We start from the raw sequence: 72,089 nt of genomic DNA on the forward strand, positions 1-72,089 counted from the left end.
TCTCTCATTATTATAAGCCTTTTTTCATTATATGTGATTTTATGCTAATTGATTGTGGCTCTATGCAAACGAGTCTTAAGGGCATGTTTTTTTTAGAAGGCACGGTTTTGAAAACCACGTTTTTCAGTACTGCAGCACTTTCATGTTTTATAACAGGGAAATGATACACTACAGTAGATATTGTGGTATTCACTTACTTTATATTTAAGTTTCAAAAAATAGTACGGCATGTTCTATGACCATGAAACTTATGTCATCTTCTTCATTGGAAGACGAGGTTTCCAGAACTGTTTTTAAACAAAAGCATCCTTGGTGAAAGTTTTATAAGAAAATCACATCCAGAGCGTACCCCATAATTAAATGTAGGTGCCCAAAAACCCTCAAATATGAGGAAGGTTTTTGAAGCGCTTATTTTATTGTTTGATGGTTTTGTGGGTTGGCATGGATTGGGAACTAAAATTAGAATAAATGGTGTATGATGTGAGCCACATTCAGCATCCTCCTCCCTTTGTTGACGATAGACGGTGGTGATGCATTTCCATGGAATTGATGTGGTATCCTCACCCTCAATTGTTTGCGATGGAGGGTAGATCTGGCAATTGGGTGCCACCCTTGCATTATCCTCCTAGTCATAGTGATAGCTATAACTAGTGGGATTAGCACCGTCGAGTCAATTAGTTGGACGGTGATGGAGAGTAAATGGGCCTTTGCGGTTTGTCAGTTGAAAATGTATGTTCGCACCCACTTCCTCTAACACTATTTGAAAGATGGATGGTGATGGTGTGAAAATACTCCTCACATTGTAAATAAATAATGATAGGAGGAATATTAAACAAGCTGTTGAATGGTTGAAACCCATTACAAAACCAATGAGGTAAAATGATCATAATTTTTAGGAAAATTGCGTAAATATCTGCTTTTTTTGTTATTACGAAAATATATAAAACTTTATGTTATTATACAAATGTCCATTTTTTCAACTTCATGACACTTTTTAAAAAAGACGAAGCTGCCTATTTTCGGTTTTTGAAAAACCGAGTTTTTTTAATTTTTAGTTTTGCAAAAACCAATTTTTTTTAAATTTCGGCTTTTCTAAAACCAAAAATTTTTAAATTTCAGTTTTTTAAAAACCTAATTTTTAAATATCAATATTATGTACGCTCAAATATTTAAATGTGGGGTTGAATTAGCTTTTTGGTTATCATGCCTCTACCCTTTTACGTCAAGGGTTTGAGTCATATGCAATTTGATTTTTTTTAATAAAAAATAGATGTTTTTTGTTTTATTAAAAAGCCAAAAAAAAAGCCCCATCATGGAATGGGTGTGGCTTTTCGGCTTTCATGCATGCTTATACACTTTCACGTCAAGGGTTCAAGTCCCTCTACATGCAATCTAATTTTTTCAATAAAAAATAGATGTTTTTTATTTTATTAAAAAGCAAAAAACAAAAAAAAAAACCCATCATGGAATGGGCATGATTTGATACCAAAATCTCTTCGAGAAAATCACATGCTTTTACCAATACACTATTTAAGTAAGGAAAACGTTTACATAAAGTTGCAACCTTAAAATGTACGATTACGAATGCCCTAAAAAATCCATCAAAACAGGTTGTTTTAATCTTGAAAAACTTTCTAATTGATCATCTCGACATCGAGATGTATGAATATGAGGAAAAAAAAAAGATTTTGAGTCCCATAAATAGTACATCTTGCAACACATTATCTAGATCGTCCATTTTCAAGATTATCATTGGTTTATAGATCTACTTGATTTTAACCATTTTTGAAGTTTAAAATTTTATAATTGGATATGAAAATAGATTTCAGTTAATCCTAAGAATTTCTTACACCAAAATTCCATGTAATTATAAAATTTAGAGGTGCGCCTTAATTGGATTGTTTAAGGTTGCAACCTTATAGAAACCACACCCTTTAAGTAATAGGAAAAGATCATGTCAGCCCAATGGCGTACTGCTACAGTAAACGCCAACGGCCTAGATTGAATCTAGGCCTATCTGACGATCCTGGATATCCGGTAGTGTTTGAATTTTAATTTTTTTTTTCTACAAATCGAAATGATCTGAAATTTGGAGAGTGTGTACATAAAAAATAGGTGAATATTCAAAATATATATATAAAAAAATATTTTACATGAAATAATTACCAAAATACCCTTGTAAAGATTTAGGTGTATTTTGGTCAATTTTGTTTTTACAGATTATTATTTTTATATTTGTATTAGGTGCGACTTGATGAGAAGAACATACACCTAAAATTTCAAGTGATTTGGATTTATAGAAAAAAATTAAAATTCAAACACGAAAAGATGTCGTGACCGTTAAATCGGCCTAGATTCAATCTGGGCCATTGGCATTTAAGTCTACGATTCCAATAGATTTTTGGACGGCGGCCCAACTTCATCTTGTCCCTCTATAAAACCATCGAAGACAATTGCTGGTGGTTGTCTCTTTGGAAGCAAAGTAGGTCGTCTTTCAACGAAGGCGCTGCTTTCTGTCTTTGAAGATTTTAAGCATTGTACGACGGTTTCATTGCTGGCTATTATGATGTTATTGTACCCTCTATGGTTTCAAAGTGCAACTAGGAAGAACCAGGTGGCTCTGCGTCATAGGTTTGCCCCTCTTTCGGTGAGCGTGCTGGCTTTGGTGGTGGTCGAGGACGATTTTGCCCCTCTTGCGATTGTTGAGGAAGGTGAACCCATTGCAGATGCCGATTGCTTGGAGCAAGCCGTTGCATAATGACAACCTAGCGGCGGTGGCGAGGATGGAAGATGATCTCATGAAACCATAGTCAATGGTTTCGGAGGAGTGACCATTACTTTTACACTTTTCTAGGGTGCCGCCGTTAGAGCACAGGAGTAATGTCTCTGGAAGTCCTTTTCTCTCTCAAGGTATGGTTGAAGGGGAGACCGCTGCCTAGCAAGTTCAATCGTTGTGTCCGGATAACTGTGTGCGATAAGGCCACAATGATGGATGATGTGGGTTTGGAGGATGGTAGTCAAATTTCTGCTATGTTGGACATTATGGGGATGGATGAGGTACCCATCCATGTGGTTTATGAAGAAATTAAGGAGCGCCGCAGGAGAAGATTAGAGATGAAGGAGGAAGGTTCAGAGGCTCTTGAGATTAAGAATTGTCCTACCATTCCTGTTGCTGATTCAAATTCTCTGAAGACACCTGCAAAAGAGAAGGATAAGTGGAAAAAGAAGAAGGTCGTGACTACTGGGACCAGGTCTTCGATGCGTTTGGAGGCTCATGAAGTGATCAAGAAAGGCCCGCATGAAGGATTTATTCTTCGGGACCCTAAGTTGATAGATGTCGGATCTTCCTCTTTCTCGAGCGCTTCTATCAGTAGTGACGACGACGATGAGCGCAATGACGCGGTTCTGATGGAGGAAATTTATTTTGGTGGAGGTCCTCACAGACCAAGTGCCTCTTTTTCAAATCCCTGGATTATGAATTTTCTGTCATGGAATGTACGGGGTATGGGTGATCCCTATAGAAAAACGTTGTTCGTTTTTTTGTTTCTAAGTATAGACCTATGGTTTTACTTTTACAAGAAACTAAGCTTCCCCCGGCCTTCTGTTTCTAGGGCTAGGGTAGATTGGGGTCCAAGGGCAGTAGCTTTTTCTGGTATTGATGCGGTTGGACAATCTGAGTGTTTATGGGTCTTGTGGGACCGTCTGGTCCTACAGAATTTTGAAATTGTGGTTAGAAACTTTTGTTTATTGTTGGGTTTTCATGGTCCTAGAGTTGATTTTTCTTGGGGGCTTATGAACGTTTATGGACCTTCTTCTTCTTCTGTAAAAGAAGTTTTCATTTTTGAAATGAATGATGTTATACAGTTTTTTCATTTTCCAATTGTAGTGGGGGGCGATTTTAACTTCATTCGATGGCCTGACGAAAGTTTAGCAGCTACACCTATTAACTCTTCAATGAGATTATTCAATCGATTCATTGAAAGTAATGCTTTCATGGATCCATCTATTATTGGTTCCAAGTTCACTTGGTCCAATAATAGCTTGGTGGGACCTACGATGTCAAAGATTAATTGATTTCTTATTGCTATAGAATGGTTGGAAGAGTTTCCATTATCAACAGTCAAAACTGTGCCAAGATTGAGCTCTGATCACTAGCTCATTCTTTTGAACACTACTATGATCAGTGGTGGCCCAAAACCTTTCAGGCTTAACCTTGAGTGGTTAGAAATAGAAGGTGTGTCGGAGATGATCAGGGGGTGACGTGGTCTAATTGTGTTGTTGAAGGAACTTTGGACTTCCAACTCCACAATAGACTATTGATTATCAAACGAAAGTTGCTTCGCTAGAAGAAAGATAATAAGGTGGATATCAAAAGGAATTTGAATAGGGTTTTGTTGGATATAGAATGGTTGGATCATAATATTCAGGATAATGGTAGCTTCTCTGAGGAATTCGTTTTGGAGAGGAATGAAAAATTGAAAGAATTATCTAATATTAAGAGAGTTGAGGAGGTTTATTGGAGACAGAGATCGAGATTTAAATGGCTTAAGGAAGGGAATTCAAATACAAAATTCTTTCATGCGATTGCAAGTGCTAGGAGAAGGTAGAATGACTTGTCTGGCTTGACTTTCTCTGGTATTGATGCTGATGATGATCAAGCTATTAAGCTAGCTTTGATCAATCATTTTAAAAATGTCTTTTCTAAGGAAGTGTCATGCACCTCAAATCTTCAAAGGGTTCTTTTTAGAATGCTTCCTAATAATTTGCAAAGGAACCTGGAAAGAGATGTTACTTTAGAAGAACTAAAAGATGTTGTATTCGCCCTCCTTGGTGATAACCCCCAGGGCCCAGATGGCTTTCCGTTAGCTTTCTTTCATAAATAGTGGGATTTGGTTAAATGAAAATTGTTTCAAATGGTTAGGGGCTTTATGGTCATAGGACATGTTTTTTGTAGGGTTAATGCAACTTTTTTTTGCGCATATTCCAAAGAAATTAGTTATTGTAGGGATATCGAATGTGAGACCAATTAGCCTTCTTACTAGCCTTTATAAGATAATTGCAAACGTCCTGGCATAAAGATTGAAGGGTGTGCTCCCACTACTTATTTCCAACACACAAACGGCCTTTATTGAGAAACGACTAGTGTGTTGCTCGCACGAGTCTATCCACTCAAGGGTGCTAGAGAAAAAGCTAGGTGTGATGCTTCAACTTGATATGGAGAAGGCGTATGATAGAGTGGAATGGGGTGTCTTCTTGAAAATTTTGACAAGGATGGGGTTTGGTAATAGGTGGTTAAGTTGGATGTAGGGTTGTCTTTTTTTAGGCCACTTCTCGATGCTTTTTAAAGGAAGCCCTATTGGTTTTTTCAAGACCTGTAGAGGCTTACGCCAAGGGGATCCACTATCCCCATTCTTATTTACTATCTACGCAGAATATTTTAGTATGATGATCTCTAAGGTGGAGCAAGCTGGTTTGTTTAAAGGCTTTAAGACTGCGATTTCCTCAATTGTCATCTCGCATTTATAATATGCTGAAGATACCCTAATTTTTTGTAATGCCGAAAGTTTGCAAGCGAGGAATATAACAAGATGTTTGTAGTGTTGCGAGGTGACCTTGGGTATTAAAGTGAATTTCAGCAAATCCTCAATCATTGTATTAATTGTGATCATGTAGAAGTTGAGACTTTGGCTAACATGGTAGGTTTCAAGGCTGGATTCTTTCTTGTTCTTTACCTTGGCATTCTTATTGCTGATTCTAGACTCTCTATTTTGGTCTGGGATAAAATTTTGGAAAGGGTTTAGTTGAAGCTTGATTTATGGAAGTCAAAATATTTATCACTAGGGGGAAGAGTAACTTTGCTTTGTTCGTGCCTGCCTAATTTACTAGTTTATTAGATGTCATTTAACTCTATTCCAAGTTTGATAGAAAAGAAATTAGAAAAATGATGAGGGATTTTTGTGGGGCTCCTTTGATGGGGACAGGAAATATCACTTATTGAGATGGGATAGAGTGTGCACTCCAAAACAAGGAGGAGGATTGGGAATTTGAAAAATAAAGATTTTTAAACAAGTGCTTCAAAGAAAATGGTGGTGACGTAGTATCCATTTAAAAGATCACTTATGGTATCAAGTGTTATTCGCAAAGTATGGCTTGGATAAATCGCAACTGTGGTTGGGGAGTGGTAGGAGGAAAAATTTGTCACCACTATGGAAATCAATTTTGAGCAATAGACCTATGATTTTTGGGTATTTCCACTGGACGGTGGGGAAGAGAGACCAAATTCCTTTTTGAAACTATAAGTGGTTGGGAGATTACCCTTTGAAATCAGCTTTTCCATCCCTTTTCAATTTAGTACACGGCCTGATTTGAAAGTGTGTGAGGCAATAGAAAGGCGGGGCAGCAGTATGTTTTGGGACATTCAAGTTGCTTATAGACGATTGAATAATGAACACCTTTCTCAATGGTGTCAACTTATGGAGTTGCTAGACAAAGTCTATGTTTCTAGTGTTGGGGAAGACGAATTAATTTGGGAATTGAAAACTGATGGCACCTTCTTAGTAAAATCATGCTATAATTTTTTCATTCATGATAGATGGAGATGGTCTTGTAATTATATTGCACAGGTTTGGAAATGGCCAATCCCTCACAAGGTGCATATTTTCATTTGGTTGGCGGCGCAAGATAAAATTCTAACAATTGATAACTTGATCAAGAGGGGGGAAATTCTAACGCATGTTTGCTTACTGTGTAAGGGGGATGCAGAGAACGGAGCTCACTTATTGATTCACTGTTCTTTCACCATACAATTATGGCATTGGCTTCTTGGGTTAGTAGGTGTTTCCATGCCATTGCCACGGTTTGTTGGTGAATTTATTTATGCTCTTAATGCTCATTTTCTACCTAAAATAGGGCACATCATCTGGAAAAATTCAATTGGGGCAATTTTTTGGGAAGTGTGGAAAGAAAGGAATAGAAGAATGTTTGATGGGATTGTTTGCCCCTTTGAACGCTTGATCATTTTATGTAAATCTATGATTTTGGCCTGGTTATCTGTGCATAAAGAAGGTTGAGGTATTAGTAAGGTAGATGTGATGGCCAACTTAAAGAACTTGTGTTTCTCTTGATACTATCAAAACTAGACCAAGATCTGTGTGGAGTGCTCCTTGCCCTGGTAGTTATAAGCTAAATTTTGATGGTAGTTCTTTGGGCAATCTTGGGTCTGCTGGCATTAGTGGGATTATGCGAGATTGCTATGGTAATGTACTTTTCTCTTTTGCTGGTCCAATTGGTAGTAATACTGCCAATTTCGCATAACTAAGTGCTCTATTACATGGATTGAAGATTTTCTTCGATAAGGACTTGAACACTAGCTGCATATTTGAGGGGGATTCCTTAAATGTGATCAAATGGTGTTGTCTGGAACAAAAAGTCCCTTGGGTGTTATGGTCTCTGTGGCTGCAGATTATGGATTTGGTTGCTCTATGTCCTACATCCTTCTTGCATGTTTATAGAGAGGCAAACCATGTGGCTGATCTTTTGGCTAAAGGGGGAACTTTTTTGCCTTCTCTCCTTATTGCTGAAAATATAATTTCTTTTGATTAGCTTCTAATAAAATCAATGATGTTGGTAAAAAAAAAGAAGTAAGTGCTCATATAACTTCAAGTTCTGTACCTTTTTTTTAGTTTCAAATTTCGTTTCTGGAAATTGATTTTAAAGCCATCATGAATATTTCTATTGCCGAAAGTGCTTTCCGGATGATGATTTGAGATGAAGCTTTATTTTATTTTTATATAGCCTAGGCGTTATAGAAACCTCATCCTTTAAAAAATTTGGGGTTGAGAATCTTAACTATTATATATGGATATTTAAAACTACATTTAAAAATAAAAAATAATATTTCTTTGGATGTGTCTATAATACCATTCATTGTAGGTTTTAATGAGGGCACCATTTTCTCACATCCATCTTCAATATGGACGATTGATGCATTAGGGGTTGCCCACGTGGAACTATGTCAAGTAGCGGGGCCAAATTTCTTCACATCCATCTTCAATATGAATGTTTATTAATGTAGAAAATAGTTTATATAAGGTTGCAACTGAATTATGGTTGCACATCAAAAATCCATTATAAAAGGTTGTTTGAATGTTGGAAAACCCTTTAATTGATCATCTCGACATCGAGATGTATGAACATATAAACAAAAAAAGATTTCGAGTCCATAAAATAGTGTATCTTGCAACACATTATTTGGACCGTCAAATTTTAAGATTTTCATGTGTTTGTAGATCTACTTGATTTAAATCATTTTTAAAGTTTAAATTTTATAATTAGAGATGAAAATATATGCGCAAGTCTTCCTAAGAATTTAATATCAAAATTACATTTATGACAAAATTTAGAGGTGTGCCTTAATTGGATTGTTTAAGCTTGCAACCTTATGCAAATCACACCCATTAATGTACTACGGGATACATGGAAATATGAGAAATACTTTCCTTACTATGCCTCCAGTTATTATGTAAAAGTAGAGTTTTAAAAGAAATATTTGTTACTATATATTTCTATTTTTTATCCAATATTTGATCCAAATCTGTTTAAAATCCCCAAATTTGACTATCGAACACATACCGATATTTTTTTTATCCAAAACAGGTTTAGGCGCATCAAATTTCATTTTTATGATATTTTTATGAAAATCTCATCAATTTGTAGCAATAGAAACTCAATTTACCCTTCATTGAATTTGGTTTCAAATTGTTTGTAGATCTAGCTTTCTTTGAATTTAGTTTCGAGTTGTTCGTACTTGATTCATACTACCGAACTACATAGAGAGAGTGTGTGCGCGTGTACGTGCTTTTGTGATGAGCTTTCTGTAATTGTTTTTCTCCTTCTCCCTTGCATTCAAGTTTGTAACTTGCTTTTGTGGCAAGCCTTTCCTAGTTGGTTTGCAAAAATGTGGCAAGGAGGATTGTAGGGGTATCTCTCGAAACTTCGTCAAGACCCGAACCCTGACTCAAGTAGCGAGCCATGCTCAAAAGTATTTTATTCACCAAATGGCTGAGAAGAAAAAGAAGAAGTGCACAAACATCCATGACAAGAAAGTGTCGATGCACAAACTACTAGGGAGTGGAGCCCAACTAAGTTAGTCTCTGTATGGTACATGAGCTCTTCAGGCCACAAGTGAGCCCTGCACAACCCTATGGGTCCAACCAGTCCCCTATGGCATGCCTGCCCCCAGTGCAAGAGGCACCCATGCCTCCATTGAATGTTATGCCTTTGAACCAATTTCCTAGGGGGCCACAAGTGAGCCCTGCACAAACCTATGGGTCCAGCCAGTCCCCTATGGCATGCCTGCCCCCAGTGCAAGAGGCACCCATGCCTCCATTGAATGTTATGCCTTTGAGCCAACTTCCTAGGAATAGGGTTGGCCATGCTCACATGTCAAATAAAGGATCTTGGGGATGACATGGGAGGGGCAATTTAGATATAAGTTGCAACAATTGTTGAGTGGCAGTTTTCGTAGGGATTACCCTTTGGAAAAAATCTATATAGAGCCGAGGCTCTAAACAATCAAATTGCAGCCCACCTCAAAATTTTTACTGCAAGATGTCATTTTGATGCTTAAATATCCTCAAATTGATCATCTCGGCATCAAGATGCATGGACATGAGAAAAAAGTAGATTTCAAGTTTTGAAAATAGTGCATCTTGTAGCATATTTTTGGACTGTCTATTTTTAGGATTTTCAAGTTTTCATAGATCTGCTCGATCTACACCTATTTTTGAAGCTTTAAATTTTATAATCAAAGTTGAAAATATATTTTAAGGCTATCACAAAGATTTTCAGTATTGAAACCACATTTCTCAATTCTATTGGAAGGTGTGCTTTACTCTTGGGCATTCGACGTGAAATCCAACATATTGCAATGAGCCACAATTTTTGAGAAATTTTATTTTGGACTTTGTGCTTAATTAGTAGCATAATATCTATCATCCAATTTCACATCCAATAATCAATAATGATTGTAATTTTTTTGTATAAAAAATAAGGGATTGTATACAATGAGACTTTGATACAAGGTGATCACAGTTACTTAAAACCATTCAATGTGAAGTTTGATAGCTTGGATGTGTCACAAAGTTGGAGAAATTTAATTTTGAAGTTTGAGCTTGGTCAATAGAATAATTGCATCCACTCAATTTCACATCCAAAGGACAAGATGGATGTCTCACCCTATACCAAAGGCAAATAGTATCATTATATACTTTTCCAAAAAATAAATAGTCATATCATATACATTTCTCCAATAAATATTCCCTGGAAAATCCATTTCTTCTCGAAAAATCATATTTCTAAGAAGGGAAAAGTTTATGTGAGGTTGCAAACTTAAAATGTAGAATCACAGATGCACCTCAAAAATCTATCGGAAATGTTGTTTTAATGTTGAAAAAGTCCTCTAATCATTCATCTGGACATGGAGATTTATGAATATAAAAAAAAAAAGTTTTTGAATCTCGAAAATAGTGTATCTTGCAACACATTATCTAGACCGTCCATTTTCAAGATTTTCACATATTTATAGATCTACTTGATTTTAACCATTTTTGAAATTTAAAATTTTCTAATTAAGTATGAAAATAGATTTTAAGATAATATTTAAAATTTTTTACAATAAAATAATATATTATGATAAAATTTTAAGATGTGCCTTAATCGGATTGTTTAAGGTTGCAACTATACAGAAACCGCTTCTGAGAAAGTAAAGACCATGGTATGCATAAAATGGAAGTATTAAACTAAACACTCGCCACGCCGCTGTTCTTGTTGATTCCCGCGCTTCTTGTTTTTCACAGGAAGTGTTTGATAACAGGAAGTGTTTTCCTGAAACTTGGAACTTACTTAATACTGTTCATGTTTTCTGTTTGGATAAAAAAAGGAAGTCAAACTGAGAACTGCACTGCACTGTTCACGTTCCGATCTATGTATGTTAGAAAAGTTCCGGGGAAACGGTCGGAACTTGAAATTAGAAGTTTGGTTAAAACTTCACCCCTGAGAAAAATTTTGCCTTGGGATTTCTTCTTCTGTTCTTCGCTCTTGCTGAGCCACCCCTCTCTTGGCACCGTCTCGGTTCAGCGGCTTTCACAGTTCAACGCGACCTCTCTCTCTTTCTCTGCGCCGTGATATCTGTGCCCTTCTCTTTTTTCTTTCGGAATATTTGCCGGAATTCGTAACATTCGCTGGAATATTTGGAATTTTGGCCGGAACTTTTAAATCTTGCTGGAATTTGTATTGGACTTCTAGTTATAAAAGAAATTATCAGTGGAAAGATTTACTCTTTCTTCTAAATTATATCTGGCGTTCCACTGTTATCGGAGTTTTTCTTTAACTGGAGATTCTCGGTTGATTTTATTGATTTCATAGTGGTTACACCAGGTGAGTCTCTGATTCATCTGTTTTCCTGACATTTTCTAAACATTAAATTTTTGTGTTAGGGTTTTAAGGGTTCCTGTTTATGATAATGCATTTGCGATTATTGCATGGATTCATTTTTTTTCCATCCAATAATCGAAAATCGATTCTCATAAAATAGAGACGGTGCCCATGGCTCTGTTAATTCGATGGCTTGCCTTTTTTATGCTAGTTGGATATTGCTTTTCCCCCAACTCTTTTAGGGTTATCGTTATTGTAATTATAAATAATTTTTTGTTCACATATGAAACCCTGACATATATATATATATATATATATATATATATATATATATATATATATATATATATCAGGGCAAAACATCACTTTGAACTTAGTATATTGTTATTGTTTTGTTGGATAATTGGAAAGAGTTGTTTAGGGAATTAACTTGTCGGGTCAGTTAGGTTTTACTGTCAATTGAAGTTTTGACAATTTTGAACCTTGTGTAATTTCTGGGTTATTTGACCTTCTTCTGGTTTTCTGTTTGAGTATTTAGGGTGCCTTGTGCATTTACTTTTCCTCGAGGTATTTTGGAGGCCAAGGGGTCTCCTTTATTGTTCATGAGTGGCAAATTTTTCATTTTTGAATGTTGATTCAGCAGCTTCACCTAAGCTTTTCTAATCCATGATCATGTTTCTTTGGTAGTCACCATTGGTGGTTTTGGACTAATCTTCTATGGAAATTGCATGCTATGGATGAATGATTTTTCATTGCAATGAGTTACTTGTAGCCACGAGTTTTTTTCCTTGCCTTTAGCTGAAGTTTTTTGATTCATGCACATGCCATATATTAAACCTGAGAAATCATTTGTGCCGGTTTCCTTACGATACTATTGCCTTCTCTAATGGGTGATTGGTACCCAAGTAACTGTGACTGTTGTTGCTTCATTTATTTTGCTATATATTTACTTTTTCTTATCCATTTCTTCTTGTATGGTATGTATGCTTTGTTCATAAATTCTTTCTTCCAGTAATTCAATTGGTACTGGCAATAGATTCCAATATTCTTTTCGGTCCCGTACAACTAATATTCAGTGACCAAAGGATATTGCTTTTGAAAACATGATTAATAAGGTTGATGATGACTTTTTATTTTTATAGAACTTAAATGCACCAGTTGCAACTCCCCTCCGGTACACTTAATATTTAATAGAGAACAACCGGTGGTTGTGTTCTAAAAGATCTGCCCTCACTCGATTTCCTGATACCACTGTAGTAAAGCTTTTCTGGATGACTCCATAGCCATGGAATGGTCGATGCTTTACGTGGTGCCACTGTTGAGAGTAGTGTAAACAAGCTTGTACCCACAACTGTGAATGGTGTAGCCAGAGTCAAATCCATTGATAGGGGATCTGGTTCCACGTCTTTCATCTTCCATTCCTCCTATGGGTTTATGGTTTTTTTCTATGATTTTCCTTCACCACCACATGTGTGTTTGAATGGACTGATTTCTTAGTGCTTGTATGTATGTTTAACTATTACATGTTATTGTTGAGCTGTTGTGTTCATTCAATTGCATTTTCAATTATGTATGTTTAAACCTGTTACAAGTCATTGTTGAACATCAGTGGTGAATGTAAGTAGTGCTCAAGTTATTATAGGTGATTGTTGAATGGACTGATTTCTTACTGCTTGCGTTGTGCATGTGTGTTTTAATGGGCTGATTTCTTAGTGCTTGCATTTTCAATTATGTATGTTTAAACTATTACAAGTTATTGTTGAATGGGCTGGTTTTGTACATGGTTATATATGGATGCATGAATTGTGAATGTTGCTTGACATGCATCACAAATGCCTTAATAGATAACATATAAATGTTGTGTGCCATTATAATCTTAGAGAGAGAGAGAGAGAGAGAGAGAGAGAGAGAGAGAGAGAGAGAGAGAGAGAGAGAGAGAGAGAGAGAGAGAGAACACAAATGTTTTAAGGGACAAACAATAATGTTGGTTTATTGTTGAATGACGTATATTTTTTAGGTTGGGATATAAATGCATCAGTGGTGACTGTAAGTAGTGCTCAAGTTATTGCAGGTGATTGTTGCATGGGCTGATTTCTTACTGCTTGCATTATGCATGTGTGTTTGAATGGGCTGATTTCTTAGTGCTTGCATTTTCAATTATGTATGTTTAAATTATTACAGGTTATTGTTGAATGACGTATATTTTTGAATTGTGAATGACGTATATTTTTTAGGTTGGGATATGGATGCATCAGTGGTAAATATAAGTAGTGCTCAAGTTATTACAGAAAAATAATATTGTACTTTACTTTCAATTGATATTGTATTCCAAAAAATAATATTCTATAAATTAATAAAAAATAAATAATATCTATGTCTCAATTTTAACATTTACATCTTGCCTATTACTTAATCTAATCCAATACAGATACCCAGTTCTTCTTTAACTTCCCATGAGGTTATCAAACACAAAAACCATGAACTTCTTAACTTCCCAGGAGGTTATCAAACACAAAAACCAGGAACTTCTTAACTTCCCAAGAGGTTCTCAAACACAGAAACCAGGAACTTCTTAACTTCTCAAGGATGTTATTTAACACAGAAACCAGGAACTTCTTCAAGAACTACTAATTTATAACTCTTCAGTAACTTCCAATTTCCAGTTCATGTTCTTGGTTCCAGTTATCAAGAAAACTGGAAATAACATGAAGAAAACCATAAGGTGTGTCTTCTTTACGGTTTCTAGAAAGTTCGATCTAGGGTATGATCGCTTCGAACAAAACCTGCATTTTTTGACTGGTGAGTCCTCTCTGGTTATTTTTAATCTACTTTGATGAAAAGAATCTCTTCATTTGGAGCTGAGAGGGACTTTTGAGGATAAAAGAGTAAGGAGACTTAGGTTTGATACTTTGATTTGTTAATTAGACAAGAAATCCTTCCAATTTGTGGCAGGTATAGTATTGCTTTCTCATTCTGTGTTGTTTATTGGTTTATATATTGATTTTTTGATGTATTTTGGGTTCTACTTGAAGTTTGATGCAGAGAAGTTGAGAGGAAAATCTATTGGGTTTTTGTTGAGGTGTAATTAAGGCCATTGACTATTTCTATGTAATTTCCTCTCCAATAAATATTTCGATGTGATTTCCTCTCACTCAAGAAAACATAGAAAATTAGCTAATTTTATGGGTGGATGGTTTGGTTTATCTTTTATGTTTTATACAAGATGGGAGTGGGTGGGGTGGGGAGTATTTTTTGAGAGGAAGAACACCTTTCACCAGCAAATTCTTCACAAGATCCTCATCTTTAGGAAATCAGAGGCCCCAAAAGTTGCAGGCACCCAAAGTAATCGTAGAAAATCAGAGGCCCCAAAAGTTGCAGACACCCAAAGTAATGGTAGATATCAAGCCATCAAGAAAAGTGAGCTTCAAAGAGATTTTAAATAAAAAAATTAAAACAAGAAGTAAATTGTTATGGGATTAAAATCGAGCAGGGACCAATGGTTCACTTATTAATCTTTTTGGTGTTCCTCTCTTTTGTTTCAGCCATATCTTTCTTCCCCTTCTTTTCTGTTGTATTTTCTCTCTTATGCCACTTTTTGTGTTGGTGTGTCTCTCAAGGGCTACCATTAGTCAAATTTTTCCATGTTTAGTCCAAGATTATACTAATCCGCTGATTATGTGTTTTCCAATATCTATCTATTTTTCTCTTGTGATTTTATTCTCCCATATTTGATGCTGGGTGATGAAAAGCTCAGTTATTAATTTTGTTTCTCCCATAGTTGATACTGGGTGATGAAAAGCTCAGTTATTAATTTTGAGGGTTTGAGTCTGGAACTTTTCTTGTGTCTTCAAACTATATGGCTCTCATGCACTACTCTTAAAAGGATCAGTAGGTCATGTGGAAGTGTCTTTCGATGATCCAATCAACTAAATCTGTTCTAATGTTTTTTGAATCCTGTATTCATTTACCGTGCTGCTTGATCTTGCTGAGTTTTGTAAGGATGTTGTTCTCTGACGTTATCTTTCTAAGGCAGGGCTATTGCCCTTCATATGCATGCAAAATTGATTTTCCATTTCCAATATCATTTACTTCTTGTTGGCTCTAACCTATCAGTGGCTGTTAAATCTTATATGTGGAAACATCACTATGATGAGAGTCTTGGTAAAGAAAACTTTGTTATCAATACCTCTTCATGAGGTGAATTTATGTTTATTTATAATAAATATGTTAATGTCAATGTATAGTTCGTTCTTAATTGATCCCATTTCTTAATTACATTTGAGCTGCAGGGATCTTCATATTAATGTTAAAAGCTTGATCATTGAGAGGCAACATTTGGGTAAAGGTGTTTAAACACTTCAAGCAATGTGGGATTGTTTTAGTTGTAATTGAATAAAACGTTGAACCCTATACTTTTTAAAAGGAAATGTTCTGTGTATGGAGTGGGGCCGTTCAAGCCTGACCCAAATTACCTAATGGCTTCCAACATTGTATGAAACTATTCAAGTGAGCAGTATTAAAAGAAATGCCCACATGGTAAAACTATCGAGCAATATACTAAGGGAAAAGTTTATATAGAGCCAAGGCTCTAAACAATGAAATTAGAGCCTACCTAAAAAATTTCACTAAAAGAGATTGTTTTGATACCCAAATATCCTCAAATTGATCATCTCGACATCAAGATGCATGGACATGAGAAAAAATTGGATTTCAAGTTTTTGAAATAGTGTATTTTGTAACGCATTTTTGGATCGTTAATTTTCAAGATTTTCAATTTTTCATAGATCTATCAATCTACACTATTTTTGAAGCTTTAAACTTTATAAATAAAGATGAAAAAATATTTTAAGGCTATCACAAAAATTTCCAATATTGAAACTATATTTTGCGACACTATTTGAAGGTAGGCTCTAATTTGATTGTTTAGAGCTTAGGCTCTATACAAACTGCACCCATATACTAAACCACCCGGCCTCTGTCTTCCTTCTTAAATCTATTTTCAAGTGTCACTTGATTTTTCCCCTTTCCCTTCCCTTTCTCAATTATTGTCTCCGGGCTAGGTGTAAAAAAACTATCAATAGGCCCTTCCATATGATTCCTCTTAGACCCAAAACCCGTCTTACTCTTAGAGCTATAAGTAGCAACCATGCCTACCTCCTCTTCCCCTTCATCATATTCATCAGTGTCAACATCATCATTAAAAAATATGGACCCTTGCCATCAATTCTGCTATATCTCTCTTTTGATATTTTTTTCAGTTTCAATGTACTCAGAAATTTCTTTCTGTATAAACATTGGGATCTTCTTACACAGGGCAACATCACTTCTTATACCGGCAAGATGTTTCTTGAATCAATTTATGCTAGCATTAAAAATATGTTCACAAAAATTGCACATAATTTTATTTTTGTCATTCTCATCCGGGTTAACACAATACTTCCATCTAGGATCCCCACACTTAGTAGACCTTGCAGAAGGCTTCTCAAATCCAAAAAATGAGACTCAAATAAAGATTACAAACTGATCGTTTTTGCCCAATCTCTGCTCTTCGATGTTTGTTACCTTAATCGAGCTACTAATCACCTTAAAAGTCTTCTAATACCTCCAATAACACCCTAAAAATAATTCCAATGAGAAAGAAAAGTTTAGGAAGCTTCTTCAAACCACAAAAAGTACTTTGATTCTTAGAAATATGCATATAGCTAAGAGATTGTAGGGGGTTGAAAATAACCCCCGTAACATATTTATACCTTTTTGAGGGTCAAAATTACCCCCTTGCCCTTTTGGGCAACTTTAAAATTTGTAAAAAGGCGCACGTCCCTTGACGCCTGCCTTGCTTGCATGGGTGCCCGCCCAGGTACAGCTGCCCAGGCCTAGGCATGCGGGCTGAGGGGTCTTGGGTGCCTAGGTGACGGGCGGATGGTTTCTTGAAACCTTGCATGAGATGACATTCTCTGAATCCCCTTTCACTATTAGGGGAGAACCCATTCGGACTTGTATCTTTTGATAACCTCAAGGTGAGTGATAGTCTCGACTATTGTCGAGTTAGTGTCACTAATGAAACCCGAGAGAGAATAGTGTGTTCCATTGGAAATCTCTACCCCCAAAGCCTGTTTGACCCAAAATACTAAGGGAACAGCCATTAGAGTTAAGTTTGATTGACCCTGTGTCTTGCGGGCTCCATAAGGAGGATTGAGATATAATTCATGGTTGGTCTTTCCTTGAGCAACAACTCACAATTTTTCAAGAAGTTTGTGGTAGCATAGTTTTTGTATCTTTATGCATTTATTGCCAAAAAAATGTCCAATGCTTTTTAATATGATACTTTAGTTCTTATGTTGCTTATTCTCTCCCTTCAAGTCTCCAAATGTTTATTTTCTTCAGCAACAACACTTGCAGGAATCTGTCCTTTGTAGGTCATAGGAGGGTCTAAGAAGGTTTATAAGAGTAGAGGCATGGCCTTTGGCATCACCCATGTCCCTTGGAAGATTTGAAGGAAATGTGGCCATATTTTACTGGTCTTATTGCAAAGGAGAAGTAGGAGCTCATTTGTTTCTTCATCCAACTTGCGCATGACCCATCTATTGGGGATCAGAGTGCCTCTTCTTTGGATTTGATCCATGGTTAAGACTCTTCGGTTAAGGGCTAACTACGAAAAGCTTGTATTTTGGGTTGGACAGGTTTCAACCATGCGTTATTAGCTATAGAGGGAGGGGAGATGGCTGTTGAAGAGGAGGGGCCCATGTGATCTTATTAGGTATGACTTTTGCAACGTTCAAGAAAGCGTAGGCACTCGCCTAGGTGTTTTGGGGGCCTGGCCGCCTAGGCGCCTACCTAGGAACAACCTATCCTCACCAAACCCCCCCTCCCCCAAACAAAAAAATAAAATAAAGGAGTTCTTAGGGTAGGGTTTTAAGCCTCAGGGACTTTTTAGGTCAATTTTAGAGTCCCAAAATAGACGAAACATAATATTATAATCGCATAATAGATTTACGGATACAAGTCTCAAAGAGATTGTAAGACATTAAAATGCTTGAAATCCCAAATGTCATTGTAAGAAACTAGAAGTCTAGAAACAAATAACACTCAACAAGGCAAAAATAAAAAACAAATTCATCAACCAAACAACTCTATGGCATCATCTGCATCACCATGTGGGGTGTTCAAGTGAATCCTCAGGAGCATCATCATCAGAGTCATCTTCCTCCTCAACATATTGAGCGTCATCCCTCGTCTCCTCTGAATCTACTTCTTCCTCTTCATCATCCTCCCTTGATGTCATCACCCTCTTCCTCTTCTTCACCATTGCTTTCCCTTGCTGTGCCTTGTCCTTCCCCTTATTTGGCTTTGAAATTGAGCTCGAGTGGTACGCACATGGGGGCATTGATGTCCCAGCAGCCTCACGAACTCGGCCCCAAGTCAAGCCCTCTCTAGGGAATGCCTCATCATCATCAGCATCCATCAGCCACTCGCATGCGTCATCAATATCAAAAGCTTCAATAGCTTCCCTTTCATTGTTTTCTAGATGTGGATGGCGCTCTTGCAACTTTTGATTATACTAAACAAAGATTGGGTCGTCCAGTCGTTTTTGCTCTAGTTTGTTCCTCTTCTATGTATGCATCTAATAGAAAAAAACTCACAACTCACATAGTTACTAACTTACGAAGTACTAAAGTACTAGATATGTATGAAATTAACTATTTAGTAAGCATTAACTATTAACTTATTAAGTAAATAACTTACCATTTCAAAGGTGCTAAAGTTGCGCTCACATCCAGAAGCGTTGCAAGTCAGATTTAGTATTTTCATGGCTATCTGCCTCAAATGAGGGGTGCTTCCCCCATGGCCCATCGACCTTGCACTTATTTCATGTAAATGTAAAATTGTAAATGTAGTAATTTAATAAATTAGGTGTTTGGATAATTGGAATTAAATACTCAAATCATAAAATCAAATTGAGGAAGTTCTAAACTTACCAGAAGGGATCTTAGACCTTTGCTTGACTGCCACCTCCTTACATAGAGATCCAGTAGCGAGCCTATACAAATCTAACTCCATCGTTGCCTTATCCTGCACTCCAGGATTGGGGTTGAGGTTTACATTGCATTGGTTGAAAGCATCCATGAACTTAGGCTTGCTATGTACTTTAGGATCGGGGTAAGAGTGAGCAGGTTTAAGGTAGTATCCTGCTAAGTGTAGACCCCTCTCGAGCGGGTAGTTCAATTTGTCTTCAATAATCTTCAAAAAATCCTCATACCTCCTTTCATCATGGCCCAAAGATCTCTTGATTTCTTCATTTGCATCCTCTATGACTTTATAGATATGCCCCATAACAGGTTTCTTCTCAACATCAACCATCTTGAGAACCTTTATCGAAGGGCAAAATACTAACAAGGCATACTGGACCTTGTTCCAAAATCTTGAGTCCATGATAATACCCATAACAACTTTTCCATCCGCTTTCCTGGACCCCTTAAACTTGGTCCAATCCTCGAACACAAACATGGACCTCAACTTTTCCTTCTGCTCATATAAAGATTGCAAGAACAAGTGCGAGGTGGCAAATCTAGTCACCGTAGATCTCGTTTAAGTCTTAGTTCTCAGTAAACTTCCTTATCCTGGCTAAGACCTGACCAACATAGAATTCTCTAAAGTAAATTACCGTCAATGAATCAATGCATTAAAAATACTCAAAACAAGTAACAAATAACTAAATAAGCATAATGCCATAAACATAGTATAATACTATAGTGTATAATTGAGTGTGACTGTATAAATAAATTGTGACTTTCCTTGCCTGTTGGACATGAACTTCTTCTTCTTAACAATGGCCTCAAGCATGATGTCTATGCCTTGTGCTGCACAAGGGGACCAGAAAATACCTGGCCTCTTATCCATCAAGGACCTAGTGGCCGCCATATTAGCTGAATACATATCGGTCACAAGTTGGACCACTTTAGCCTCCCCTATCTCCTATATACACTAGCCAACCAAATTAAAAATGAACACTGCATCTTGGGACTTGTGTGAACCATCGATAGACCTCATGAACAGTGTCTCTAACGAACAATTCACTATCAAATTCATGATGCTTTTGTGCCTCTTATCACTCCAACCATCCGTCATATCTTTGCAACCATATACACCCTACGTATCTCTGTGGGTCCTTAAATAATTATTGTTTATCTCTACTTCTTTCGTGATTATTGTCCCTTTAAGCTCATAAGCAGATGCAGCCTTCAACCCTAGCCCCCCAAATTGGCCCATTGCTACCAACATAGTCTAGAAGCTACTTAAGTTAGTGGCATTAAAAGAAATGCCTATTTGGAACAATCACCTCCCCACATATTGGATCACCTTATCTGTATCTTCTTTCTTAAAATGTGTCTCTAGGCTTGTTTGACCGTTTTCTCGTGGTAGTACCTCATGATCAGGGTGGGGGAAGAAAGCATCCATGGCCCTCTTGTTTTTTGGCCTAGTTGAAGAACCAACCTCAGTATAGAAGTCTTCTTCTTCTCCTCGAACTCCCAAAACTTCGACACTCCTTACATGTTCATCTTGTCTTATTCTCACCTCCTGTTTCGTGTTTTTCACCCCCTTCAAGTGCTCTAGCATCTCTCCTCTGACCTCAGTAGGCACTAGAGTGCATGCAGCCACATCCCCTCTAATGCCGACTAAATGCTTCTTTAATCTGTTGATGCCGGCATTATATGATTTTTTACAAAACTTGCACTCTACCCTATTCTTGTCAAGGGGATGTGGACAAGTTTCATACTTCCTTCCAACGTGGATCACTTGGCCTACTTGATGCTCTAGAAGTCATTATCCTCAATTAAATAATAAGTGATTGAGCATCAATGTGAATCAAAATCACCTAATTAACGTACCTGTAAAATACACAAGATTAAAGAATTAACTATTAAGAAAAACATAAAAAACTCGATTTAAGTTTTAAATGAAGATATAAAAAGCATAAGAAGCTCGATATGAGTTTTAAATGAATATATAAGATGTGAGTTTAACAATTTACAGCAAGACTTAACTCAATAAGATATCACATAATTAAGATATATAACATCACTAAGATGTTAGTTTTAAAACAATAACAATTAGTTTTACAGGAAGAGTTAAACGAATATATAAGATGTTAGTTTCATATTTATTAGTTTATCAAATAACGTAAAACAAAAATAATAGAATATCAAAACATCACACATTGTACAAAAAAGGAATCAATTATTCATATAAGAATACGATATATGCCCAATTTCATCGTCCAAATGAGGAAAAATTCAATTAATCACAAAAAATTCAATCTTGCAACTGCAAACATGTAAATATATCATAAAAGAAAAAAGAAGTAAAAGAAAAAACAAATGATTCACAACATAATACGTTATAAAAAATTCAAATCAAAACCCTCATTCATATATGATAACACTTTAAAAATATTTAAATCAAATCGTTGTCGGTGCAAACCTCGTCTATACGGTTTTGGTTTTGAGGGTTTAGAATATCCTCCAAAATCCTTTGCCCCCTTTTTAGGGGGGAAGATGACAAATTTTGACCCTCAATGACGGTTTTTTCTGCCTTTTTCCAAACTGTCTTGAGGTGGCGCCTAGGCGGCCACCTACACTGTAGCACCTAGGCGGCTGCCTTGACTGTAGCACCTAGGCAGCGCCTTGCCCGCCTAGGTGGGTGTCTAGACGCAGGCCGCCTAGTAGTCCTGCCTAACTAACGTCTAGGCGCTTTTAAAATTTTTCCATCTAGGTGGCTTGGCAGCCGAATTTTTGAACATTGGTCTCGTGGTATGGAGTTTGTTGTATGAGAGCTGGTAGTGCCTGGGATCCTGGTATTTCCTTGCTTGTAGAAGAAAGAGGTCTGCCTCGTCTTCGACCGTCCAGTATGTTAGAGTGTCTCGCTTTGCTCGACCCTCACCTGCTGAGGGAGAAATGGTTCTCACGCTTACAGACAGTGAACTCACCGATGAGCACACCAAGGGACAAGCATGAGTTAGAGGGCTTGGTCTTCATCTGCTTGTCTTTCCTCAGGCAGCAGCATTTCATAAAGGTTAAAAGATGAATGCTCCTCCTCTAAAGTTTGGGCTACATACATGCGAGTCTCCAAGGGTTTTGAAAGACAGTGCAATGATAATATTCTGTTTGGCAACAACAAGAAAGAGGTCAAGGTTACGATCCTGAAAGGTGGAATTTCCCAAACCATGAGCCAAACCAAATCTGACTTTGTTACCTTTTTTGGCCCTGTAGCCCATGTTGCTGCGAGACTAGCTAAAACTAGAAATAATAAGGCACCATTATCCTGAGGATCGAAAAACTCTCCGATCTTCATCTCCAAAATTGCCCGACTTCATGTGCAGTATGAATTAAGTCCTCCTGAGCCATGTTCCTGCCCTTCGATTACTTTATACTCGCGCCAATCCTTTTGCTGACCTGATACCACCAATATTAACACCAGTTAATGCATCCGTAAGCCATCCTTTGAAACCCACTCTCAATGTTGCCACCTTGACCTACCACCCTTCTACCATAACTACATGCATTTGATTAACCCCTCAAAACCTAATGCCCCAGTAAGCTTTGCCTCATTTGCTTCCATTACAGCCAAAAATATCCTCTGTCAGACGTCCAAAAACTCTTTGCAATCCCTTCGAGAAAAACTTTTGCTCCGGGCAAATCTTCACCGAACTAAACGAAACTCCCACCTCTTCCCTACCAAACCCATGGTTTCATTCAAAACTTGATCTCTAACAAACACTCAGGATCACATATAGAGACCAGAGAGCAAAGGTTTGGCTAAGCCCAAATCCAGAACTAGAAGGCTATCCTTTCTTCAAAATTCCTTGGTGGCAACTTCCAACCCAAAGAGAAATTATGTTAGGGGTATACTGAGAGTGACTTCCACTCTGCACCAATTTACTGCAGGGCCCTGCAAAAAGGTGGGTATCTTGTTTCTTTGCCTTGCACAGTTATGCCTCTTGAATTTCTAGCCTTGGAAAACTGATCTCTCAAGGAGGGCGTCTACACCTCAGTAAGTTTGAGGCCTTAGGTGCCATAAAAAAGAAAGGCTTTCGATTTCGGCATAAGGTATTCCAGCCTATCTTTCTTGGTAGTCACTCTCAATTCCAGACTAATTTGGACATGGCCAATGTATCCGGTTGGAAGTCACTCTCAATTCCTTGCGAATTTCCATCCTTTGAGCTGGGCAATAGTTTCTGCTGTTGTTGAGTCAACAATGCCCATGCATCCGGACTGAGATAGTTTGTTATATCCTTGATTATCTCTAAAGATGCCTCCAGGACCTCACTACCACATGTTCTGGCCTCTGATTTTGGCAGCATTTACCATTTGAGGGAATCATTCCTCAACACTTCATGCCTACCTCACTTGTCACTCCACAATTTATTTCTATTTTCATCCCTTGTAACGGACCTAATCCCTTAATATGAATAGCAAAGTATTTGTCATATCATGTTATTCAGTGAATTTCCCACTTCTAAAATCCGTCCTGTCATGGTGATCTGCAGGTGAATGGCCTTCTTTTTCGTGTATTATATTCAACCTTGATTCTCTTTCAAGTTCTCCCTGTACAATTAATTCTATTACTTTATAATAATGGAACATTGATAACAGTTCCTTTTTTTGGAGACCATCTTAATTCCTAGTTCCTAAACTTGTGTGCCTCGCCGACCTGGGGGAGAGCTTTACTTGGCCATCCCATTTTGAAGGATGTCCATTTCAGTAATCTGAATCTCCTAACAACTTTTTGACACCTTTTGCAAAGACCATAGGGATGGCATTTGCTGAGTAGTGTTAGTAAGGGTGATCTTTCTGCTTAGGAGTAAAGCTACATTTCTGACCTTCAAACTTCAAATTAGGATGCAATAATGGTCCTCCCACAAGCACCATACAAAGGGATCAATGGGTAAATGGGAGGCTAAATGTTGTGATATTTATGTGATCTTTGTTTCTGTATACTTACAATATAGCGCTTTTTAATCATTTGTTTCATATGTACATTTGTTTATTAGTGATTCATTCCCTTCATTTGTTGAGAATCTGGTCCAGAACTTACATGGTTTCAAAGAAATAAAGGACTGAATCACTTACAAATGAATGTTACATATGGGACAAATGTGCATACTTCAGAATAAATTACACATGTAAGATCCATGTTTTATTGATTTTAAAGTAAAAATGGTTCTAAGACTGGATGTAACTTTTGACCAAAGTTGTCTAGTGGTTATGATAGGACTCTCTCTATTCTTCTTACTACTTTTTCTCCTATACCTGGCTCTTTATTCTGTTTCTTTTCGCTTCCCCTCCTCTCCCCACTTCGTCTTTCCTCCTTTTGTGCGGGCTTTACCTTTTGTATTGAGCTCCGGACATGTGGGTACTCTGCACCTCTCTCATCTCCCCCTTCCTCTTCTCTTCTGTTCCCCTCTATGCCGTATTCTCCTCCTTACCTCCCTCCATCCCAGGAAAATACTCTTTGTCGCTTCTCTCTACCCTGTCATCACCTCCTCATGATCAACCCCTCATTTGCGCCTCTGTCTCTTGTACAGGAGCCTCTATGGGCATTTTTGATAGAGGATCACTTGTATTTATGTTGGGTGCACAGAAATCAATTTCTGTATGCAGATTTCAACCTGTTGACAGCCATTTTTTGAAGAATGTTCTTATTTTACTTTAGTTAATACGGTCAAATATTCCCTTTAAAGGAAAAGAAGGTTCTAAGATTGGGGTCCAGAGAAAGCATCTTGTGCTAGTGTAGCATTCTTCCTCTTGAAAGAAAAATTCTCAATTATTCCTGGGGTGATCCAATTCTGGAAATTCTTTTCCTCCGTACTTCTTGTTCTAGCTACGAGTGACTCTTCCATAGTGTTTTAGTGATCCAAGAGCTAGATTGCAAACCTAAACATAAAATTCCATTTTTGGGAGACATCTTTTGGTTAGAAGTGAATTGATTGCCAATTGGAGTTCAAGTCCCCTTTTAACCCCTTCCAGATTAACCAAAAGTTGTTTTAGTATTTTTTTGATTTATGGGAAACTGTACATTTAGTAACACATGGGCAGTGTTTTAAAAAGCGTCTTGCCTTGTTACTTAGGAGCTGTTTCTAGTTGGTGGTAGCCCAACTACTAGCTAATCCGGCATGCTAGTAGTGACCCAGTGGTCCAGTCCATCCTAAAACAAGCAATGGGAGGTTAGGTGCAGCTTCTGCAAACCCATGTTCCTCTGTCTTCTCTGGCTATTCCTTTAGCCATGTCCATCTTTCTTTGCTCAGCCCACCATCGTAGCTCAATTAGGTATTTACTAGGCCCAACCAATCCTTCCCTAGGTGGTCCCCATCTATGATCCGCAACTGATACAGTAAAACCTATTTGTCCCCCAGGGTCAGCCCATAGTTCTATAGATTCAACTAGTTTCTAATCATTACCCTCAACTGTAAGGTACCAAACCAACCTATAGCTAGTCACTTGATGAAGCCGGGCTTACAATTTGGGCCAGTGTGTAGTTCAAACAATCAAACTTATATGTCTTAGGCATAAAGCCACAAACAACCCAAATGTATCCCTAGGCCAGTCACCTCTCCACAACCTGATGCAGTTCAACTAGCCAGCTTGTTTGCTTGCTTTGGACTTGTTGGACCTGCTATCAAGGTTAGCTAACTTCTTTCGTTATATATTTTATATTTTTAAACCACTCTTCTTAATTTGTTTAATTTTTTTAAAGTTAGGTCCAATTGGTTTTAGTGGTAGCCAGATCGGTTTTGATTGAGCAAGACCTCTAGCTGGTTTGATAGCCTGTCCAATTCTAATAACACTGGCAAATTTCATTTTATTTTTGGAAAAAGCTTAACGATACCTCAAATGTGTATTCTTAATACGAGCATTAGACACGAGATTTGCATGAACCAAGTCTATGAAACAATGTAAAAATGGGAGAAGTAAAGGTGCAAGAGTTTTGCAAAGGTGTTGCTGTCTTCCATGGTGTCCAAGATACTCCATCCATATATTCCGCATCCATCTTCCCATGGTTTACAGTCCCCCCCTTGATCAAAGCCCTCTCTACCTTTCCTTTCTTCTTCCCGCTTGCCCCCCAGAGCAGGGGGAGACTGTTACTCCCAGATTGTTGTAAATCCTTTGCTACCTCTGCATTTGCCAATTTCATTTCACCTCTGCTACCTCTGCTACCCCAAGAACTAAGACCAATTTAGGTCCATGTGAGATAATGCCTGTAAGCAATTATAAGTATTCAAAACCACACCTACCACCTTTCTACCACAATTACGACTACCTCACTAGACCAACCCAAAACACTCATGTCTCGCAGCCTCTCCCCTTCATACTTCCACCTAACATGAATTATACCTCTCAAATAGCCCTCCAAACCAAAAAAGAAAACACATGGTCCATAAAACATTGCATTAAACTACCTTTCCTTAAGCCTGGATTCCATGCCATAGATGGATATAAGTATGAACACTCCCAGGGACTTGCAAAACAATGCCCTCGACCTTAAACACTACTCCATTCCAGAAAAGCTCAACGCTTTGCAGCAGGCCTTCATTTCTACTTTCTATGCTCTTAGACACGACCTAGAATGTATCAAAAAATGGTTGCTGGTAGTTTCCTGGAACAATATAGTGTATGCAGGGCAGTCACTTTGGGAAATACCTTCTCTTCTCCTCCTCGATGACAATGTACAGAAAGCTTTGTTGTACAATTAAATGTCCTTGAAAGGAACAAATTACATCTCCAACCCTCGTCCAAGTCCTTTGGTTCCTTTGGAAAAGACAGTGCGCGGATCTATGCCATAGAATACTGGTGCACCTATCATCATCATCCGAGCCTTATCCCAACTATTTGGGGTCAGCTAATATTGGTGCAGCTAAGTGGCCAATATACCTTCAAGCAAATAGGCGACCACTTTGGAGGTTTCATTTCTGTGCATTGGAATCTCTCTGCTCATCATACCACGGCCATGGTTATGATTCCAAACTTCGTTTTCATCGTGCCACAAGGTTACATGTATATGCGAGGCGATTCCAGAAATGTAACCGTAAAGCTTGGTGTGGAATCAAGATAGACGGCCCTCCATAATCCATGACCACGAACTTGGGCCTGCAGTGACTAGGGACTAGGATGGTCATACTAGGGTAGCCAGGAGACGCAGACACACACATGGCAGGGACAACAGAAAGAGGAGTTAGACAGCCACTTCGAGTCAAGGACCCACTCAGAATACGGTCATTCTAAATGATGAACAAACACTTGCCCACCTGTGAAAGGCCGAAACCTTCCCCAGACCTGGACATGTAAGTTAGCTTGTCCCCCTTCTCTCTCTTACCTTCAGGCCATGTCCTCATTCCCCTCCCCGACCTCACTCCTGTCGCCCACCTTGAACCCAGACCCCATGCACATTTAAGGAAAGAGGCTGAGTGATCTACAGAATGACATGCTTTCACAATGATAGAACATTGGAAATGCTTTCTTTTATCGTGATAAGCCTTCATTTTTTTGTGTTGTAAAACCCTTTCAAGTTGTTCTCTCCACATAGCTTTAGCAAACAACAAATTTTTTAGAATTCAAAAAACTGAAAAAGTTGGGAGAAGTGTGGTTAGGGAAACACATGTTGGGGCATTGGAGGAAACTGAAGAGGTATTTAATTCCAGTGATTTTTTATTAATATCTTAGGTTGATTATGTTGTGTAATTTTTTATGGTAATAATGTTGTATAATTTTAACTGATTAGTAATTATTTTTTCTGAAATATTTTGTATTACATTTTATGATATTGGGAATTCTAATCTTGTTGCTTTTGCTTAAGTATGTATTGATATTTTTGAGCTTTAAAAATCGTATTTGACAAATTTAATTTGATGACATTGATAGGAGGCTTTTTTGAAGGATTAACTTGAGATTTCATGAATCCTGTCATTGTGTTATCTACATTTATTTGACTAATTTAATTTTATGACATTGGTAAGAGGCTTTTTTGAAGGATTAACTTGAGATATCATGAATCCCATCATTGTGTTATCTACATTTATTTGGTGATTTCTTGTATTTGAAGTTAATTTTATATCCTTTGATACTTAATGCATTTAATGTTCAAGTGCATTTGACGCGTACAATTTCCTTCTTAAGATGGAAGGAATCTCTGTTGCCCAAATGATTATATGCTTTGGCAGGAGCATATGATGCACTCACTCTCTTGGGTAAAACTCTGTGTAGGAGTATTGTTCGGACCCCAAAGTTCTAGGGATGTAACCTCCACAACCTTTCCCAATCTAAAAATATCTAAGGCCCTTTTTATTGCATGAAAATATAATGACGTTGATGTTTTTTTAGACGGTTGGGTCTAAGTGTTTAGAAAATGGAAATGAAAAAGTATATATAAGATCATTTATTTTTGGCACATGGTGGTCACAATTAATCTTCACCATTGGATGGGGAATTAGATAGCTGCATTTATCCATTAACCAGGTTCTAGGTTCGAACTATTTTGTTTGAAATTTGTGACACATCCAAGCTTTCAGATTTGACATCTGATGGCTATAGGTGATTGTTGCTTTCTTCGGTTCTTGTACCAAAGAAATATGGTCTTATTGTATACAATCCCTTCGAAAAATCACTTTGAGACTTTTCCTTGAAATTACTCTGGTGATCATAAAGTGGATTCCAAAATTTCAGATGGAGAAAAACTTCCTAACAAGGTGTTTTGCGCAAGGGAGTAAATGCACAATGTAATACTGGACATTGTTGAAATACTCGGCTCTGGCCTCACTTGAGTTTAGTAACTTGGGTAAGTCCAAGTGGACTCGCTCGAGTACTGTACAAGCATGAAAATGCCTTTAAAAAGCAAAAAAGAAGAAAAGAATACAAGGACAAAAGCCAGAAAAAACTGAAAAAGGGAAATAAAATTTGGAAAGATGGAGTGAGAGAGCATTTGTGAAGGGCGGTATGGGCGGGGGGGCGGGGGGGGGGGGGGGGAGAGAGAGAGAGAGAGAGAGAGAGAGAGAGAGGGGCTTTGTTGGTGGAGAGAGATTTACACCTTCTTGATCTGATCATTCTGATACACCTGCCTCCTCATTTATACACATTTTTTGAATGCCTCGGTTTATCTAGAAATTAGGCCTATGAGAGAGCGAGATTCACAAGATTAGGGTTTGATAGAGAAAGCTTTAAGCTATTCGTGAAGCTAGGGCTGGGAAATAGGGTAAGAGAGAGTAGAGTTGAAAAATAGAGAAGACTGAGAGAGAAGGTTGCAAAGAAGAGGTTTGAAGAGAGTTACAGAAGCTTCGTGGGACTAAGGTTGAGATAGGAGAGAGAGTGGCTTGTAGAAGAAAGAGATAGAGAGAGAGATGAAAAAGGGGGATTTCTCACATCCCTTTTTTCCTTTCTTCTCTGTAATAATACTCAGGTGTGGACTATACAGACTTGCCCGAGTACTCTAGAACTTGTGCGAGTCTCGACTGAGTTCATAGTACTCTGGTGAGTATAGTACTCGCCCAAGTACTATACATATTCCCATTGACCCGAGTGTGTACTTAGAACTCACCTTAACAACCTGCCCTAGTAAGTAACTTTGCCGAGTCCAAGTGGACTCGACTAGGTCTTCAGACACTGCTCCTGTGGGATTCTCATATGTTCTTTGCCTGTTATAAATTGTAATAAAAGCTGTGAGAATATGATATGCTCTAATCTATGTTTAGCAATGGTAAATTGCAGTAAAAACTGGAGAGAGAGACTTTGCATGCACTTTAGTTTTCTTAGTCCGTTATAAATAATACCTTATTTCCTCGTTACCAAGTCTGTAAAATTATTCTTCTTAGTGCCTTTCTACCTCTCTTATGCTGAGATTTTTATGTTCTTAGTGCCTATACCTCCTCTACCAACGTCGTAAGCCCACAAGGATGCGCCGGAGGCCAGGCATCTCTGGTCTACAAACAGCAGCAGCTGCTAGGGTAACTCTTTATATATTTATTTTCTCTCCTCTCCTCCTTTTCATATTTTCTTTCTTTCTGTTTTAAAGTCTCTCTCTGATGTTTAGATTTCAGCATTTTTTGACAATTTTTTCTGATGGATATTTTTAAGGATCAATATCGATTGCTCGGGGAAAATGTTGCTAAAATCAGAACCGATCTTATGAAGGAGCAGCTCTCCACTTTCCGATCCCAATTGGAGGAATTTGCTCGGAAACACAAGGTTTTTTTTCTTTATTCACTTTGTCCCCAAATTTGCTTTCTTCTGCTCCAATTAAGTCAACTGAAGTTAGTTTTCATCTGCTTCAATTAAAATGTTATTTTGTTTGCTCCAAATTTATGTTTCGCCTCTCTCACTCCTTCTTGTTCTTTTTATTGGTTTTTTCCATCTCTCTCTATGCAGTCGGATAGATATAAAGTTGAGAGAGAGAGAGAGAGAGAGAGAGAGAGAGAGAGAGAGAGGGAGGGGGAGAGAGAGAGAGATAGATAGAGAGAGAGAGAGAGAGAGAGAGAGAGAGAGAGAGAGAGAGAGAGTTCCCTTACAATTACTGAGGAATGACTTGTTCGCCTTGTTATCTGCACTTCCATCAGTACCTTTTTATTGCCTTCAAATTTTCTTTCAAAGGAGGTTCCAGATTTCTATTTTATCGAGTTCATTTTTTTTGACTTGTATTTGTTCACTAGATGGGAAAAATTGAATAATGTTTCTCCTTTTTTTTTTTTCGACAAACCCTGATTAAAATTTCGAACTTCAAGTTCTCCCAACTTTGTGAACCCTAATTTCTCTTCTTTCATCATGACATGGCTTCCTCATCTACAAACTTTCTTTTGACACCTAACTTGATCCCTAATATGGTCTCTATTAATTTTGGACTCTTACCAACTTCATAATGTGGAAAAATCAAACTGTTCTAATTCTACATGGGCTAAGACTAATGGGATATCTTGATGGAACTTGTTTCCTCCAAAATTCATTGAGAAATAGATTGTTCTGGTAGTTGGTGTAAACAAGATGAAACTAGTCTCTAACCCTGACGGTGAGAAACTGATATGCCAGAGACTGGTCATTAATAGACTCGATCAATTTCATTGCTTCCAAGACATTGTATTCCAAGTGATAGGTGTTCGCTCGACCAAAGAGTTGTGGGATCTCCTTTGTAAGCTTTACTCTCAGTCATCTAAGGCGAGCTTGATGCATATCCGCTGTCAACTCTAGCAATGCAAGAGAGAGTTGTTCTATTACTGAGTACTTTATTAAAGTGTGATCAATCATCTGTCGTTGGTGATGAGGTCAGCGATGATAATAAGATACTCTACCTGCTTGGAGGATTATGTGAAAATATGTCATGTTCGTCACATTGATCATGTCTAGACCATCTACATCTGACTTGAATGAGCTTTGCCCTCACTTCTTGCAACATGGCTTTGTTTAAGAATTATCATTGTAAATTGAAAGAATGTGTTCGTGATGTTTTAAATATGGAGTCTTACAACTCCAAAATTACTACTAGAGACCATGGAAGGCATAGACCTATAAGAGAGGCAGCCCTATTTATGATGCATGCTAGTAGAGTTCCCAGATCTATGTCGAGTGAGGCTTTCCTTAATACGGTATATGTTACTAATTGCTTGCCTTCCCTGGAACTAATGGAAAGTCACCATTCTTTTTTCTTCATCAAAGACACCTGGGTTATAGTAGACTACGGGTTTTTGGATGCTATGGTTATGTTCATGTAGATTGAAGTCAAAGGGATAAATTGATGCCAAAAGTTGAAATGTTTGTATTCATGGACTATCGCAATATGCATAACGGATATCACCACTACTGCCCAAGAACTTAGGAAATTTTGATTTCACAACATATGCCCTTTGAAGAGAACTCAATTTCTTCTCCGAAACTTTCAAAATTTGATGGAGAAGATATTCAAGTCGTCTGCCAAGTGCCTAAAATTGATTCATCCTTGTGTAGTTTTGCTAACAAATGTGCTTTGAGCTTGTCACATGATTAACCACTATCTTGCTGAAGTTGTTCATCAGAGAAAGATCGAAGTACAATCATCAGAGAAAGATCGAAGTACAACACATGACAAGTATAACAACGAGTTGATAGTCTATCAAAGTACAAAGAAAAGGGAGCGCGGCCCATGGAAGACATCCTACGTATGGGATTGTGCATCGAGAAGTAGAGACGAATGGGGGGGAGCCTGACACATTCTTTAACACTCAAGAATGATAAAATCAAGAATGTAGTATCTTGCAGTATTTAGATGTTGGGGATCAATGAACTTGTGATCAGCCTGCACTTGACATCCAATAGAAAGGTAGGTAAGTTATGAATATCCTTTTGTTGAACATCAAGTTTTCTTAATAGAAATTTTGAAAGAGCATAGGCCCAGATCCTATGAAGTGTTAGTGAAGAATGTAAGAGGGCTTATAGTTGTTGGAAATGACTGTTATTATGAATCGTTTTGAAAATCAGAATCGCGGAATTGCGGGTGGCCAGAAGATTCCTATAGTCGGAATTTCCATCCATGCAATACATATCACATGAAGCATGATTCCTACCATTTAAGAATCACACTCCGATCCCTAAGGAATTGATATTCTTAGCTTGTTGGAGTTATAGTCCCTTCAACTTGGAATCGAAATTCCTAACTTACGTTATCACACTCCAGACCATTTGGAACCAGGTTAGAAATTATCAAGAAACGATTCGAAAAGGCAAAAGATTTATGGTTTTAAATTATGTATAAGGAAGAATTCTGTAGTATTGGATTCCATATATTGAGTACGCTTACCCAATGCTCTCCCATTATTGGAATTGGTGTCTTTGTGGCCCCACCCTAGCATTAGAATCGATGTATTGAGTGCCTTTATCATTGTTCTCCACAAGTATTGGAATCAAGGTTGAGTACTTTTCTAGGAATGATCTAAACGAGAGTTTGTCGGCATTTATAGAGTTTCCAAATACCCATGGTATATTAATTATTGATAATTTTAACTAACAAATTATTTTTCAAACTTGCCAATCATGGGCAGTAGTTTTTTCTACTGTGATACCAAAGTGCTAGAACCATTTTCATGAATCTAGTGCTCATGGAAAGACCGAACAATTCAGATAGATCAACACGTTGTAAGAGAGAAAATTGAAGTCAAAGAAATAGTTGCCAAGTGTGTTGAGACCGATGGATAGGCAGGTAGCAAACATGTTAGAGAAGGATTGACCAAGCAGAGCATAGACTTTTAAAGGGCAAGCTGTCCATGATTGTTGCCGATGTACAATTGAAGGGGTGTATTAAGGATATGATGTTTGGGGACATATTTATTTTGTACCCATGTGTAATATTTCGTATTGCCATGGGCATCTACGTATTATTAAGAATATAAGGAAGTCCAAGCACACAATGAGTAGCCTTGGACGATCCATTGCAGATTCAGCCACTCTCCACTACTCATGCATAATCTCTATCTTATTTTCTTTCATGTGTCCCATTAAATTTTAATTTGTTTGAACGAAAGTGGTCTGTCATACTTTTGTTAGAATTTTTTTTCATTTGATTGATGGGTTTGAAACCTTGAGGAATATGGACCAAACCTCTTACCTTTGAAAATTATATGGATAATAAGTTAGTGTGAGATAAAACTTGTTTCCACCAGGGTATCTTACCTTGATAGTTGGGGGGAAATGAATTAGGAGAGGATACCTGTTTTCCTTAGTGTTGCTTGAACACCTTGTTTTGCTTGTGTTTTCGAGAAAAGTGTTTCTTATATTTTGAAGGTTTTGGCACCTCAAAATTTCTTTTTAGTTTTGTGACACTTTTAGAAAATGTTAGAATTGCACAGAACTATTAAGATTTGAATACAAATTATCACTTAATTATTTTTTGGTTAGTAAAAAAGATCGATATGACTAAGGGCCTTTTTGATATCTGGCATCAATTGCAATTAATCCCATCTTAAAATTTACTACCGTCAAATGAGCTTAGCGTAATTTTTTATTTCCACCACCTAAAACGTTCTGGCTAGCAAATTAACTCCGAACTATAATCCTCAGAAAAATAAGTTAAAGTCTTATTTTATAAAAGATTTCAAATGGCATTTGCCAGGGATGACCATCTAAGGTAGGAAAGAGCGTGAGCCTGTAGTCTAAGTTCTCACATTTGCTCCATCTCTCTCTCTCTTTCTGTATAAGTCCTCACATTTGCTCCTTCTGTCGCTCTCTCTCCATCATCATCATCATCATTAGAGCCTTATCCCAACTATTTTGGGTTCGGTTCTTGATCCCAATTCCCAAAATCTCCCTAGAGTTCAAGCTTTTTCCTTCTAAGCCAAACCTCTATGGCTTTGTCCCTAAATCAAGTTTTTTTTTTGCCATTAATGGACCTTAAGCAGCTTGCTTCGCCACAAAAGCCCTATCTTCTCTTTCCCATGGTTCCCTGACATTTCGCCTTACAAATGTCCTCTTTCTGCGATTAATGGACCTCAAGATCTTGGTTCTTCTTCCAAATTTCTCCCTTTTGTCTCAAAAGCCAATTTTCTGGCATGTTTCAACCAAAGTGAATTGGGTTCATCAGCTTTAAGATTCACAAAGTCAGATGAGAAGGCGAGATTTGTGCTTTTTGGCCCTGGTTGGCTGGTTGTTCATAAAAGGGTTGAATACTGATCCTTATGACGTGGTTACTATATCTCCAACAAATTCTATGGTTTTTACACCTCTCTGGCCTTGGACTTGTGTTGGTAAAATGGAGTTTGAGTCAGTTGCAGGGCCCATTGGGAGAATCCAGCCTGCTATCTTGAAAGCATGGAAGTCTTAATTCTTCAAATTGCCATTTATAAGCATGTTTCAAATTAAATGTTTCTCTCTCTGTATTTCAGCTGTGAATTGATGTGTCAGCCCTTTAGAAGCTCTGTTATTTGATGTTCATATCTGAATTAATTTAATAGCATGATCGATGCCTTGAGGCCTTTTGAATGAGGCCTTCAATGAGCTCCAAAGGAATTGGAATGGTGTCTGTCAGGTTCTATTAGTGGAGCTGGTTATTTGAGGCCCTTGAAAGTTTCTATCAAGGGCTGCCCAATGCATATCAAGTCGCCATCATCATCATCATCATCCGATCCTTCTCCTAACTATATAGGGTCAGCTACACAATCTTGTTCCTCCATTCTATTCTGTCAAAGGCCATACTTTCAGTTAGGCCAAAAGTTTCCATCTCATCCATGCCCAACGCCTATCAAGTGCTTGTGGATATTTCAGAATTATCATGCGGGTCACATATTGGTCTTATTGGGTTTATTGGTTCATGTCTTGTTTTTATTGGATCATGTATTGGTGCTTTATTAGGTTTTATATTAGTACCATTGATCTTTGTCGATCCTCCTAAATGATCGTTTAAGCTATCAAGTGCTTGTCCTTTTTGTTGTCTTGAATGTTTGAACTCATACTTAATATATTTTTGGATCTTTTGGATATATTTTCTAGATTTAAGTCTTATTAAGATTCTCACATTTGTTTTTTGCACCTTGAATGGACTAAAGTGGAATGAGATCATCATTGTTTTTGTTTTTCCTTTTTTTTTGGGGGGGGGGGGCGGGGGTGTGAGTGTGTGGGTTGTGTGTGTGTGTGTGTGTGTGTGTGTGTGTGTGTGTGAGAGAGAGAGAGAGAGAGAGAGAGAGAGATGGTCTGTATGAAATGCATATAGTTTGTGCAAATGAATGGAAATCTTATCAATTTTCATTGCATACAGATATCCGAACCAAATAGAATTTTAATTTGATGGAAGATAATCAAACATATCATAAAATTTGAAGATTTCTCAATTGCAGTTTAGACAGACCAATCAAACACTCCGAGGCAGAAAATAACAATTCCTCAAGTTGCAATTGGGGAAATAATATTTGGAAGTTTGACTGAAAATTTTCAGATTTGGAAATCAAACTGTGCTAAATTGCATCAACTACGTGTGCTAATATTGCTACTATTGTAGAAGTAGAATCAAGCGGACTTGGCTCCTAGATGAGTGTAAAATGTGAGGTTGCCGTATAAGAAAAGGTTTGGGTACCATCGAGAATTCTAATTAGGTGTTTGATCAGAACGTACCCAAAGAGTGCTCTTAAGGATTTTTGGTTTTTCCAAAGATTAGGCCGACAAGGTTGAGTAGTGGCGGATAATCAAAGCCGAATTGAGGTATGACTTAGACTAGGGCTATGGGAAGGGTTTAGCATAATTAAGGTTTGGATTAAGCATTTTAGGGTAGGAATACCTTATTGGACCATAACAGCTCAGTGTGATACGATAATGGTTGTGGAATTCTTGAGTCTAAACTTGGGTTTGGAAGCTTAAGAGGTAGTTATATTTTAGGGTGGCTTTTAGCTAGTTTACTTGGGATTTGGAGAGCTGTGGCTAGGGTTTATGGAAGCGTTTGAATAAGTAACAATTGTAGTTGTATGTTATCTAAAATGGGCATGTGCCACACGAAGGGAAAAATTAAGGTCCCAAGTTTGTAGGAAGAACCTCTAATCTACAAGCTAGAGTTTTGGGGAGTCTATCTATCTAAAGGAGAATAGGGCTCTAACCTTTTGGGAGAGACTCCACTCCCAAACCTAGGCTAGAGTTATAGATTCACTCTTTCTACTATAAGAGTTAGAGGGTGGAGTCTCTCTTTAAAGGTAGTCTCTCATTATAATTCAAAACCTACATTTTATTATTCAACTTGAATTGATTTCATGATAGGCTTGCATGGGTATTTATAGAGATTTTGATCTCTCTCTCTCTCTCTCTCTCTACTTGGCATGAGACTCAAGCTGTCTCTACTTTCCTAATCTGGCAGCAAAATTAGGTAGGTAGTTTCTTTCTTAGGGAAGGGCTTAATGCTAGGTGGTCAAGGAGGCGGGTGCCATTGTGTGAAGTTGTACATTCCATTCTACCACGGGTAGGGGCTCCCTTCCCCATTGAGCTACCCCCAAATAAAATAAAATGAAAGTAATCTTTTTAGACTTTTAAACAAAATTAGGAAACTAATCGGTCATATGGGTCCTGTCATATGCAACAAAATATGCTTTCGCATATCTAGGATACAAGACATGGTAGGATTTTTGGATGTATTTTTCGCCCACAAATCCAAATCCAGGTTGTGCGTATTCTCATAAGGCCCCAAAACCTGTATATGTTCATTCATGCTAGAAACATGGAATGAGCAAATGTAAGCTTTTGGAAAAGCTAGCGTTTGCATTGGGGCCCGTGCATCTTCCCCCTTTTCTTTTTCTCTCCTCATAATAATGATATTATCTATGGTTATAGTATCATATTTAATATTGATATTATTATAATATAATTATTAGCTTAAATAAGCAGATAACGTAGATTCTGGATTTATGGAAAGTTTTACATTGGCTACCTACGTAACATAACCCATGTCCTTTTTCTGGGCTTGATGATGACTTATTATTTTTTATATATTACGGAGTATAATTATCATCATTAATATTAGTATTATATTATTATAAAAAAAAGGGGAAGAAAACAGATTTGGGAAGTCATATGGGTATTTTTTTAAAAACAATATTATGAAGTTCTTCAGTTTCCTTCTTTAGTGTAGACACTAGGGCTTCAACACTTTCAATTTGTTTCTTTATTTGATAAATTTTTTCTTCTCGTGTAATCTTCATATTCTCTTCTTGATCATCTTCAATTTCAATAATCTCTTTCTTTTTTGCCAATTGCGATATGACAAAATAAGCTGCACTTTATTAGGCTTTTTTTCTCGTATCCATAGGGAATTTCTCGTCCTCGGACTTCAAACTCACAGACAAAAATAGGATTATGATTGGGTTCTTTGTAGATAATTATGTCAATTGGTTTTTCTATCTTTTGCTCTTGGCAAAATTCATACAAAATGATTTTTGGAGTAGAATTTGCCATATGTTCTTGATGTCTCTATTATAAAAAATTACAAAAATTGGTTTTCCTTTTAAATTAAAAAAAAAAAGAAAAAACATTTTTCTCCCCATTTGTTTTTTTATGTCTTCTTATGGTGTCCTAATGCCTTCTCATGGCATAACACTTTATGAGTTCGGTCATTTCCAAAAAACATTTTTATATGCCTTCATTAAGCACCATCGTGCCTTTTCATCGCATGGAACACTAGGACTACGGTCCTTTTTCTACAAAACATTTTTCTATACATTTACCTGGCATCTTCATGCCTTTTCGTGGCATGACATATTAGGACTACTGTTCTTTTTCGTTTTCAAACAATATTTTTCCCATGTTTACACTAAGCATAGATTTCCCATGAGGACTTTTCATGTGCCCTTTTCATAATTTTGTTTTTTTTTTTAAAATCTCATTATTCAATATTTCTTTTCGTTTTTCCCCTTCTTTTAAAATCTCCTTCTTCTTTTCCAAGAACAGCACATTTAAGAACTATTCTTTTTCTTCGTTTTTTTCCTTTTTCATTGCTAATCACTTGACATTTTTTTCTCACATCGAGACTCCAATATTTTTTTTTTGAAAAATTGCCCATATGACTTCCCAAATCTTTTTTTCTAAAAACAACTGCGACTTCTGAAAATTCATGCAGCATACTTTTTCGAGTAGAATTGCCATATGTTCTTGATGTCTTTTCTAAAAACATTTGCAACAATTAGTTTTCTTTTTAAATTTTTTTTAAAAACAATTTTCTCGCCTTTATTTATTTATTTATTATTTTATGCGTTCGCATGGCATAACACTCTAGAACTACGATCCTTTTTCAAGAATTATTTTTATATGCCTTCATTAGGCACCGTCATGCCTTTTCATGACATGGAACACTAGGACTGCGGTCCTTTTTCAGAATTTTTCTTTCCATGCCTGGACTTGGCATCTTCATGACATGCTAGGACTTTGCCTTTTCGTGGCATGACATGCTAGGACTGCAATCCTTTTTCTTTCTCCAAAATGTATTTCCTATGCCTACACTAGGCGTGGATTTCGCATGAGGACTACTCATGTCCTGCTTTCATAATGTTTTTATTTTTTTTATTTTTAAATTGTATTTTTGAAAAGCTTTGCAAAACACAATATCAAGAACTCTCCCATTATGTTTTCCCCCAATTTTTTTTTATATCTCATTCTTCTTAAGGCCTTTTAATACCATAATACCCATGACATGGCATAAAAATTATTTTCTGGAAGAAAAGAAAAAAGAAAAACAAAGAACGAAAAGAAAAAAGAAAAACAAAGAACGAAAAGAATTCTAAGTAAGAAAAAAAGGAATTGTAAATTCCAACATGATACCACTGTTGGAATTTTCAGAAGCTCCACACCATAAATGTTGGAACTTTTGAACATGATACCACTGTTGGAATTGTCAGAAGCTCCACACCATAAATGTTGGAACTTTTGAACTTAGTAAATGTTTTTACTAAGCTGTAAAAACACTCTCAACTTAACAAAACACAAGGAAGAATTGTAAATAAACATAATAGATTTAAACAGACAACTATTAGATTAGGATACTATGGCCCACAGGCCATAGCAGTCTTCCTAATTCCTCAAGTGTAGTTGCTGCAGCTAACATTCTTTTTCTAACAAAGTTTTTGAATAAGCAAACACTTAGAGAGAACTTCTAACTGAAATGGGATACAACTCATTCCAATAGATTGTGCCTTTTTAAAGGCCTTTACAACAATTTTAAAAATCCCCACTTTGGGTAACTACTCACTACAACACATAACTTCCCATTTTGATAATTACCCACTTAGAGAGAGAGAGAGCTAGTAGAAGATAACTACCCACTACAAGATTAATCCCACCATAAATCCTAACCTATAACTATCTATAATCTCTTAGAGGGAGAAAGAAAGAAATATACGGACCTCCCAATTCCTACAATTTTGCGCCATATTTCAACATTCCCCCTAATGCAAAATTCTTTTTTTTTTTTTGTTTTTGTTAACTTTCATGTACAAAAGTTTTAGTGATATTACAAAGTTCTTCATTTTCATTCTTTAGTGAAGACAATAGGGCTTCAAGATTTCCAATTTGTTTATTTATTTGATAAATTTCTTCTTCTCTTACAATCTTCATATTCTCTTCTTCATCATCTTCAATTTCAATAATTTTTTCCTTTTTCGCCAATTGCGATAAGGAAAAATAAGTTGCACTCTGTTGGGCTTCTTTTCTTGTATCCATAAGGAATCCTGAAAATTCTCTTCCTTCGACTTCATTCTCACACACAAAAATAGGATTATGATCGGGTCCTGCTTTGATAATTTTGTAAATTGGTTTTTCAATCTTTTGCTTTCTACGAAATTCATGCTGTGTGCGTTTTGGAGTAGAATTTGCTGTATTTTCTTAATGTCTTTTCTACAAAAAATTGAAACAATTAGTTGTCCTTTTAAACTTTTTTTTAAAAACTTTTTTCTCCCCCCAATTTTTTATGTCTACTCATGGTATCCTCATGCCTTCTTATGGGATAACACTCTAGGACTTTTATGCCTCATGGCATAACACTATCGGACTACGATACTTTTCAAATTTTTTTTTTTATAACCCTTCATTAGGCTCCCTCATACCTTTTCAGGGCATGGAACACTAGGACTACACTCCATTTTCAGAAAAGCATTTTTCTATGCCTTTACTTGGCATCTTCATGCATTTTCGTGGCATGGCATACTAGGACTATGAACTTTTTTCTTTTTCAAAAAATATTTTACCTATGCCTACACTAAGCATGGATTTCCCATGCTGACTACTCATGTCTCCCTTTCATAACTTTTTTATTTTTTTAATTCTCATTTTTAAAAACTTTTGCAAAACACATTAAGAACTCTCCCATTTTGGTTTCCCCCAATTTTTTGAATCTCCTTCTTTTTAAGAACGCCTTTAATATCATAATACCGAAGAGAAGGCATAAAAATTCTTTTTGGAAGGAAACGGATAAAGAAAAAAGATAAAAAAGAAAAGAGCTGTAAATAAGAGTAAAAAGGAATTGTAAATTCCAACAGGATACCATTGTTGGAATTTTCAGAAGCTCTACACTGTAAATGCTGCATTATAAAAATGCGATCAACTTAATAAACCTCAAGAAGAATTGTTAACAAACATAATCGGTTTAGAGAGGCAAATATTAGATTGAGGATGCTATAGCCCACAGGTCATAGCAGCCCTCCTAAATTACCTCAAGTGCATTTTCTGTAGCAACACTCTTTCTCTAACAAAGTTTTGAATAAGCAAAAGCTTAGAGAGAACTTCAAACTCAAAAGGGGTATAACTCATTCCAATAAATTGTGTCTTTTCAAAGGCCTTTACAACAGTTTTAAAAACTACCCACAAATTTCGTAAGTGACCCCATTTTGAGTAACCGCTGTTGCAACACATAACTTCCAATTTTGATAACTACCCACTTAGAGAGAGAGTAGAAGATAACTACGACTACAAGATAACTCCCACCACAAATCCATAACCCATAACTACCTACAACCTCTTAGAGGGAGAAAGAACACGGACCCCTCCAATTCCTACAATTTTGCATTACATTTCAAAATTCCCCCTTGATGCAAAATTCTGTTTTTTTGGTTAAATTTCCTATAAAATATTTTCAATGATATTATGAAGTTCTTCATTTTCATTATTTAGTGAAGACACTAGGGCTTCAGGAATTTTAATTTGTTTCTTGATTTAATAAATTTTTTTTCACTTGTAATCTTCATGTTCTCTTCGTCATCATTGTCAATTTCAATAATTTCTTTGTTTTTCGCCAATTGCGATATGGCAAAATAAATTGCACTTTGTTGGGTTTTTTTTCTCCTATCCATAGGGAATCTTGTAAATTCTCTTCCTACGACTTCAATCGCACAGACAAAAATAGGACCATGATTGAGTCATTCTTTGATATTTTGTAAATTGATTATTCAATCTTTTGCTTCTGACAAAATTCATGCAACATGCTTTTTGGAGTAGAATTTTCCGTACGTTCTTAATGTATTGCAATGATTAGTTTTCCTTTTAATTTTTTTTTTAAAAAGCATTTTTCGCCCCTCTTTTTTTAATGCCTTCTCATGGCTTCCTCATGCCTTCTCATGACATAACACTCTAGGACTTTTGTGCCTTCTCATGGCATAACACTCTAGGACTATAGTACTTCTCAAAAAACTTTTTACCATGCCTTCATTAGGCACCCTCATGCCTTTTCATGGCATGGAACACTAGGAATACGGTCCTTTTTCAAAAAGCCTTTTTTCAATGCCTTGGCATCTTCATGTCTTTTCGTGGCATGACATACTAGGACTATAGTCTTTTTTCTTTCTCAAAAAGTATTTTTCCTATGCTTACACTAGGTTTGGATTTCTCTTGAGGACTATTCATGTCCCCCTTTCCTAATTTTTTTATTTTTTTTAAATCTCATTTTAGAAAACTTTTACAAAACACCGACATTAAGAACTCTCCCATTTTGTTTTCCCCTATTTTTTTAATTCTCCTTCTTAAGAAGGCCTTTCATATCATAATACCCACGAGAAGGCATAAAAAATAATTTTTGGAATGGAGAGAAAAAGAAAACAAAAAAAACGAAAAGAATTGTAAATAAGGCAAAAATGGAATTGTAAATTCCAAGCGGATACCACTGCTGGAATTTTCAGAAGTGCTACATCATAAATGTTGTAATTTTTAAAAGTGCGTAGCTACTACTACATTATAGAAATACTCTCAACTTCATAAAACTCAAGGAAGAATTGCAAATAAACAAAATAGATTTAGAGAGAGAAATATTAGAGTGAGGATGCTATGGCCCATAGGCCATAGCAGTCCTCCTAAATTACTTGAAGTTTATTTGCTGCGGCTAACACTCAATCTCTAATAAAGTTTTTGAATAAGCAACATTTTAGAGAGAAAACTTCAAACTCAAAAAGAGTACAACTCGTTTGCATAGATTGTGCGATTTTAGAGGCCTTTACAACAGTTTTAACAACTACCCACAAACTACGTACGTGACCCGGGTAACCACCCACTACTACACATAACTTCCCAGTTTGATAATTACCCACTTAGAGAGAGAGAGAGAGAGAGTAGAAGATAACTACCCACTACAAGATAACTCTCCCCATAAATCCATAACTCATAACTACCCACAACCATAAATTGATAACCCTTAACTACCCACAACCTCTTAGAGAGAGAGAAAAAATTACACGGGCCCCCCAATTTCTACAATTTTGCATCACATTTTAACATTCCCCCTTGATGCAAAATTCTTTTTTTTTTTTTTTTGTCCGAACAAGATTTTCAATGATATTATGAAGTTCATTTTGCTTTTTTAGTGAAAACATTAGGGCTTCAAGAATTTCAATTTGTTGCAGACCCTATTCCACTTGATTGAAAACAGAGGTGCAGGATGTTTTGAGTTTTGACATGTTAGATGTTTGAGTGTTCAGACAATGTGTAAGTACATCTTGCGATGCCTGTTTCAAATAGAATGATGTAGGAGGCTGCAAGCGCATTTATTTTCATGTTGTTGTCTGTGCATGTGTTTGGGACATGCGCATGTGTGTGTGTGTGTGTGTGTGTAATTTTACCTGCATGTCAACAATTTAGGCTACAATATCTCAGAGTATTCACAATATTTGGACTAGTGTCATTCACCAGTAACACGTGCTAGATGTCAATCCCTATTTCAATGTCCATGTGGCCTTGGTTTTTTTATCAAATAAAAAGATCTGGGTTTCAAATTAGATTGGTGAACGCTTTAATTTGTATGTTTTCTCTATTCTGAACATGTGTATTGCCTATGTGGCTCTTTTGTCTGAAGTCCTGAAATTTGTTTTGTTTCTGTTCAAGATATGAAATTATTTGGTGAAGCAAAGCAAACAAAACTTGTTTGGGTTGAACTTGCTAGGTTCCTAGTTATTGAGCAAGGTCTTTACTTTTTTAATTTGTTTTATCCAGCCTGTTCGAAATCCTTGAGGGATGAAGAAATTATCCGAAGGTAATTGTGGCCTTCCATTCTATCAATGTGGCTTTGAACGAGTAAATCCTTTACATGTACAAGTTCCCTCTCAGTTTTGTTTAAATGTTCAAACTTTCTTTTTAATTATTCAAGTTCTCATCTATAAACTTTTTGACTAACTTTAACATGATTACTAAGGAATAACAATTATTCAATACCTTTGGTAATGTTCATGGCTCAAGACTTCCAATGATAAACAATTATGAGTTAAAACTTTGATTTTTCTTGTACTATGTTGATATTGCCATTCAGTGGCAGTCATTGTAATATTATTTTGTCTTACATGCAGTTGTTAGGATCAAGAGTGAATCGGGAGCGGGATAGGGATCTAGAACTGTGGGATTGTGAAGGCTAAACGGTCCTTATGGTTGGGAGTGTTATCTGTACAATGCATATGTTAGGATCAATATCCGTAATTATTGGGGATCTCGACCCCAACCTTTTGGGGGATCTGCTCCTAGTCTTAAAGAGTATATAGTCTAAGACTATATATACCCTTCAAATTAGGGATCTCTTTGTTTATAACCTGCAAGCAATGCAACTATATTAAAAGTATAGTTGTGGTGCAATCTGGCTTGAAAATCATTGTTTTGTTTGTTATCTTGGTCTTTAAGGTGGGGATTGAGATCCCTTGTAGCAGTCATCGGGAGCTCTAAGATGGGGATCGAGATCCTGAAATTTAAAAAAATCAAAATCCTATCCTTTTCCCAAAATTGAGGAGCGAGATTCCGGAATGAGATTGCCATTTAGGTTGGGAAATCCTTGCAACTATGGTTTTACCATTACAAATAATTTAGAGGCTATACTTTTTTACTGGCACTTGCTATTATAATAGTGTTCTGCCGTCATGACTCTTATCTAGCTTCACATTTAAGAGTTATATTTTAAAGGAATTGTTATTGTGAATGGTTTAATTTTGTTCCATAATTTTAATGGAAGTAAATGCAAATGTCGACAGTATGGGTAAATGATTTTTACTCTTTTTATACTCTCAATGTACAACTCCATTTGACCAATTAATTCAGTTTTTTGTATCTATTTTGTTAAGATTGTCTCTCATTTGAAAGTCCTCTTGTTGAAATTTTGCAGAATGATATTCGCAAGAATCCTGCATTCAGGTCACAATTCCATGAGATGTGTGCGAAAGTTGGAGTGGATCCACTTGCATCAAACAAGGGATTTTGGGCCGAGTTGCTAGGGATTGGTGACTTCTATTATGAGCTTGGTAAAAGTTGTTCCATTGGAGTCAGTCCTTTTCTGTTCTTTCATTTTTGCTAAATTGCTTTTGCTTGATCACTAAATAATTGGATGAAAAGTCTTATCTGCTTGTGAGATTTGATATTGTTTCTTGGTAAAATAATACATCAATTTGATATTGTTTCTTAATAAAATTAAAGATTAGAAAATGTGGATGCTATGTGAATATTTTGAACATTTTTGAGAGGTTAAAGCATTGCTCCATCACCCTTGGATGGTTGCTTGTTAGAACCACATGTTCTGAACGGATACTACTTTGATATGTAAATGGACCTTGAAATTAATTAAAACTTCTTTTGGTTGCACTGATAGCGAAATGACACAACAATATTTGGCATAAGCAGGGGTGCAAATTGTTGAAATATGCTTGGCTACTAGATCCCACAATGGAGGTTTGATCAATTTGCAGGAACTTTGTAGTTTGCTACGTCAAAGACGAAAAGCTGCTCGAGACTCAATATCTGAGGATGATTGCTTGCGGGCTATAAGTAAGCTAAAGGTATTATTCCTAAGGCCTGTCTTTTACTATGACTATGAAATCCCTTGAAATTTGTGGCCATCTATAATCAGTTGATTCTGTTTCAGTGGTGCATCAATCTTCTTAATTTTCTTTGTCCTTCAGCGTTTTTGAAAGTTTCAAATGTGAGTAAATTGTATTATCATATGCTTTGATTTGATATGGTACTCATTGGTGGTTTTCTAGGTATTGGGAAGTGGTTTTGAAGTGATATCTGTAGGCAAGAAGAAACTTGTTAGATCGGTTCCTACAGAGTTGAATAAAGACCATAATGAAATTTTGGAGTTGGCTCAGGTTTGTTTACGTAGATAAGTTGCCATCTCAAGACTACCTTGCAAGATTATTCATTGTTTTCAATATCCAATGTTTACTTATTCATTATTTTTTATACTCGAATTAACATAGTACTTTTTCATAACGTCAGTTGAGGTTTAATGATCTACGTGATACACTCTGACATCTTCCCTTTGTTAAGTTCCATCTAGGATACAATTTGGAAAGGCGTAATTTATGGTAAATAGTAGTACTCTCAATTGATAGGGCATCTGTGTACTCTAGCTTTTATGTTTTCTACATTAATGGGAGTACAAGATAGCGGCCTCTTTGCCTAACCTGCCATATCTGATCTCCATGGGTTAGAAGCCTTAGTTTGGTTATATTTTAAGCCACAAAGCAAAGGACCTGATGGGCAGCAAAAGAAAAGCTCAAATCCCCTTGGGACTCTTCTCAGTTTTCACATACCAGCCACGCCCTCTTAGTAGTATCTATTCTGCAATGACTCTCTCTAGTACAAATCTCATGGCTATTTCGTGATTTTGTGTTTTATCCAATTTTGTGTTATTTCCACTAAAAATAAGAGGCCTCCCATGATAGGGTTCTTGCCGCTTTTCAATTTGGTAATTCTTCAGAGTTCGTTTTTCACATTTTTTTTTTGTTTTTGAAATGTTCATTAATTATAAGCCAAAGAATTGTTGCTTTTTACATCTTAAATTTTATTTACCTTCAGGGTTGCATTTACTGTACACGTTTGGCTGTATTTTCTTCTCTGATACGCAATAGTTTGGTTTGCTTTTGTGTTCCGAATACGGTCAAATGGTGGATTTTTGTTCAATATCTCAGACTTTTGAGAGACTTCTAGACTTTAAAATGAGATAGGGATAATGTGTTATGACTATATAGACATATCACTATCCTTATGGAAGATTTTATCTCCTCTGCCTACAGCTCACAGTGAATACCCTGTGGCATTGTATTACTGATTAAATATTGAACTTTTTGTTCAAAGATTTTATACTTAGCTATATAAAATGTGAGCTTTTTACTTAGCTATATAAAATATGGGTTTGTCTGTACTTAAACAACACATCAAAACATGAAAATTAAGGTTAGGATAATTTTTTTTTTTTTTTTTTTTAACATAGAAATGGAACTCTTGAGATATAGTGCTATAAAAACCCAGCTGCTACCGCCTTGACGCAATTCCGATTCCTATTAAGGTTAGAATGAGTTGTGATGGGGTTTTACTAAAAAGTCATTTGTTTTCTTGGTGAATGATTATTTTTTGTAAGTAGGTCAATCATTAATTAAGGATACATTTGAAGTTTTCATTGATACATTGCATTTTGAAAATGTGTTCCAGAACATAGTACAATGCCTGTCCTTTACTGGAAATTCAACTATATATTTAGAAAGATATCAAAGGCTCTGATGATGATGTTTAGAAAGATATCAAAGATGCCTCTTGACTTTTACTGGTGATTACACATGTACCCTTGCTGACAGAGCTATCCATAAAGGCAACTTTTTAGTAAAAAATTAAACTGTACATTTGGTAAATCCTCCCTTTACAACAAATTTTAACTTTGAACTTTATACTTTTGAAGGATATTTAAGGTTAAATTATCGAATAAAAGAGAGATTGTAATATAGTTCAGTGTTCCAACTCTTGGCCAAGTCAAATAGAACTTGTCAGAGTAACTTGGCGTTGGAAGGTTGCTGAGGCAAGTTTGTCTATACAACTTGGGGTTATAGCAATTTTCTATAAAATTAATACTACTAAATCAGTAACCAATGTTTTATAAATGTATTCATATATAACATGTTTGTTTTTGTGATGATTTTTGAATTTTTGTTATTCTAAGCTCTATTTTCTGAATTTGTATCAAGCTATAAATCAAAATCTTCATATTCTATATTTTGTGATTTTATCATCTTTTATAGACTTTTAATGCCTTTTATAACGTTTTTGCTTTTACCTTTTTCTTTATTTTTTTTGGCACATTATTACATTTTGGCTTTCAAGTTTTAACCCTTTTTGTGCTCGTACAAGACTTGAACAAGTTCTCAGCTGAGTTACTCGGCTTGGGGAAGGGCTGAGTCCAGAGCCCGAGCAGAGTAATTGAACATTGATATAGTTTGGCTTGGTCCCTTGGAGCCATGTATAATGAATTATATGCAATTGTATGATGCTGTGTTCATCAATTCATTAATTTTGTCCCCATATTTTTTGTTGTATTCTGTATAGAAAAGCTGGTGCTTCTCTCTGTTATACAAGCAATCTTAATTTTATTGATTCCCAAAAGCTAAAAAAAAGGAAAAGAATATAGATCCTGGGGAGTTCTCTAATCTTTACTTTGGTGATCAGGCTCAAGGCTTTGTGACTGTTGAAGAGGTTGAGAAGCGATTAGGATGGTCACCTGGTCGTGCTACAGATGCTCTTGAAGTTCTACTCAAAGTAAAGTGAAACTCCAATTTCTCTAAACAAAGTGAATCTTTTGAGTGTGACTATTAGTATGCAACCTTGCATGGGCTATAATCAGTCGTTTTATATTTTCCTTCGCTTTTTTTTTTTAATGTATTCTCAAAGCGGCTGGTTCATCTTACTAGGAGGGGCTTGCCATGATCGATGACGGACACCGTGATGGAAAACACAGATACTGGTTCCCCTGTGTAGCTTCAATCTCTGCAGCTATTGAAGCCGATATGATAAAGGCTTGATGTTCATGATATGGTATCTTCAAAAAATTCATCCTCTCACTCCTCAAGCTCCCCAGCCAATGAAGCCAAATACAATAAAAGGCTTCATGTAATCCAAAATTCATCCTTCCAATCCTGGGCTTTTATTGTTCATTAAATTTGCTTCCGGGATTAATATTTGTAACTGCTTCTTACTCATAAATAAAAGAAGAATAGAAATGTATGATTGTCTTGGGGTTAATATTATGTAAGGGTGTGGTTTGCCTACGGTGTCAATTTCGTGTCAATTTCAAATAATCAAAGTAAGGCGCACCTCGAATCTTTGTTAAAAAGATGCAATTTTGATGTGGGAAATTTTTACAATGACCTGAAAATCTATTTTTATCTGTAATTATGAAACTTTTTTGATGTGGGAAATTTTTACAATGACCTGAAATTCTATTTTTATCTGTAATTATGAAACTTTTCTTTTGAAAAAAAATGAACTAGAAAAATGGTGTGAATCAAGCAAGATCTATTAACATTCGAAAATATTGAAAATAGAAGTTTTTGGTAGTACATTACAAGATGCATTAGTTTTAGGGTTGGAATATTTTTCTGTTCATATCCATACAGGGTAAGATTATTAATTCAAAGGTTTTCTAGCATGGAAACAATTTTTACCAATTGATTTTTGACACTTTAATTCTATAGTATGAGCTTGTCAAGGACTGTACAATAATAGACCAAAGAGACTGACAATATTGAGAGTGCAGGTAAGTTCCTTTTGAAAAGAGTACCTTTCGGTGTTTAAATTTGAGTGTAGTTATCATATGATCCATTTGGCTAGAAATTGGTTTGATTCAAACAAGCAAGTCTAACACTTTGGTAAATCAGTTTCTTGAAATTTTAGTTGAGAAGACGAGGAAAAGTAACTAATAAAAAGAGGGATTCTTTAGAAAAGCAATTAGTCTTAGAAATTTCATAATTGAATATTAGGTAGTGACTAAGAAGTGGCCCTGGGCTTCAGCTCTGGCTTCGGCTTCGGCTTCGGCTTCAGGTTAACGGTAGGTTCAGGTGAGAGGCTATCAATAAAAGGTTCGAATCTTTGAAGATTGTCTTGTAAAGCCCTCACAACCTAGCCTAGAACTGCCTCCGCCTTCCCTTGCCACCGGTCTTTTTTCAAAGTGGAGATGGTGTGGATTTGTAGGTTGGCTCCTAGGCTCGAACCTTGTTGGAAATGTTTTTTGGAATCCCGGCCAATATCGGCTGACAAGGAATTAAAACTCAGTGTACTTTTCCGTCTTACTGAAGTTTGGCTCAAATCTCATGGAGACATTGATTGGCACCACTTCCATGATGATGGTTACTAAAGCTAAATCAAATGTCTTTTTAAAATCTCTTTGGTCACGGAAGGGTAAGGAGCATAACACCTATATTTTTCTTGTAAGGGGGAGTTTAGATGCTATTTCAAATCGAGAAGTTTTTTAAAAAATTGATTGGTGGGATGAATCTTTCACTCATTGGTCTTGATCCGGAATAGATCAGTTGGACTGGTGATCCAGCTAAAGGAAAATATATCAATTATATTCGTATATTCTAATAATGTCGTTGTGGCTGGGAATTTTGTTCGTCTTCCAAATGCAAATGCAAGGAGGTTCCATTCCCCTCCTCTATATGTCCTTTTTTTACGCTAACTTAATATGTGTTCGAGTTATGTTTTAAGAAAGGGAAAACTTTACATCATCTATATTTGAAGTATATATGACCGTATGTTGTCAATCGTTCAATTTGAGGGGATAGCTGGGATGGCTTAATCACAATGTCATGTAGGAAGGAAATGTGGGAAATTAAACTTTAAATAAATAAAATCAGGAATAATAGAGGAAAAACATAGTTGTAAATTTTAAAGTCAAGAAAAAAACTTTCTTTTATAAAATAAAATTATTCTTTCATAAAATAAAATTCATTTTCATAACATATGCCTCCCAAAATATGACATCTAGCCTTTTATAAGCATCTCGAGTAAATATTTAAAATATGATATCTAGCCTTTTATAAGCCTGTGAAAATTTAACTTGAAATCAAAGTAAACATTTAAAACCCCTAAAATAATACTAAAATTGTAAAAGCACCCTTGTGAATATTATCGTGTGAATAGTAATTGTGAACAGTACGTGTGATCAGTAACACTAATATGTGTGAACAACGTGATCAGTAACACTAGTATGCATGAGCAATACAATGAATAGTAAATCAAGAAAATATAAGCAAGCCCTAGAATTAAAAAAAAAACTTAAAAAAATAATTCTTAAAACCAAAATCAAAATATATATTTTTTAAAATTGAATAGAATTTAAAAATAAGTATATTTTTTCCCTCCATCATTCTCTCCTGGTTGGAGAAAACTCGTCATCGAGTTTGAAATGAGCTAAGATGAATTCAGCATTAAAACTGTATTCTTTAATCTTCTTCGTCTTTGTTGGCTCAAAGATTATTCGTGGTCAACATAAGAAAAAATTTCGTATAGAACCCTAATTCCTCATATTATTTCACGGTAGACGCTCTTTCCGTTTTTCTTTCAAGCGTCAGAAGAAAATCCTTAAGGATTTCACCGTACCCCCTCATCTTTTATCTCCCTCTTTTATTGACTTTTGACCATAAAAATTAGTTCCAACAAATCTTTTTATACCATTTCATCCCAATAACCTTTTTTAACCATCTTTTTCCCTTGCCACCTATTAATTCTTTTCTGGGGTTGAAATTATATAAACAGATTTGTTGGAGCTAATTTTTAAAATAAAAAATCAATAAAAGAAGAAGATAAGAGATGATGAGATATGGTGAAATCTTTAGAGGTTTTCTTATGCCGCTTAAAAGAAAAATAGTAGGAGGGTCTACCATGAAATAATACGATAAATTAGGGTTCTATACAAAATTTTCCCTAAAAATAATTCTTTAATAAATGAATCCCTGATATGTATATTGAGGAGTCTATGCAAATTTATAAAACCAACTCCTTGAATGTTCCATGGTGTGTGGGGGGATTTTAATATTATTCGATGGACTAATGAATTCTGTAGTTCTCCTCGCTTCTCTATTTGTATGTGGCTTTTTGATGATTTCATTCTTGGTTTATATTTCTTTTAGTGGCGGCTCGCCTTACTGGTTAGCAACCAAACTAAAGATGGTAGAAGACAACATTGTCAAATGGAAAAATGAAGTTTGGGGAAGTGTTCAAACAAAAATTCATTTCACAAGGAATAAAATTGAAGTTGATGAGCAATAGGTCTTAGGTACTGTTCTATCTGAGGATCAATTGAGAAAAAGAAGCAACATTGTTACATCTTTACATAGCCTGCTAAATTTGGAAGAAGTATACTGGAGGCAGAGATCGAGAATCAAATGGTTTAGAGGAGATCGAAATACAAAAAATTTTCATGCTATTGCAAATTCGACAAAAGAAGAGAAACAACATCCAGAAGCTAAAAATTGAGGGCATTCACTTAACAAAACAAGTTACCAGGTCGAAGAGTCTCCCACAAGTGGCTTAAGAGAATATCCTAAATCCGGCAACTGTTCACCCAAAAACATCAAACTCGCTGGATTGTAGCCAATCTACTGCTATTGCTACCATCTAGTCAGAGGGTTATAGAATCGAGTTGTTCCAAATATTTGTAGAGAGAGAGAGAGAGAGAGAGAGAGAGAGAGAGAGAGAGAGAGAGAGAGAGAGAGAGAGAGAGAGAGAGAGAGAGAGAGAGAGAGAGTCACTAAATTAGGGATCACAGAAAAAATAATACCTGAATGTGGCTTTCGATGAGAGAGAGAGAGTCACTAAATTAGGGATCACAGAAAAAACAATACCTGAATGTGGCTTTCGATAAATCTCTAAATATCTAAGAAAAGGAGATCAGAAGAAAAAATGGTGAGGTCAATAATTAGAGAAGAAAAAGTAGCACAGCTTCTTTAAGAATAAGAGAATTGTCTCAGCAAAAAGAACAAAATTGGGGCAAAATGGAGGTTCTACAAGAGAGACAAAGAGATAAAGATGGTTATAAAAAGGGAAAATTGGAGGCCACCAAAAAACATCATTGATTTTTGAAGCATCAGAGAGCTTCTTTTTCCTCTCTGATCATTTATATCCTTCTCTGAGAGATCTTGATCATTATTAGAGGCCAAAGCTAGGGTTTGTTTTATTCGTGAATTTAGTCTCTCTGTCTCTGTCTCTCTCTCTCTCTACAAATGTTCGAAAAAAGCCGATTTTATAACCTTTTAGCTAAAAAGTAGCAGCAGCAGAAGAGTGACCGGAATGCAGCGAGTTTGAAGATTTATGGTGAACAGTAGCAGAATTCAGGAGATTACCTGAAGGCACTTGTGGAGACTCGTCGGCCTGGTAACTTAGATCGTTTCTTGGAGTCCACAACGTATTGCGTTCTTGCTCAGTATCTTTCTACGATGAGTAGCAGGGGTTGGAAAACATGCGATATAGATTCTCAACCCTTCCTCACCATCGAATACATATTGTAGTCTTTCACGAAATGGAGCACATATGGTGCAGGTGCACATTTAATTTTAAATGGTTGTGAGCTAGTTGTATCCAAGGGAGTCATTCAAGGAATGAAGCGCAATTAGGCCTGAGTGCCTTTATGTGGTGTGTAATATGGATGAAGGCCATAGATACGCCCTGTCTCAATCCATTTTGTGCACCATTTATCACGAGTTACGAGCAGGGAGCAAACCTTAGAAGATGTTGGGGAACATGCGCACTCCTTTTGCTAGCCATTATGTATATGGCTGGATAGGTGCTTACTTCCCAGGCACCTACAAATCCCCAAGTGTGAGTAACGCCGATGTTTTCCATATCTACTTCTTCTTATGGGCCGTCAGGTAGTATTTCATTCAGACCATGATGCAAGGAAGCTATTTCATGGCAAAGACATTTGTTAGAGAAGCCATTCCTAATAGAGGGTCCTGAGCATCATCTTTATGCTGACGAACAACCATAGCAGGCTGGCTTGGATCCTACCACAGAGAGAGGCATGATGTACCTACAGAGTGTTCGAGGAGGCCTTCTTCCTCTAAGGATCGGGGTTCACAGGTATATCGAGCTCTATAATCCCCATTGATTTTCCAGACAACATAGAGTAAGGTTGTCATGTAGTTTATGAGTTCACCAGACGACACAATTGGCTCGGTCCTTGCATTAAGATCATGTGGGATTCTTGCATGCCTTTGGGTCTGGGACGTCAAGTCATCATCCCCCATTACAACAAAGAGGTGTATAAGACATACAAAAGGGGTTTTCATAAAACCCTTTTAACTGAAATTTCATCAAATGAGGGAGGATGGAGCATACTATACTTATTACAAGTTCAAGATCACCAATGTGGATACAGGGTGGGCCACAGGGGCTCAGTTTCCTGATAATTGAAACAATGATAGTTGAAGAGGATGTTTCAACGGAGACGAATGCATCTTTTATCATTATCTGGAGAAATTACTAGAGACTGATCCGCGGGTCTCAAAGGGACCTGAGAGCCCTTTTATTTGAGATCTCAACGAATTGGTTGAAGTTGAGGCAACCAACCCAGCTCCTACTCCCGTCAAAAAATCCATAGGCAAGAGGGAAGCCATGAATCCTCTTGCTACAAGGGGAATATTGGTGCGTGATCTTTCGAGCAAAAAGAAATGGCACGAGAGGAGGGCATCTCCTACATAAGATGAATTTGCGCTTGAGCCCTTGACAAAGAGGAAGAGTCCTTCCCCTTCAAGAGATCAAACAGCAAAAGACCCGACTCCCCAAAATTCGAAGGAGAAGGTTGCTCCTTATGTGAGAGAGGAGTCGACAGTAGATCGTCCAGCTTAGAAGAAAAGGAAGAAGCAGACATAAGCAGACATAGAGAAGGCGCTGACTAAAGATTCGAACAAGAAAAAGATGGGATTAAAGGAGGGAACCCCCACCCAGGCATGAGTTTCCACGAGATCATCCCAGAGGTGCAGAGAGTCGCACCTTCAGGACAACTCTTCTGAACCATTGAAAGCCCGGTCTTTTAAAATTGAGCCGCCTTTCGCTAGGGCTTCCAAAGTGAGGGCCCCCACTCTCGACCTCCGACTGAAGAAAATGGGATCTCGAAAGAAACTTGGGTGTTGATTGAAGTAGATACACCTTCCCCTCCATCTCTTGTTCTTGCTGCCCTGGAGGTTGAATCATCAGGTGAGGAGTCCTTCGCTTCGGAAGAGCATGTGGAGGCAACATCTGCCTCTAATCACAAGGAGGGAAAGATATATGCTTTATGGGATATTCTTATCTCCCTTTATCTCCTTTGGCCCCTCCTCCTGCTGGTTAGATGTCTCGATCTCGCCCTTCGAATCTGGATGATCGGGCGGCACACGTCTCGGGTTTTGGGGAGTCCTGGGACTTTGAGATCTCTCTCTCAGGAAACTCGTTCAAGAACAAGGGCAAGTATTATCTACCAATGAGAGAGGAATTTAGAGTGAGTTCGGGACTTACTTGGGTTGGTTCGCGTGGGTGTCCTCTTAGATCACGAAGAAAGCCCTCCAGTAGTAAAACTGGTTCGGAATCGCCTCTCTTGGACTGTATTCTCCTGTTTTTTGTAATCACACAAATATGGAAAATGTTATAAGATAGGTGGGTCAAATATGTCACCTTGCCTTCTTGATGAATACATACGGGGCATACACATTCAAAGAAGAAGAAAATAATGAGAGAAGAAAGATGGGGGAGAGAAGAATTTGATTAGAGAGGGAGATCAATACAGTGACTAAACTGGTAAATAATTGGCTTGGCGTGGTAGTAAAATGGGTTCGATAACTCAGACCGGCTCAACAGAATTACTACTAGAAGACAGACTCAATACTGACTAGCTAGACACGATGGTTAATCTATTGTTGCAGTAAAGCGGGCACAGTAACTATGATTGACACAACAACATTATGGCTAAACAACAGATGTTACCACGGAAGGCTAATCTCCACCCATCTTAACCAAATGAAGTAATAGTAAAAAATATAAAAATCATAAAGGGAGAACAAGAAGTAAAATAAGAGGAGAAAAGAATAGAAAGAATAGGGATGAGAGAAGGAAGGGAGAAGAGAGTGTGAGAGAGGATGGAAAGAAAGGGCAAAGACAAATATAGACGGCAATGGGAGAAGGAGGAAGAAAACACAGTCGGCGGTAGTCATCACTGGTTGTGGCCTAAAGAGAGAACTGGTTGTGGCCTGAAGAGAGAAAAGAAAAGAAAGAGAGAGAGAGAGAGAGAGAGAGAGAGAGAGAGAGAGAGAGAGAGAGAGAGAGCACAAGCAGCAATGTGATAGAAGGGAGAGAGACGACACAGTCAACACTATGCTTTGACGGATGTGTTGGAAGAAGAGGGGAAAGGAAGAATACAGTCGACGCTGAGCATCACCAGCTAGGTTAGAAGAAGAGAAGAGAAAGAAGGACACAGTCGGTGCTAGGCATCGCCGGCTATGTTAGGAGAAGAGGAGAAGAAGAAAGATACATTCAACGCTAGTCATCATCGGTTGAGTTCAAAGAAGAGAAGAGAAGAGAAAGAAGGACACAGTCGGCGCTAGTCATCGCTGGCTGAGTTAGAAGAAGAAAGATACAGTCGACACTAGTCATTGGCAGCTGTGTTTGAAGAAAAATGAGAGAGAAGGACACAAGCGCCGCTAGGCATCGTCGGATGTGTTTAAGAAGAGAGGAGAGAGAAGGATACAGGCGGCACTAGGCATCGCCGGCTGTGTTTAAGAAGAGACGAGAGAGACAAAGAGATATAGATGAGAAGAGAAAGAAGGGGAGATAGAGATGAGAAGAAGAGAGAGAAAGGGAGATAAAGATGAGAAGAAGAGAGAGAAAGGGAGATAAAGATGAGAAGAAGAGAGAGAAAGGGAGATAAAGATGAGAAAGAGGAGAGGAGAGAGAAAGAGGAAGAAGAGAGAGAAAGAGGGGAGGAGAGAGAAAGAGGGGAGGAGGGAGAAAGAGGGGAGGAGAGAGAAAATTACCTTAACGAAAGGTACCGACCCTTTTCTTCTCTCTCTTTTCTCTCTCTGCAAGGCACACCCACGAGCTCAAGAAAAAATTGAAACTTTATTGGTTGTGTGAAATGATTCGAAGGTCCTTTACAATTTGGCTTTGCATGCTTATATAGAATTGGGCTAAAACATGGGTGTATACCCAAAAACTACCTAAAATTGAAGATAATTACAATTTAATTGAATTAAAAAAAATTCTAAAAATAGGTGCAAAAGGACTGTTTTGCCCACGCCTAAAATTGTGTGGAATTCTAGAATAGTCCCTGCTGCTGCCCGAAAACTTGCGTGATCTTCCATGATTGATTTGGGATCATTCTGATGCACGTTTGATCAAAAGATGATTATTTTCTTGTAGTGCTCGGCATGATGATCGATTTGATACCAATTATGAGCCATGAATCATGTTTTTAAGCCATGATCATGAAACTTGAAATTTGCTTGAATCTTGAAAACTTTGGATGAATTGTGTGCTCATTTCTTGATGTTTTTCTTTATTTTCTTCGATGAATCACACTGAGCATGCCATCACGATCACGTCGCAACAAACACAGCTTGATTTTGTGTCTGGATGAAGATTTCGTCGTCTTGAGCTTTTGACCGGAATCTTGAAATTCGACGGTCAAAATTTACAGTAGATTTGATGCCTTCGTATGTAAAATCCAGCCGTTCATCGTACATGGGGGTTCAGACTAGAGATAACCTCGGATCTTACACACATAATGCAATTGGTTTCATGCCGATCGGGTACGTGAGAGTCGTGATTTGGCCACCGGAGTGAAGCGTGCTACTGCTGAATTTCTGCAAACTTCTTCACGGATCAACAACTTCTCTCTAGTTTTTCTCCCTGCTCGGTTATTGTCATGGGGCGTACCACATATCAAAACGCTCGTCTTGACAAGATGAACACGCTCACAAAATTTGAGCACGATCCGACTTGGAACTAGTGAGATATGGGCTTCGAAAGTCATTGCCCATGAATGTGGAAACAGACACCTTTAATGGTGTTTTGGTGCAAAGTGGCCACACGGGAATAGTGTGCAGCCTACGTTTTTTTTGGTATTTTACCCATAACTTTGTCCTGGAGTGCCCGATTAGGCCGAAACTTGACCCATAGGGGTTTTCTACCGTACCAGATCTAATGGTGGTAGTCCCACAGCTGTTTGATGGTCCAAAAATATAGTTTTAGTTATGGGATCCAAAAATATAATTTTAGTTATGGGATCCATTTCAGAGTGTTAGAGATATATTTTTTTTCTTTGTTTCCACTGCCTTAGACATGTCTAATCGCTAAGGATTTTGTATGGACCTCGTCAGTCAGAATCAGGCATGTCAGAAAATTGAGTGCCGTGTTGAAGGGCATTGTTCCCATTTGGTATGAGTTTCGTTGTCTTTGATAGACAACAAAAGAGCCTTTGGTCGGCACTCGTCTGCGTAGTGCACCAATTGTTCCTTGGCGGGTAGGGTACCTCAGTTTATCGAGGTGACCAGCTTTGGGTATAACCCATACCCACTGCTGTGCAAGTCGTTACATAGAAAATCCAAAGTCATGGCTGACTTAGCCTTCTTGGGGTGTCTTTTGGCTTGTCAGAATGATTTCCTTGTTTGTTTGTTTGCTGAAGAACCTTTGGTCAGCGTTGTTTGCTGCTTTACCAAGTTTTCTGTTGACAGTAAGAGTACCACTGTAGGTCCCATCTACCGGGTCCAGTCGGGGGCAGTTTTGTTAATCGATCCCGAAAGTCTGGGCCTGTTGGCGAGGCTGGTTGACATCTCTGGCAAGTTTATCCTGGCTTTGTCAGTTTCTTTACTTCGTAGTGATCTTTAGCATTTTCAGAGTGTATTTGTGACCTCGTGGGAATAATGTTATTCCTCATGAGACTTGACTTGCTTTCTTGACGATTCTTCGATCCTTCGAGTCCTTTTTACGAGTCGACTCATGCTGTTAGAATCTTTTCCCTGAAGCTTGCATTTTTTGGTCCTAGTATTGTGACACCAAGGATTTTTTTTGTTTTTTTTAGTGTGGGCTGAACCCGCCTGTTGAGGCGAGTGCTGCATCAACCTGTTTATTGGTCCAAGTGTCCTTTACAGATTTTCACTTGGACCTAGGAAGCGGTGCCGTAGAGACAGATTTCACCAACTTCCTCTTCATTTGGGGCTCTTTTACCCATGACTTTTCGGTCATGTCCACCGTTATCGCTTCATTTTTACTCACGATGCCCTTTCGGGTTTTCACCGTGCCCCTTTTTTTTTATTCACGGAACTATTTTCCTCATTGTTTCGTGATCACGTCTGTCCATCATTTTTACTCATGGCGTTCCCTTATCAAGGTATACACCATGCCCTTTATTTCTCATGAAGGCATGTTTAGGGTCATGCTTTCAGGACCTGTGCGAAACCTTTTAACATCATGCGGCCAGGACGTGTACTATGGTTTAAGGTCATATAGCTGGACAGTAATGTAGATGGATAGTAGTCTGTGGAGGCCATAGAAGGAGTATGATAATGATTTAACTCACTTGGGGAGATGGCACGAGCTACCTAGGAAAGATGGATGATGTATAAAAGGCGGGTGAAAAGTGGTGACCCACTAGCTTACGACGAGTATAGGTGACGGGATGGTTCGCCATTTTGTGAGAGCGGGTGAAACTAACTGGGAATGATGGAGGATGATGAAATGAATGGACTCACTAGGGAGGTAGTAATGATGGTGCGCACACATGAACTGGTCGGTTAGGGAAGACGTGTGTGAGAATGCACATAAAAGGTGTGCACGCGTATTTGGAGGCACCTTTTAAGGTCATGACTCAGGGACCTGTGCAATGCAGTTTATCGTCACGCGCACTATGGTTTAGGGTCATATAGCTTGGACCGTGGTTATGCAGTTTTAAAGTCATATAACTAGGATCATGCAGTTTAAGGTCGTGCAACTAGATCTCCACTACAGTTTATGGTTGGTTAGGCAATTTAAAGTCATACAACTAGGACCTTGCAGTTTAAGGTCGTGCAACTGGACCACCGCTACAGTTTATGGTCGCATAGTTTGGATCGTGCAGTTTAGGGACGTGCAACTAGACCTAAGCTATGCAGTTTAAGGTTGTGCAGCACGGACCAAGGCGTGGGTCGCCATGCAGGTGAAATTCCATGGGGGAAAGATCTGTGGATGGCAATTGACTCCGTGGGGATAAAATGATTCAAGCCAACAAGATGTTCAGGTGGGAAGGCCGACTTCATTGGGGAAAAGGAGCCGAATGTGAGTCTTTTTTTATATCCTTGCAAACATAATAAATAGGTGTAAGGCAGACCATTGGGGGTTGCAGCAGTAAAAACGACCCTAACTCTATTGGGGATAATAGTCTGTGTAAGGCTCTCCTACTAGGGATGAGAAGTCATGACCTGAGTTTGAATGACTTAAGTTCCACTTTGCTGAGGATAATAGGTTAGGATCAACGTGCGACTTCACTGGGGATAGTAATAGGACACACACAGCTTTGAACTGGAGTACGTGACAAAAGGCTATTTGAAATACAGCCGGTGCTAGATGTAGCGACCATTACTTCCTGAGGACTCAGCCGGTGTTGGGGTTGTTAAAAAAACGAAATACAATCGGCGCTGAGAACTACCTGTGCTGTCTCTTGGAAACAGCCGGCACTGAGTCTCTAAGCACACATACGGCGCTATAATCACCAACAACATAGTCGACACTGAGTCTCAGAGCGCACAGGTGGCGCTGACGTCTCTGAGCACCCAGCCGGCGCATGCTATGGGTTAGTGTTCACAGTCCTCGGGTCAAAGCCCGACCTGGCCCATCGTCGTTTGGGCTTCCTTGGACGCAACTGAGATTCCCAGTTTGTGAGGGGCATTTGAGGGAAGGTTCAACTATATAAAAGGGGTAAAACCCCACTTTTCACTGAAGGTAAAAAAGACTTATGTAAAACTTTCAGCAGTGAGAAGAGGGTTCTCGAGGGCAGCACCGGCAAGCAGTGGGTGTTCCGGCACGAGTTAACATGAGGTTTTCCAACAAGGAGGGGAGGTTTTGGTCGAACAAAGAGACGCCCGCAGAGAAGGAGGCAAGATGCCATTCGAGTTTGCAGGAGTTTTTGATAAGCACATGGGGTTTTTCGAGAAGCAGGAGAACTCCGGCTGTGGTCTTTGAGGGTAGAGAAGGCGGGAAGTGGAGTAGCAGACATTTCCGCTAATTTTGGGAGTTTTTGGTGGCATTACAGACGTTTCCTTGTAGTGGAGGAGTTCTGACGAGAAATCGAAGGGAAATAGATCGTCGTTGGAGGTGGACGGTTGCAGGGAAGGCAAGCGGTTGCGGGAAGGCGAACGGTTTTCTGTCAGGCGGGAAGGGAGTTCAGGCAGGAAATCGAAGTGTTAGGGAAACGAATGGTTGTCATACACACATGTGAGACGTGTGTCAGGCGGTGGTTGTCAGAATGTGGCGACAGTCATTAGTCGGTGTAGCAGGGCTCGAGGTGCCACGCGTAGAATCCACGGTACGTGTGAGAGATTTGAACACAATCGGTGCTAGATGTTGGCAAACACAACCAGCACTAGGCATTGGAAAACATAGTCGGCACTAAGCATTAGCAGACACAGCCGGCGCTAAGCGTTGGCACAGTCGATGCTAAGCTTTGAGTACTCAGCCGGCGCTAAGTGTTAGTGCACATAGCTGGCGCTAAGCTTTTGGCATCACAGTCGGTGATAGATCTCTGGAGTCACAGTCTGCGCTCACATAGTGCCTTAACAATTTTTTATTTGGGAGTGAATCACTGAGCCCTTTATAATGGCTGGTACTTCTCACCAAATTCCAGACGTAAATAAGCTTCCCAGGGGGGAGACGTCGGTACCCATGAGTTTATCGGTGAAGCTCTATCATGGGGCAAGCCCATTTGGGCAACCAAGCTAATATGCAAACCAGAGTGGCCTCTCAATGTTACTTTCATTACTAACTCCGTTTGTTTTGAAGTCTGGGAGGAGGACAATGACGGCAACATCAGTATTGAAGAAGGGGCAGCGCTCCTTCATTGCATGCACAGGAACATAGCTTCTGAGAAGAACTTGCCTACACTAGGGAAACGAATGGTACATGTAAAGGGGCTACTAATATGGTCGGGAAAAGGCCTTTGAATACAAGGGGAGCACAAATATTTAAAGGGATACTCTTCCTGGACCGCCAAGGTGTTGGTGTGGCATAGAAGCCTTCTTGAACATGCTTCTCTGCTAGCAGCGGTCCAGTGTTCGGGCAACTACTATGACCGGGGCTCTAATACTATCAAGGTACTACTTGAGTCATGGAGTCATGTCAGCAATACCTATCTTCTTGAGCATGGGGAAGCATGGATCTCTTTGTTAGATCTTCATTTATTGGAGGCCTTCCACTGATCGGGGCCATGTATGACGAGTTCGTGCCCCAGAACTCGGTCATCTTTGGTGGTGCTAGCTTGAGGGATGAGAGCCGCCTGCCAGTCTTCAAAGGATTTTTGAAGTTTACCAATTTCTCCATTCTAAATCTAGCAATGGTCGAGTAACCTTCACCGAATGGGTGAAATTCTTTTGTGGGAACTATCCTGAAGGCAGTTGGGGTACTTCAAGTGGGAAAGGGAAGTCCATCGTGAAGGGGACGCCTCCCGTGTATGAATCCAAGACCATCGATGACTGTGTCTTCTTGGCCTCATATTTGGCCTTATTTTTATTCAAATTTGTGATCCCTGGAGGGGAGGATACATTCGTCCAGGCACTCTCTATGTAGCCTGTGACATGGCACGAGGGTGTGAGTATCGTCTTGCTCAACCTGTTTTATGTAATATTTACCATGGCTTAGGGGCCATCTCTTATGGAAAGGCCTTCAAAGGCAAAGAGGGAGGGAAGGGCATTGTAGGAGGAGAGGCATTTCCCAGGGATTTTAAGACTCCATTCCCCATCCACTACGTGTATGAGTGGCTAGAGGCCTATTTTCCTAACACCTATGTTAGGAACCAAGGCTCGGGGGGTAAACTGTGGCCCTTCTTGATGAGGATTGCTGACCAAAAGGCTATCTTCCATACCCCAGGGGAGGCTTGGAGTTTATTTGGGAATGACTCCTTAAACATGCGACGAGTCCCATTTCTGGTCGGGAGCTTCACCTATCGTGCTTCTATTGATGAATTGGGGAAGGAGCTAGATGGCGCTCCAACAACCATTAAGGAGCTCATGTGCATCTTGAGCATCAGAGGAGGAATTCTTCCTTATCGAACTCCACACAGTGCCAGATTAGAAGGGTATTTCCCTCACCGATTCGCCCTTGAGCATGGGCTTGATCAGAGCTACCCCTTTTTCGTGTTTTGAAAAACGTCGAGGCAAGGTGAACAAGGGGAAAACAGAAGAGCTTGGGACTCTTAGAGAGTGCTGGTTGCCAGAACACATACGGACTGTTTGGTCCACATGTCTAGAAATGATAGAGATCAGCAAGTATGTGTTACCTCACTTTGGCAGGCAGGTCTGAATGAATGAGGCTTATGCAAACTGGTGGAGGATTAACAACAAAGGATATTGGGATGCTAATCACCCCTAGAAAGGGGAGAATGGCAATTGAGGAGACTGGCGGATACCCATGCTCTTGGCGAAGTTTTTGTCTTGGAATATCCTTCTAACTAACATGCTTTAGGATTTCCACACAAGATAGCGGCTGACGACACCTCTCCAAAATTTCTTGCGATGAAGGCTAGAACTAGGAGTATTTTTTATATTCTTAGTTCCGTCTTTGAGTGGAATGAGGTCGAAGGGTCCCAGGTCATGAGGGGCGACCTATTCAGGATTTGAACGTGCTGATCGGGAGTGGTCCCCACACTAAATTGGCTGAGAGCCCTTCTCAAGGAGGGGATTCTGAGCGGCCACCCCTTCTTCGGCAGGGGGGAAGAAAAGAAAATGCTCCATCGCTGGTGACACTTGTGCACCATCTCCAGTTAGTGGGCTTACTCGGAGGAGCAGGGGTGCCAACCTTTTTGTGATCTCAGAACCAGGAGGTACCTCTTCTTCCTCTGATCTTTTAGCAAGTCCTCAAGTATCACCTTCTGCGCTGTCCCCACCATCTTCTGTCTCTCCTGAATTGTTTTCTTCCTCTTCAAAGACTGAAGTCGACGACTCCGGCCCTTATGAACCCATTATAATTGTTTATTATCGGGAAATGACTCCGGACATTGGGGAGGTGCCTCTCAGTCTAAGGGTGGTTCCTGAGTCAAAGCCGGCTTCGATGGAGACTGGCGAGGTTGAAGGCCCAAAAACAACAACTCCGAGAAGGGAATTTGATGCTGATGTGGCCTCGATACTTTAGGGGTTTAATGACACGACTGAGGCAAGGGCTATGATTCAAGAAGAGGGGCATGTGGTTGATAATGCATATGAGTACCAATAGGTCGCTACCCCCGAGGTCACAAATCATGAAGATGAAGGATCTGAGCTTTTTGTGGCCGAGGTTCTGGCTGTTGAGGGTGCTAGCCAGATGGAAGAAACCACAGCTGGGGCGGAATCGGCTGGCGAAAGCCACATAGAAGAGGCAGCTGTTAACCTTACTGATACTGATGTAATAGCTTAGGAGGGTGAGGAGCAAGGGGAACAAGTTTCTTCAGAGTTTGCTGGGACAGAAGTGGAGGGCCCCATAAGCTAGGGTCAAGGCGATGAGAGTGGTGTTGAAGAATTGAGGCAGGTTGAGGCTGGGGCTGCCTCTTGGTCTAAGGTGCAAGAAGCTCTAGATTGTGCCATTGTTTTAGAGGGGCTAGTGGCTCAGATGGTTATGAATTCAACCAGCCTAGCCCTCGAGGCCAAAGTCTCTTCAGCAGTAGTGATCCCAACAGCATCATCTAGGCCCATCTTTAGCAGGGTGGCTGTTATGATTGTAGGAATGCTTCGAGCAGGGCCTAAGGGAGCTGCCTTTCAACGAGTTGGGCGAGGCTTTGGCCAAACTGAGGGAATTTGCTACAACCATTGTGGTTGGGAGTGCACTAGAGGTCCTTTCCCATTTTGATGTGATCCTAAATGAGTTGGATAGCTGATGGTTAGAAATGCTGCAACGTGAGGCGGAAATCAGCAGGATAGCCTCCTTGGAGGAGTCATTCTTGCGTCAGCACGAGAAAATAGATTCATGTGCTGAGAAGAAAATTGCTATGACTGGTAGTCAGCTGGATCTCAAGAGCGAGGTGAGAGGTTGCTACAAGAGAATGGTCGAGATAAGAGAAGAGATGCGAGTATTAAGGCAAGAATTTGCTGGCCTTGAGACAGAGATGACTCAGAGAAGGGCCTTAGAGGCTTCTTTGGTTACATATTTATCTGAGCTCACTCGCACCATTGAGTCCAAAACTGTGGCAATGGTGAAGGAAACTCAAGTGGTGGCCGAACATAAAGATCATGCCCAGGACTCCAAGGCTTCTTCGCAGCATATAGAACGGAGATCAATAAGATAATTGATCGTTTTTTAATATGTATTTTCTTTCACCAGCACTTTGTAAAAAGTTTGAACTCATTAATAAAAATGCTTCTTTTTCTCTTGTGGTTGTCTTTGCTGCATGGTTTCATTCCCTTCTTACTTTACTGCACCTCATGTGATCCTTTTTTTTTTTTGGCTTGAACGAATGCCCCTCAACATTTTCAGTGTCTCAAAGGGGTTAATACCCTAAGCCTTGTCTAGTCCTGTGGCAGGCTGTTGTAGCTTCGATAACTTCGAAATGGGGAGCAAGTGCTTCTTCTCCTCTTAATGTTTGATTGGCTAAGGATTCATAATTCATTTTCCTCATTATTTGATGAGCCTTCTCACTATAAATGGTCCAATCAGGAAAGGCTTTGGCCTCCATTTGCGGTGCATTCACTTCAAACCTGTCATAGCTATTAGTCTCGGGCACGAACTCCTTGAGGTGTTTTGAAGCAATGCGCATAACCTCCAATTGGCTCTGAAGACTGCGCACTTCGCTCCTTAACTCTGCTAGGGGATCCTGCTCTTGAGAGGAAGAAGATTGTCCTTTGTCAAACTGCTCTCCTCCCGACAAACTAGGAAAGTATAAAACTTGTGCCTGGTCAATGATCCGAGGAGCATCCTCTATGCTTATAACAACTGGATTTTGAAAACTCTTTCGTGGCAATTGACTCACCACTTCTGCTTTCAAGAGTGTAATGGGGATATGCATGAATTTTTAACGATTCGGCGTATAGGTCATCTTTGGGGGTGGAAATTCTATCCCCATGACTTGCTCAATCTCAGGAATGAGCTCTGGTTCATTTTCTGGCCAAGGTGTCCCAAGACTGGAGGTAGAGGGCGAGGACTCTTCCTCAGGTGAAGACGGAGTTTCTTCGGGGATGATTGTGGGGATACTAGAATGAATAAGGGTTAACGGGAGGATTCTGCCCTGCCTTTCTTCCTCTTTGAACATGCTTACCAATGTTTTTCCCACATCCTCAACATCTTCATGAGGGGAAGATCATGTCTTCATTGTAGACTTGTGATCGCTATCATTCAATATATGAGGTGACACCAAATCTATGAAGTAATATTTAGCATCGGCGTAGTGAGTCTCAGGTACGAGAAATGGTCTTTTGTCAACATAAACCGTATGCTGCCTCCCATCTCGACTATACTTGAAATACTGATGCAATGTCGATGGAACCACTCCCTGGTCATGGAGCCATGGCCGAGCAAGGAGAATGTTATAGGAAGTGTGGGTGTCAATTATATGAAACTGGGCGTAATCGTTCAGCTCACCGATCTTAAAACTAAGGCGAACTGTGCCGGCTAGCTTCTTTCCTAACTGGTTGAACTCTTGAACCGTAATGTAGGTCGGAGTAAGATTTTCGTACTAACCCCAATCGAGTAAGGATCCTCCTTGGGATAAGGTTAACTACAGATCCTCCATCCAACATGATTCGGTTGATGGGGGCATGCATGCAATTCACTTGTCACAAAGAGGGGGAGATTATGGAACTTTATCCCCAACTGCAAATCATCCTTTGAAAAGGTATTGACATACATCCTTCTAAAATTTCCTGGTCCACTTCAATGGGTTCCACCTCGGTCTCATACACTTCTGGGTTAAAGAGGGCCTGAACCAAAGCCATTCGGTAATCCTTTGAGAGCATAAGGGCGTCGTATATGCTGAGAAGGCCTGAGAGTTTCGTCAGATGTCCTATCACATCATATTTCACCTTTTCTTGGTCAAGGCTTTGTGCCCCTAATCCTGCCACTAGTTTAGGTGGTATACTGGGTTGAGAAACAGGATTGGGTGGAAGAGGTTTATTTTGGCCCACTGGCTGACTTGATTGCATGGCGGGCTTGAATTGGGTGATGGAGGTTTGAGATTTTGGAAGTGATTGGGTTAGAGGTGTCCCAGGGAATTGGAGAATAGGTGGATTGTGTGAAGTATTCGGATTAGGAAGGAGCCCCGGGAGCTATAGAATTGGCAGATTGGAATTTGCGCCAGAGTGAAGTGGCGAGCTAGGAAACTCCAAAGTGCCCGACTTTTGCGGTGGAAGTTGCAACGTCTTCCTTGACCTGAGATTCATTTGCCCCATGGTGGGCGATGATCCAAAGATTTACACCATATGACAAGCCTCTTGAGAGTAAAAGCTCTGCCCCCTTGATTCTCTCAGTCTCTGCTCAAAGTTGAGCTCAAGGGCTCGTTGAGGTTTCTTTGGCTTCGAATTTCTGTACTTCTTTGAAGAGGGTGGTTGTGCCTTGGCTCGAGCTGTCAAGGCATCAGCAACTGTTAAGAAACCTGATGTCTAAGACAACGTCTTTTTCAACCACCTTCGTTGCGTCTGGTTATGTTTGATCCCTCGAGTTCTCTGTCAAGAGCCTCGAAATAGGGACATATCAAGGCTGTACCTGCAAGATACGAAGAGGAGGGAGGATTAAAAGCAGAAGAAGAAGAAGGAGAAGGGTTAGATAGTGGGGGACTTTTATGGTCATTCCGCTCATCAGACCGATCTGGGCAGCTTTTTACATCAGGGTTGGATGTGTGCAAGGGGTCTTTTAGGTCTTTCCCATGCTTAGACCGTTGGGGAGTACTTTTAATGTCGTCACCCTCATTGGACGGGCTCTGAGTGGAAGATGACTCTGGGAGGTCCTCTCGATGAGACGGGGAAAGAAGAAGGATCGTGACAGGGATAAAGTCCAGAAAAGTTGGTAGTGGGGGAAGGGGCATGAGAAGTTCATGCTCAGCCGGTGGTTGAACCATCCTGTTTCTTCGGCGAGAAGCCCTTGGTGCCCATCTCCTTCTAGTTCCACGTGATGGTGCTTGATTCACTTCATTAGGCTTGTGAACAACCCTAGCTTGGCGAATTGCTTCTCGCCTTCAAGACTTGAGCCGACTTCGCCAATGGTGGACTATCCATGGTTGGGAAGTTGAGGGTTCAGCAGAGTCTAGATCATTATTAAGAAGGAATTTTGTTGGGAGGTCCTCTTGCACTGGTGGAGGAGCGTTGTAAAACTCCCGACATTCCCTCATTTTCTTCATGAATATATCATGAAAACTGGTGCATTCACCAAGATAGTGGCCCCATAAATGGTGATACGAGCACCAACGGTCTTCAATCCCTTGAGCAAGGCATCGGGGCTGCCTTACTGGTTTTGGTGTGATTAGGCCTTCCTGAAGCATTATAACAAAGAAGGCATGAAGGATACCGGGGGCCTCATCTTCCTCTTGGACTGTTATTGCATGGGAGGCTTCTGTTGCCCCGAATGCCTTCTTTAATTCCTCAACCTTTATCCGACTCTTCTGAATCAAGGCCCCGATGATATCTTTTAGCGTGAAGCAGTCATCTGTGGGATGGTTGATCCTTCAGTGGTAGGCACAATAATTTGCCTAAGTATCGAGCCCAGCTTGCTCGGAGAACTTGCCCTCTAGAAGCTCGATCATGTTTTGTTCCAACATTAACCGAAACAATGCAGGGACCCATTCCTTCTCAAAGGGGTAGACCTTGTTCCTATGTCTAGAGAAATAATCATCCCGATTAAGATTTTCTGATGGGGGTACTCGATTGTACGATTGTTGTTACTTGCCCGCCTGGGGCGTTGTCTTCGTTGTGCTCACCCCTTTGGAGAGGTCCAAAGTTTGGGAGGGAGCCTTCTTTGGATCACTGACCGTGACAGCGACATTGATAACTCATGTTTGTTGGTTGCCTCGGGTGTTATTCCGAGAGCTACCATTGCCTCGGTTGTTTCTTGAGCTTGCAGATGGTTGTCGTGACCCGCCGTGGTGGCGTGATAGACTTTCTATGCAGACTGATTTAGAGATCAATTTTGATATGCATGTAGAGCGATCTTAGGTCGCATGTTCTACACGCAGGTTTGCATTGCTTCCTTCTCAAGCATAGGATTGGGATGGTGAGCGGCCAAATTCCACCATCTTGATATGAACTGGTCCACGGGCACATCGGGATCTTGGGTCAGGGTGAGAAGTTCAATGGTTTGAACTTCTCTCTCGACCTCATAGAAGCGTTGGTGGAACATTTTCTCCATTTCTTCCCAAGTATGGACCGAGTTCGGGGGAAGTCGAGCATACCACTAAAAAGCTGGGCCGTCAAGGGTCTCAACGAACTGATGGAGAAGGAGTCTCCCATCAGCCGCTGTTTCTCGGCATGCTGCCTGAAAGTGGGCTATATGCTGGTTCGGAGAAGTGGTTCCGTTGAATAGAGGGAAATTCCCTTTCTTGCAATCCGGGGGAAACGAAACCTGGTCAATATATGAAGGGTATGGCCTTTGATAAGGTGTTACACCTTGTATCCTCGAAATTTATCTATTCTTTAGGCTATGGTCACCATAGCATCAATGTCTACCTGAGAGATAGGGTGAGGGACATAATTGTCCTGTGAGGCAGAAGGAAGGGGTTGCCTTGAAGGTGCATCATCAGAGTGATGAGAATTGACCTCATGGTTGGCTGACTGTCGTGTATACGATCAATCTTGTCTATCATTGCGTGCACCATATCTTCGAACTTGTTCATGCGGTCTTCCTGCTAGTCGCCAGGCTCGTTTACAACCATTACGCTGACTGTTTCTTCAGGGAGATCAACGTTGGTTGAAGTTGAGAGCTTGTGAACTTGATGGGTTGCATGAGGAACATCGGTCAGTAGGGGGTCAGCATGCCCTGATTGGACTCGTCTCTTGTATATTGATCGTGTGAGGACCGATTCTCGACGGTCTTGGGACCGTGGCTGCTGAGTGGTTGGGTCATCTTCAATGACACTAACCACAGTGCAGGATTCGTAGGCTTGTTCTTTAGCTTTCGTCATCTGAAGAGGGTACAAGGGATTAATGCGCAAAGGTTCGTCAGAACTGGTTGCCCCGACAACCTTGGTCACTTCCTTGGTCAGAATTCGTAGACCTCTATCACTCTTGGCTTTAAGGCTTAGATGGACCTCGAATCAAAACTATAATTGAGACTGTGGCTGGTCGACTCTTCTTAAACAAGAGAGAGCTGTCTCCATCAGGTGCAGCAAAGGATGAGAGCCAGGGACTCTTTTAGACCATTTTCAAAATGCTTTCTCTCGGGCGAGGGAAGGAGAAAGTTTTCTATTAAAAATATTCCTTTTCAAAACCTTCCTCTAGATAGAGCTCAATGGTTGGAACATATATTAGAATTAAATCATATCAAAGAGCAATTTTTGGATTGGAAAGAGATAAATCTTCAAGCCTGATGGTTTCTCAATGGTATTCTTTCAAAGATTTTGGGATGTTTTATAAAGATGAGCTTATGCTTATGCTTGATGAAATTTTTTCGAGCGAAAAATTTAGTAAGGCGATGAATTCTACTTTCACAACCCTAATCCCTAAAACACAGGTGATTGAGGAGGTGAACGATATCAAGTCTATCAATTTTGTTGCCAATATTTATGAGATTATTGTAAAAGTGGTAGCTAACTGACTTTAGGAGGCTTTGCACGTGGTGGTTGTAGGGCCTCAGTTTGCTATCTTAAAAGACATGCAAATTAAAGATAGCATTCTTATTACTCAAGAGTGTACCCATTCAAGATTGAAGGATAAGAATCCAAGAGTGATTTGTAAAATAGATTGTGAGAAAGCATACGATAAGGTAGATATTAGCAAGTGCTTCATGAGATAATGGAAAAAATGGGCTTTCAATCTACATGGAGGTTATGCATACAAGGATGTCTTTCAACTACTCATTTTTCTATTTTATTTAATAGGAATGCATATGGTTATTTCAAGCCTTATAGGGGAATGCATAACGGGGATCCTCTATCATGCTGAAATCCGTGGTGGATAGAGGTTTAATAAATGTCATTGATATTAGCAACAATGGTTTGAAGAGTTCGCATCTCCAATATGTTGATAATACCATTGTTTTTTGCAATACTGAGGAGAGAGAAATTAGGTTCCTTTGGGCGTTCTTAAAAGCTATGAGCTTGAAGGTAAACTTCGGTAAAATTACTATGATTGGCATTAGTTGTGAGGATAATAGCCTTAAACAATTGGCAAATATCATTAGATGTGATAATAGCCTTAAACAAATGGCAAATATCATTAGATGTGATAATAGCCTTAAACAATTGGCAAATATCATTAGATGTGATGTGAGTACTTTGCCTTGTAAGTACCTTGGAATTCTCCTTATTGCATGCAATCCTTCAATATTGATATGAGACCATATAGTTGAAAAGAAAATGATGTGGCAATCCAAGTTACTATCTTTTGGGGGAAGAACCACTCTGATCAATTATGTCAATATTTCGCATGCCTCGAACAGTGGGGAAACAATTAGAGGATGTTATGCGAGCGTTTTTTTGGGGGAAATGGGAGAGAGAAAGAAATTGAAGATGATAAGATGGGATAAGGTCAGTGCAGTAATAAATGATAGTGGATTGGGTATCAAAAGGCTAAGAATGATGAAAACAAGCCTACTTAC

The 72,089-nt window shown here is 38.7% G+C and overlaps 1 protein-coding gene across 9 annotated transcripts; it reads left to right on the plus strand.

Moving 5' to 3' along the window:
• Positions 1-11,179: 11,179 nt before the first annotated feature.
• On the plus strand, positions 11,180-49,450 carry VPS22 (EAP30/Vps36 family protein). 9 transcript variants are annotated; one of them, XM_088867594.1, is made up of 9 exons: positions 11,180-11,436; positions 13,451-13,504; positions 30,332-30,421; positions 30,552-30,662; positions 45,514-45,649; positions 46,026-46,180; positions 46,385-46,492; positions 48,843-48,932; positions 49,085-49,450. In XM_088867594.1, the coding sequence occupies exons 3-9, from the start codon at positions 30,371-30,373 to the stop codon at positions 49,193-49,195; spliced, it is 762 nt and encodes a 253-aa protein (XP_088723720.1). In that variant the 5' UTR covers positions 11,180-11,436; positions 13,451-13,504; positions 30,332-30,370; the 3' UTR covers positions 49,196-49,450. The 9 variants fall into 9 exon arrangements, with proteins under 9 accessions (XP_088723720.1, XP_006858329.1, XP_088723726.1 ...); XM_006858267.4 differs by lacking the exon at positions 13,451-13,504; XM_088867600.1 differs by lacking the exon at positions 13,451-13,504 and having other exon boundaries at positions 46,091-46,180.
• The last annotated feature ends 22,639 nt before the right edge of the window (positions 49,451-72,089 follow it).

Source organism: Amborella trichopoda, chromosome 5 (assembly GCF_054954075.1).
Source record: "Amborella trichopoda isolate Santa Cruz 75 chromosome 5, AtrichopodaSantaCruz75HAP2 v2.0, whole genome shotgun sequence".
NCBI classification, from domain to species: domain Eukaryota; kingdom Viridiplantae; phylum Streptophyta; class Magnoliopsida; order Amborellales; family Amborellaceae; genus Amborella; species Amborella trichopoda.

What these genes read in the sequence shown, in the direction of transcription:
- VPS22 (XM_088867594.1), top strand. Translation starts at nt 30,371, where the DNA reads ATGCGCCGGAGGCCAGGCATCTCTGGTCTACAAACAGCAGCAGCTGCT. An exon ending in GGGCTATAAGTAAGCTAAAG is followed by an intron (nt 46,181 to 46,384) that starts GTATTATTCCTA and finishes GTGGTTTTCTAG; the next exon opens with GTATTGGGAAGTGGTTTTGA. An exon ending in CTCTTGAAGTTCTACTCAAA is followed by an intron (nt 48,933 to 49,084) that starts GTAAAGTGAAAC and finishes TCATCTTACTAG; the next exon opens with GAGGGGCTTGCCATGATCGA.